The sequence below is a fragment of the Scyliorhinus canicula genome, chromosome 17, assembly GCF_902713615.1.
Source record: "Scyliorhinus canicula chromosome 17, sScyCan1.1, whole genome shotgun sequence".
Lineage (NCBI taxonomy): Eukaryota > Metazoa > Chordata > Chondrichthyes > Carcharhiniformes > Scyliorhinidae > Scyliorhinus > Scyliorhinus canicula.
Genome location: NC_052162.1, coordinates 106,228,582 through 106,281,419, shown reverse-complemented (window position 1 = coordinate 106,281,419; position 52,838 = coordinate 106,228,582). Strand labels below are relative to the sequence as shown.

The following is a 52,838-nucleotide window of genomic DNA, read 5'->3' as shown; positions in this document are numbered from 1 at the left end:
CTCCCAATCTGAGAAGGGATTTCACTTAGTCATCCCACCTGCTGAGACACCAACAGATTCACAAGTAAATGATAGTGACTGGATTTTTCTGCTGTCACAACCAGGACTAAATCATTTTCATTGGGTCTATTTCTGCTGATGTTAATGAACACATGTGGTAATACAATAAAGTCACATAAATCAGCTTGGTGGTATAAAAAGTTGTGTTGAGATTTTTGAAAAAAAAAACAGGTTACCTGATTTTAAGGGCTCTCCCACTCCCCGTCTCCTCCATCGTCAACTCCAACAACAAGTGCAAGGAACTCCTAGAGCTTCTTTATCTTCTTTATGGAGCATTGATTGTCATCCCTTGGCGTTACAATGAAATGGACTGTTGTTATTCCTCTTAATCTATCTTAAGTATGATGGAAGCAAAACCATTTCTCTACTAACACTAATTTCCATCAGCTCCCCACTAACACTTGTGTTTCTCCGAACATCCGGTACATTATTCATGTCTTCCTTTGTGAAGACAGAAGTAAAGTACGAATTTAGTTCCTCACCCCTTTCTTTGTTCCCTGTCATGAATTCCCCCGTTTCTGTCTGTAAGGGGGAATTTGTTTTGGTTTTTATCAATCATTTGTTTTTAATCAATCTCTTTAGATTGCCAACTCATCCTCTCTCGTTGCACAACACCCAGTCCAAGATGGCCTGTTATATTCATTGTAAGTTCCTCAATGTATGGTTCAAAACACCATGTTGTATACACTACAGAAATTCCTCCTCTATTGTACTGTGACTAATTTGAGTCACCCAATCTATATGCAGATCAAAGTCACCCACATGCATCTCTTATTTCCTGTCTAATGCTATTCGAACATTACCACTGCAGTTTGGTGGTCTGTATATGACCCTTACAAATGTTTTTTGCCCCGTGGTGTTTCTTAACTCAACCCATACAGATTCCACATCACCTGTGCTGATAACTTTCCTCAATATTGTATTAATTAGGGCAGCACGGTAGCACAGTGGTTAGCACAGTTGCTTCACAGCTCCATGGTCTGAGGTTCGATTCCCGGCTTGGGTCACTGTCCATGCTGAATCTGCACGTTCTCCCTGGATGTGCGTGGGTTTCCTCCGGGTTCTCCGGTTTCCTCCCACAGTCCAAAGATGTGCAAGTTTGGAGGATTGGCTATGATAAATTGCCCTTAGTCTCCAAAAAGGTTAGGTGGGGTTACTGGGTTATGGGGATAGGGGCCGCAGGCTTGAGTGGGGTGCTCTTTCCAAGGGCCGGTGCAGACTCGATGGTCCGAATGGCCTTCTTCTACACTGTAAATTCTATGATTCTAATATTTTCTATAATCAATACTGCAACTCCACCACCTTTCCTTTCTGTCTGTCCTTCCTAAAAACTGAATAGCTCTCAATGTTTAGTTCCCATCCTTGGTCACCTTGGAGCCATGTCACCGTAATCTCAACTATATTTCATCCCTTTACATCTATCTGCACAACTCATTTATCCAATTTATGTTGAATGCTCTGAGCATTGATGTACAAAACCTTAAGGCTAGACCTTTTAACGTTCCTTAACCCATCACTACTGTTTTTTACAATGCCATTATGTGATTAGTCCCTTGGTTTCTCTGCTTATCAATTTTCTTAATCTCCTTGCTGTGTTTTTCTCTTGTTCTTGATTCCCCCTGATCTGAATCCTTAGATAGGTTCCCACCCCCTTGCCACATTAGTTTAAACCCTCCCCAACTGCTCTACCAAGTATCCTGCCCAAGGACATCAATCCCAGTCCTGCTCAGGTGTAACCTGTCCAGTTTGTACAGATTCCCCCCCCCCCTGAACCGGTCCCAATGCCCCTGGATTCTGAAACTCTCCCACTGACACCATCTCTTCAGTCACGTATTCATCTGATATATTCTGCAATTTCTACTCTGATTAGCATGTAGCACTGGTTGTAATCCTGAGATCACTACCTTTGAGGTCCGACTTCTCAACTTTCTTCCTAACTCCCTATTTTCTGCTTTCAGGTCTTCATCCCTTTATTGCCGATGTTGTTTGTTCCAATGTGTACCATGACCACTGGCTGTTCACCCTCTAGAATGTCCTGTAACTGCTCCGAGACATCCTTGACCCGAGCAACATACCATCCTGGAGTCTTATTTGTGGCCACAGAAATGCCCTTTATAATTGAATCCCCAATAACTATTGCATTCCTGCACTTTTAGTCCTCCACTCTGCAGCAGAACCAACCGTTCTGGTTGGTTGTTGCTGCTTTTTCCTGAGAGGTCATTCCCTTCAACAGTATCCAAACTGGTATATCTGTTTTGCAGGACAATGGCCACAGGAGATTCCTGCACTGCTTCGCTCTCTTGCTCTGCCTGGTGGTCCCCCATTCCCTTCCTGCCTGTGGAGTCTGACCCTGCGGTATGACTACCTCTCTATACGTGCAATCCTCAATACTTCCAACCTCATGGATGCTCCACAGTGTCCCCAGCCACCACTCCAGCTCTGAAATTCAGACTTCCTGGAGCTGCAGCTGGAGACACTTCCTGCACACATGGGAATTGGAAACATTCCTGTTCTCCAATATGGAGCAAGAAGAGCAGACCATGGCTTGGAGCCCTACTGCCAGGTTTTACCCTTTAAATTAATTTATCCTTCTAATTTCAAATAATATTAACCAGGCCACTTCTTCTCTGCTCCTGGCTGGCACAGTGCTTAGTGCAAGGGGGGGGGGGGGGGGGGCGCCGAGGGGGGGGGGGGGGGGCCGAGGGGGGGGTGGGCCGAGGGGGGGGGGCTGAGGGGGGGGGCGAGGGGGGGGGGGCGAGGGGGGGGGCGGGGCGGCCGAGGGGGGGGCGGGGCGGCCGAGGGGGGTGGCGGGGCGGCCGAGGGGGGGGGGGCGGGGCGGCCGAGGGGGCGGGGGGGGGGCGGACCCGAGGGGGGGGGCGGACCCGTGGGGGGCGGGGGGCGGGGGGGACCGGGGGGGGGGGGGGGGCGGGGGGCGGACCGAGCAGGGGGGGCGGACCGAGCCGGGTGGCCGCCCTGGGGGAGGGCGGCCACCGCACATGCGCTGGTTGGCACCGGCCCAACTGCGCATGCGCGGGACCCGAGTCTCTGGCGCCCCCTAGCACATGGCACCCCGGGCGACTGCCCGAGTTGCCGGTGCCTTGAGCCGGCCCTGCCTCTTGATTCCTGGTTTTGCTTTCAAATTCATTTCTCCTTTATCCTCTCAGCTTCATTCCCTATCTGTCGTCTTTTTCAGTTATTTAAGTTTGATCAAATCTCTAAATTCTTCCAGTTTGGATAAAAGGTCAGCAAACTGAAATATTCCCTCGGACAGAAGCTGTTTGACCAGATGATTGTTTCCAACATTTTCTGTTTTGAGGTGAGATTTGCAGCATCTGCAGATCTTGTTTTTAGCTCACAATGGATCAGTTTTCTCTGACGTATCATCCCCGATCAAAGGTGAAGAAGGAGCTTTTAAAGAATGAGACAATAACTGTCCCCCTGTTCAACATGAAACTAAACTCACTATTAATTCCTCCTCAGTAACAATTTGGAATACCAAGTTTGCAGGCGGGATTGAAGCGGAGACTTTCTTGTTTTGTTACCTGTGTGGTAGGTAATGTTTTCTTATGCTCTTGATGCAGCATAAGCTGCTTCCTTGATGTGCACTCTGACAAAGGAAGGTTCAGATTTGGAGATAACTTTATAACACATTTATTAAACTGTTAATGATTCTCCTACTTGGATTCAACTCTCCTGTTAATCCTGCTGTAGCTACTCAAACTAACTAAACAGTCTGCTACAATCCACGTGGTGGGTGTGATGTGTTTCAATCAACCCTATCTGTACTCACTAAGTGTCTCCACTGGAAAGAGAAAGATCATGTGTACTGTGTCCTCCTATATGGGTAGTCCCCTTGTGGTAGTGTCACCTCTGTGGGTGTCTTGACTGCCCATTAGCCGTGCCCTATCCTACTGACCTATTGGTTGAATGTCTGTGTGTCATGTCTCTGGTTCTCCCTCTAGTGTTTACCTAGTCTAAGCGTATTTACATTAACCCCTTGTGTATTTAGTGTCCTAAAGTGTCTACATGAACCCCCTGTGTATTTACAGTGATGCATATCACCACATCCCCCTTTTTTCATATTACATATTTTCTGGAGAGTATTAAAGAAAATTGAACAACATAGGTAGATAAATGATGATATGTACAAATCATGATGACAGTGATTATTAAACAAAAAGTCCAAATCATATGTATAAGTCCAAAGTTCATTAATTAATATGGTCAAGTGGCTTTCTTGTTTGGTTGGTGAGTTGGTGATGTTGATGGTGGCATTGCTTTGTAAATGCCATCAGTGTTCCTGTGCGTAAGGAACCAAGAAGTGGTCAAATCACTGTTGTCTGATGTGGACTCTTTCTTTCTTTCGATGCTTGTGGTAGCGATGTATGCAATCTTTGTCGTCCTGCCATGGTATGTCATTGTACTGAGCTGAGCAGTAACAGTGTCCCGCATTTTCAGAGTTGTACCATGTCGTACCAGTCATAGTTTCATTGTTGTTGTTTTTGTCATGCTTGTTGTCGACCTTGTTGGCTCTGGTAGGCTTTGTGTCATTGTCTTTGTTGTTGTTTGTGTAGATTTTGTTGTTGAGTTTGTTGTGCTCAATGACCACACCGAGTGGATTATACGAGTCCTTCACACAGCGTCGTGTAAGCGTCCTTTGTGGCACCTGCTGTTTCATTGAGCGTGCCGTCTCTGATTCTGCTGCGCTCCCCGTCTGGAGTCATGTTCGGCTTACTTGAATCAGCTTTGGCTTGTCGATGCTCCCTGTCTGGAGTCTGGTCTGTTTCACCTGAGTCAGTTTTGGCTTGTCGATGCTCCCCGTCTGGAGTCTGGTCTATTTCACCTGAGTCAGTTTTAGCTTCTTGACTCTCCCCGTCCAGAGTCATTGCAGGTTCACCTGAATCTTCTGAGGTTTCTTGATGCCCCCGTCCGGAGTTAAAACGTTCAGGAATGCATTTCCTTGTTGAGAGGGTCAGCGGATGAGGTTTGAATTAACGTGGTGTCACTGGAGTCACCAGTAGTTTCACCATGATTATCAAGTGCCTCTGTACACACTAGCTGAGGTCTGTCATGTTGCACATTTAGTATGGGAAGTGGGATGCCGTCGTCACTTGTCGCACATACAGTGGGTAGAGCCTCAGTATCTTCTTGCTTTGCACTTGAGCGTGGTAGACTGTCATAGTCTGCTTGCTGTTCACTTGAGCGTGGTAGACTGTCATATTCTGCTTGCTGTTCACTGGAGCATGGTAGACTGTCATAGTCTTCTTGCTGTACACTTGAGCGTGGTAGACTGTCATAGTCTGCTGCTGGTTGCTCAGAAGAGGTTGCTAGACCCTCATGGTCTTGTTCATGCAAGCACTGCACTCTGGAGTCTTGCATTCCTTCCATCGTGGAGTCTGTCCACAAGCTTGCTGCGGAGGCTTGTGTCACTCACTCTGTGGAGTCTTGCAGCGTTCCCTGTGTGATTTGTGCATTGGTCTCGTTGTGGAGACTGTCATCACTTCTTGTTCATGCAAGGACTGCGCTCTGGAGTCTTGCGTTGCTTCTATCGTGGAAGCTGTCCACAAGCTCGCTGTGGAGGCCTGTGTCACTGGAGTCACTTTCTGTGTGGAGACTTGCAGTTGTCTCGCTGTGGAGTCTTTCATCGCTTTCTGTGTGGAGGCTGGGACACTTCGAGGTGCGTGGACCACTCTCTGTTTGGCAGAAGGCCGCTCTCTGTGGGCTTGTACCACTCTCTGTCTCTTGGCATCAGGCCGCAGCATTATTCTGCACTCACGAGTCGGGGTGTCATAACTGCTGGGCTAAAGATTCCCCAATCCAAAGAACTCATTGTCTTCATGGTACAACACCTCTAGTTGCGGTTTAGATTTGGTACTGGGGTCGCCACATCCAATGACGAAATCTTTGTCTGAGTCGTAGTCTTCAAGGACCATATCATCTTCTAGGGCGGTGCTAACTGCTTGTTGCAGGGTTCTGCGGAGGTTACTTTCAACTACTGGCCAAATTTCAGGCATTGTTCGGTCGTTCCAGGTGAAAGAATCTTGTTTTGAGGCTTTAAATTTTTTTTTCCTGTTTTGGGACATTTCCCCTTTAAGTGGGCCTCTGATGTCATGAAGCTTGTGACGTAAAGCGTGGGAAGCGAGTGTGCATGCGCAGATCGCTGTTCCTTTACGTGGGCCTTTTTCGCAATTGTGCAAGCGCGGCTTCTCGCGCATGCGCAAACGGACCTACCCGTTCTGTGCGCTCTTCGCACAACTGGGCACGTGCAGCTCCTTTTCCAAGATGGCTGCAAATCAAAACTGCCGTTTTCTGCAATGGAAAGCCTACCTTCGCCTCGTGGTCAGTACTGGCACCGCTTTTACTGTTTTCTCTTGTATGTTCCTCGCAGAATTCTTGGAACTCCCTGGCAGTCGCTCTTGTTTTTCCCCTTTGAGTATTTGAAAGTCTGGAAGATTTCAGCTGCTCTTGGACCTACGATGTTAAGTAGAAGCTTTATTTTCTCTGCATCCGCCACGTCATCTAGGCCAGACGCTACCAGTTGATCTCGGATCTCTGCCTGAATGCACGCCAGTTTGCACTGAGATTGCCGTGGTACCTGAGCCGCTGTGGAACCGGAATCTCGAACATCATCTTGCCTGGGTGCTGTTGCTGGTTGTCATGGTTTGCTGAGTAGAAACTATATGGATTTAAACAGTCACTCACTGGTACCATGTTTTGTTATGCTCTTGACGCACCATAAGCTGCTTCCTTGATGTGCACTCTGACAAAGGAAGGTTCAGACTTGAAGATAGCTTTAACATATTTATTAAACTGTTAATGATTCTCCTACTTGGATTCGACTCTCCTGTTAATCCTGCTATCACTACTCAGACTAACCAACCAGTCTGCTACAATCCACGTGTGGGTGTGATGTGTTTCAATCAACCCTATCTGTACTCACTAAGTTTCTCCACTGGAAAAAGAAAGATCATGTGTGCTATGTCCTTTTATATGGGTAGCCACCTTGTGGTAGTGTCACCTCTGTTAGTGTCTTGACTGCCCATTGGTCGTGTCCTATCTTACTGACCTATTGGTTGAATGTCTGTTTGTCATGATGTCTCTGATGCTCCCTCTACTGTTTATCTAGTCTAAGTGTATTTACATTAACCCCTTGTGTATTTAGTGTCCTAAAGTGTCTACAATAACCCCCTGTGTATTTACAGTGATGCATATCACCACAGGTAACATGTGCTACTCTATCCTTGGCTAATGAAGAGGTCTTCTGAATCTTGATGGAAGACTCAAACTCATCCAGTAGTAACAAAAGGTTTATTGAGTAACTATAACAATAATTGCATGAGTTCTTTACTTTAACTTTGATACTAGTGACAAGGTTAACAAGATCTAACTACAGTAACTGTACGCAACTCCACTAGCCATCTGAACTACTCTGCTAGTGCTCTGGTCACAGTGCACCCCTGAGAGCCCCAGACACCCAATGTGGTGCCTTTTATACCCCTGTTGTTCCGGCCCTCTAGTGATCATGTGGTGAGACGGATTACATGCACATATAGAGATCACTACATTTCTGATGTAAAGTAAAGGTAATAATCAGTGCACTAGAAAAATGAGTGTGAATGCCCCGCACAAGGGGGAACTGACCATCCATCTCTAGCTCTAACTTCCAAACAGAAAATGCTGCCAAGAATCAGCAAGTCAGGCTGAATCTGTGTCTGCTCTCACCGTCACAATACCCTGCTGATTGACGGCAGCTCCGGACCAATAGAAAGAGAGGGGCGGGGCTGGAGGACGGAGTAGAAGGGGCTGGTCCTCCAAGCAATCGGAGGGGTGGGGCTGAGTGGAGCATGCGCAGTGTTAATAATGGCTTTGGGGAGAAGCTGACGTGATGTGGAATCGGTAAGTGGATGGAATGACGGGAGAGAGCGATGGAATCTGGCGGATGTGCGCAGAGGCTTTGTAAACATGTTGTGTAACGGGCAAACCACAAAAAGGGTTTTCCCGATTCCCCGTTTGCACCGAGCGGACCTGCAGTTTTTTCCCAGTCATAGACCTGAGATAACGGCCGCCCTGTTTCCAGCGGTCAATGTCCAGTCGGTCGCCTGCGCGGTCGCCATGTTTCTTGGGGGCAATGTTCTTCAATCTGTTCAATGATAGAATGGGAACAACTTGTGCATGAAACTGCTTCACACTTTGAGTCACAGTGTCTTATTGGTGAGGCAGAACAACGATATATGTCCAAGTCAGTGACAATAATTTGTATTGTACCTTTAACATAATAAAACTTTCCAAGTCATTTCACAGAAATGTGATAAAGTAACATTTGACATTGGGCCACAGATGGAGATATTAAATAAAAGCTAATTACTGTGGATGCTGGAATCTGAAATATAATATACTGCACATTCTCAGCAGGCATGACAGCATCTGTGGAGAGAAAAGGAAGCTAACATTTCGAGGCTGGATGACTCTTTGTCAAAGCACCATCCAGACTCAAAACATTAGCTCCCTTCTCTCGACAGATGCTGCCAGATCGGCTGAAATTGTCCATTATTTTCTGTTTTTGTTGAAGGAGATATTAGGACTGGTGACTAATTTAAGGACAATCTTAAAGGAGGTAAGTGAGATGGAGAGCTTTAAGGAGGAAATAGAACATAGAACAGTACAGCACAGAACAGGCCCTTCGGCCCTCGATGTTATGCCGAGCCTTGTCCGAAACCAAGATCAAGCTATCTTACTCCCTGTCATTGTGGTGTGCTCCATGTGCCTATCCAATAACCGCTTGAAAGTTCCTAAAGTGTCCGACTCCACTATCACAGCAGGCAGTCCATTCCACAACCTAACCACTCTCTGAGTAAAGAACCTACCTCGGACATCCCTCCGATATCTCCCACCCTGAACCGTATAGTTATGCCACCTTGTAACAGCTACATCCACCCGAGGAAATCGTCTCTGAACGTCCACTCTATCTATTCCCCTCATCATCTTATAAACCTCTATCAAGTCGCCTCTCATCCTCCTCCGCTCCAAAGAGAAAAGCCCTAGCTCCCTCAACCTTTCCTTATAAGACCTATCCTTCAAACCAGGCAGCATCCTGGTAAATCTCCTTTGCACCCTTTCCAAAGCTTCCACATCCTTCCTATAGTGAGGTGACCAGAACTGCACACAATACTCTAAATGTGGTCTCACCAGGGTCATGTATAGTTGCAGCATAACCCCAATGCTCTTAAACTCAAGCCCCCTATTAATAAACGCTAACACATTATAAGTCTTCTTCACGGCTCTATCCACTTGAGTGGCAACCTTCAGAGATCTGTGGACATGAACCCCAAGATCTCTGTTCCTCCATATTCCTCAGAACCCTGCCGTTGACCCTGTAATCCGCATTTGAATTTTTCCTGCCAAAATGAATCACCTCGCACTTATCAGGGTTAAACTCCATCTGCCATTTTTCAGCCCAGCTCTGCATCCTATCAATGTCTCTTTGCAGCCTACAATAGCCCACCACCTCATCCACTACTCCACCAATCTTGGTGTCATCAGCAAATTTACTGACCCACCCTTCAGCCCCCTCCTCCAAGTCATTGATAAAAATCACAAATAGCAGAGGACCCAGCACTGATCCCTGTGGTACACCGCCGGTAACTGGTCTCCAGTCTGAAAATTGTCCATCCACCACCACCCTCTGTCTACTATGTGATAACCAGTTACTTATCCAATTGGCCAAATTTCCCTCTATCCCATCCGTCCTTACTTTCTTCATGAGCCGACCATGGGAAACCTTATCAAACGCCTTACTAAAATCCATGTGTACAACATAAACTTCTCTACCTTCATCTACACACTTAGTTACATCCTCAAATTTGTGAGACAAGACTTATCCTTCACGAATCCATGTTGACTATCCCGGATTAAGCTGCATCTTTCCAAATGGTTATAAATCCTATCCTTCAGGACTTTTCCGTTAACTTATCGACCACCGAAGTAAGACTAACCAGCCTCTAATTACCAGGGTCATTCCTATTCCCTTGCTTGAACAGAGGAACAACACTCGCCACTCTCCTGTCCTCTCGCACTATCCCTGTGTACAGTGAGGATCCAAAGATCAAAGCCAAAGGCTCTGCAATCTCATCCATTGCCTCCCAAAGAATCCTTGGATATATCCCATCTGGCCCAGGGGACTTGTTGACCCTAAGGTTTTTCAAAATTGCTAATACATCCTTCCTCAGAACATCTACCTCCTCCAGCCTACCCGCCTGTATCACACTCTCATCCTCAAAAACATGGCCCCTCTCCTTGATGAACACTGAAGAAAAGTATTCATTCAACGCCTCTCCTATCTCTTCCGAATCCATGCACAAGTTCCCACTACTGTCCTTGACCGGCCCTAACCTCATCCTGGTCATTCTTTTATTTCTCACATAAGAGTAAAAAACCTTGCGGTTTTGCTTGATCCGACCCGCCAAGGACTTCTCATGCCCCCTCCTAGCTCTGCTAAGCCCCTTTTTTAGCTCATTCCTTGCTACCTTGTAATCCTCAAGCGACCCAACTGAACGTTGTTTTCTCATCTTTACATACGCATCCTTTTTCCTCTTGACAAGATATTCATCCTCTTTTGTGAACCACGGTTCCCTCACACGGCCATTTCCTCCCTGCCTGACAGGGACATACCTATCAAGGACACGCAGTTTTTGTTCCTTGAACAAGCTCCACTTTTCATTTGTGCTGACAGTTTCTGTTCCCATTTTATGCTCCCTAATTCTTGCCCAATCGCATCACGATTACCCCTCCCCCAATTATAAACCTTGCCCTGCCATATGGTCCTATCCCTCTCCATTGCAGTAGTGAAAGACACCGAATTGTGGTCACTATCTCCCCCAAAGTGCTCTCCCCCAAACAAATCTGACACTTGGCCCGGTTCATTACCCAGTATCAAATCCAATGTGGCCCCACCTCTTGTCAGCCTATCCACACATTGTGTAAGGAAACCCTCCTGCATACACTGTACAAAAACTGCCATCCGAACTATTCAACCTATAGAGGTTCCAATCAATATTTGGAAAGTTACAGTCACCCATGACAACTACCCTGAGACCTCCACACCTATCCATAATCTGTTTTGCAATTTCTTCCTCCACACCTCTATTACTATTTGGGGGCTGATAGACAAATCCCAACAACGTGACCACTCCTTTCTTATTTCTAACTTCAGCCCATATTACCTCAGTAGGCAGATCCCTCTCAAACTGCCTTTCTGCACCGTTAAACTATCCTTGATTAACAATGCTACTCCTCCACCTCTTTTACCATCTTCCCTACTCTTACTGAAACATCTATACACCGGAACTTCCAACAACCATTCCTGTTCTTGTTCTAACCATGAATACCAGAGCTTGTGGCCCAGGCAAATGAAAGAATGGTCACCAATGATAGAATGATTAAAATCATTAATGTTCAATAATTTGATGAATGTAGAGATCTCAGAGGGTGTGTGGTTAGAGAATATTACAGAGATAGGGATGGTCACAACCAGGGAGGAAAACAGGGATGAAAACTTCACTGAGCACAGAGGTGATGGGTGAACAAGACTTGGTGTGAGTAAACACATGGGCAGCAGAGTTTTAGATGACCTCACAATTATGAGGAGGTTGAATGTAGGAGGCTGGCTGGGAGTGCGTTAGGAGAGTTAAGTCTCAAGGTAACAAAGGAATAGATGAGAGTTTTAGCAGCAGATGAGCTGAGTCTGAGCCCACAATTGTTCACAATTTACATAGATGATTTGGAGTTGGGGACCAAGGGCAATGTGTCCAAGTTTGCAGATGACACTAAGATGAGTGGTAAAGCGAAAAGTGCAGAGGATACTGGAAGTCTGCAGAGGGATTTGGATAGGTTAAGTGAATGGGCTCGGGTCTGGCAGATGGAATACAATGTTGACAAATGTGAGGTTATCCATTTTGGTAGGAATAACAGCAAACGGGATTATTATTTAAACAATAAAATATTAAAGCATGCAGCTGTGCAGAGAGACTTGGGTGTGCTAGTGCATGAGTCACAGAAGGTTGGTTTACAGGTGCAACAGGTGATTAAGAAGGCAAATGGAATTTTGTCCTTCATTGCTAGAGGGATGGAGTTTAAGACTAGGGAGGTTATGTTGCAATTGTATAGGGTGTTGGTGAGGCCACACCTGGAGTATTGTGTTCAGTTTTGGTCTCCTTACTTGAGAAAGGACGTACTGGCACTGGAGGGTGTGCAGAGGAGATTCACTAGGTTAATCCCAGAGCTGAAGGGGTTGGATTATGAGGAGAGGTTGAGTAGACTGGGACTGTACTCGTTGGAATTTAGAAGGATGAGGGGGGATCTTATAGAAACATTTAAAATTATGAAGGGAATAGATAGGATAGATGCGGGCAGGTTGTTTCCACTGGCGGGTGAAAGCAGAACTAGGGGACATAGCCTCAAAATAAGGGGAAGTAGATTTAGGACTGAGTTTAGGAGGAACTTCTTCACCCAAAGGGTTGTGAATCTATGGAATTCCTTGCCCAGTGAAGCAGTTGAGGATCCTTCATTACATGTTTTTAAGGTAAAGATAGATAGTTTTTTGAAGAATAAAGGGATTAAGGGTTATGGTGTTCGGGCCGGAAAGTGGAGCTGAGTCCACAAAAGATCAGCCATGATCTCATTGAATGGCGGAGCAGGCTCGAGGGGCCAGATGGCCTACTCCTGCTCCTAGTTCTTATGTTCTTATGTTCTTATGTCTGGGATGGAGTCAGGCGATGTTATTGGGGTTAAAAATAGGCGGTCTTAGTGATGATGTGAATATGTGGTTGGAAGCTTGTCTTGAGTTGTGAACAGTCTGGTTCAGGCTCAGACAGAGATGCAGTTGTGTTTTGGGAGTGAAGTTTGTAGCAGGGACTGAAGACAATGGCTTCTGTCTTCCCAACATTTAAGTGGAAGAAATTTCTGTCCGTTAATGTTCTGGACGTCAGACAAGTCAGGCCGGTGTGTGACTTGGAGGAGAAGTTGGAGGTTGATGTTCACGTATACCTACTACCCTGGTCCTTCAATGTGTTGGAGGTTGAGGGTTTGGGAGATTTTGTAAAGTTCCAGTGTAGATACACAAAATATGTCTCCTTCACCCCCCCTACCACTGCAAACTTTATCTCTCTGCCACTTTCGGCTCTCATAGATGTCATAGGTCTGTGTCAGTTCAGGCTGACTCTCTTCCCTGAGGAACATTTGTAAACCAGTTTGGTGTTTAAGACAATCCAGCAGTTTTCCTGGTCACTTTTGTTCCCGGCCCCACAAATTAGATTTATTCAGTTCAATTTTACAAACTGTTTTTGTAGGTTCTCTCTCACTTCCTTTTATTCCTGTTTAAATCAATTTCACAGGGGATTAGAAGGGGAGGATTTACAGTCAGGAAACCAAAATCAAACATCACATCAGGAATTGATGGTGTTGGCCAATTTATCATAACCTGAATGTCATTGGATTTTGAACATGAAAGGAAAAAGCACCGTTCACAGTGGGGAGAAACTGTACACGTGTTCTGTGTGTGGATGAGGCTTCAGCCACTCATCTGTACTGTCGAAACATAAATGCACGCACAATGGGGAGAAACTATGGAAATGTGAAGACTGTGGGAAGGAATTTGATTACCCATCAGAGCTTGAAACTCATTGACGCAGTCATACTGGTGAGAGACCATTCATCTGCTCCACATGTGGGAAGGGCTTCACTCAGTTATCTAGCCTGATGACGCACACACAAATTCACACTGGGGAAAGACCGTTCACCTTCTCAGATTGAGGAAAGGGATTTAGTCGGTTGCCCAATTTGGTGATGCACCAGCGAATTCACACAGGGGCGAGACCGTTCACTTGCTCCACATGTGGCAAAGGATTCACTCAGTTATCCAACCTACTGAGACACCAGCAAGTTCACACTGGAGACCGACCTTTTAAATGCCCAGACTGTGGGAAATGCTATAAAAGTTCCAGGGAGCTGATGATCCATAAAATTGTTCACACTGGTGAGAGACCGTTTAGGTGTTCTCACTGTGGGACTGGATTCAGGCAATCATCTAATCTCATTGTACACCAGCGCATACACACAGGGGAGAGACCATTCACCTGCTCCATATGCGGGAAGGGATTTACTGAGTCATCTACCCTGCTGAAACACCAACAGGTTCACACTGGAGATAGACCATTTAAATGCCCAGACTGTGGCAAGTGCTGTAAAAGCTCCAGGGATCTGTTGTCCCATCAACGTGTTCACACTGACGAGAGACCGTTCAGATGCACTCACTGTGGAACTGGGTTCAAGACATCATCTAATTTCACTAAACATCAGCGGGTTCACACCGGGGAGAGGCCATTCACCTGCTCAGAATGTGGGAAGGGATTCAGAGACTCTTCCATTCTGCTGAGACACCAGCGAGTTCACACTGACGAGAGATATTTTAAATGCCCTGAATGTGGGAAGTGTTTTAAAAGTTCTGGGGAACTGATGTCCCATCAACATGTTCACACTGACGAGAGACCCTTCACGTGCTCTCACTGTGGGACTGGGTTCAGGAGTTCATCTCACCTCATCCGACACCAGCGAGTTCACACTGGGGAAAGACTGTTCACCTTCTCCATATGTGCAAAGAACAAAGAAAATTACAGCACAGGAACAGGCCCTTCGGCCCTCCCCGCCTGCGCCGATCCAGATCCTTTATCTAAACCTATCTCCTATTTTCCAAGGTCTATTTCCCTCTGTTCCCGCCCGTTCATATACCTGTCTAGATGCCTCTTAAATGATGCTATCGTGCCCGCCTCTACCACCTCCGCTGGTAAAGCGTTCCAGGCACCCACCACCCTCTGCGTAAAAAACTTTCCACGCACATCTCCCTTAAACTTTCCCCCTCTCACCTTGAAATCGTGAGCCCTTGTAACTGACACCCCCACTCTTGGGAAAAGCTTGTTGCTATCCACCCTGTCCATACCGCTCATAATTTTGTAGACCTCAATCAGGTCCGGATTCAATCAAGACGGAGGTTGAGGGGGGCCTCAACCTCCGTCTTTCCAACGAAAACAAAGCACGGTAGCACTGTGGATAGCACAATCGCTTCACAGCTCCAGGGTCCCAGGTTCGATTCCGGCTTGGGTCACTGTCTGTGTGGAGTCTGAACATCCTCCCCGTGTGTGCGTGGGTTTCCTCCGGGTGCTCCGGTTTCCTCCCACGGTCCAAAGATGTGCAGGTTAGGTGGATTGGCCATGCTAAATTGCCCTTAGTGTCCAAAATTGCCCTTAGTGTTGGGTGGGGTTACTGGGTTATGGGGATAGGGTGGAGGTTAACCTTGGGTAGGGTGCTCTTTCCAGGAGCCGGTGCAGACTCGATGGGCCGAATGGCCTCCTTCTGCACTGTAAATTCTATGTTCTATGTTCTAATCTACTCAAGCTTTATTCAAAGGGATTCAATGAGTCATCTGCCCTGCTCAAACATCAACGAGTTCACACTGATGAGAGACCTTTTCAGTGCCCAGCCTGTGGGCAGTGCTTTAAAAGTTTCAGTGACCTGGGGCGAAATTCTCCGACACCACGCCTTTCTCCTCCCTCCCCCATCTCCTCCCTCCCCCTTTCTCCTCCTTTCTCCTCCCCCTTTCTCCTCCCTCCCCCTTTCTCCTCCCTCCCCCTTTCTCCTCCCTCCCCCTTTCTCCTCTCTCTCTCTCTCACATTCTCTTCATCCTGCCCTTTGTTCCAGAGCTATTTGATCCCCCTGTGCACTGGCACAGATTTACAGTGCGGTTTAGGTTCTGTGTTTACCCCAGGTGTGGGGGCGGGGAAAAGAGGGATGGATGAGGTTAGATGGAGGATGATTTGGGAGGGGGGTGGTTCAATGCAGTGCCCCTGAGGAATGCCGAACACTCCCTCTTTTCCCCGCCCCCACACCTGGGGTAAACGCAGAACCTAAACCGCACTGTAAATCTGTGCCAGTGTACAGGGGGATCAAATAGCTCTGGAACAAAGGGCAGGATGAAGAGAATGTGAGAGAGAGAGGAGAAAGGGGGAGGGAGGAGAAAGGGGGAGGGAGGAGAAAGGGGGAGGAGAAAGGAGGAGAAAGGGGGAGGGAGGAGATGGGGGAGGGAGGAGAAAGGGGGAGGGAGAAAGGAGGAGAAAGAGGCCCAGGGGGTGGGGAGGCAGAATTAATCCAAATTCCTGCTTATTTCCTCAGACTCTTCAAAAGGTTGTTTCTCCCCAGGATTAGAAAAGGTGCCTTGATAATTCACAGCGCAGAACCCTTTCTGCGCTGTGAATTATAAAGGCAGAACCCAGAAACTTTGCCAAAAGTTTTTCCCTCTCTCTCCGCCCGTTTTTCCTGTTGTTGTGAAACTGACCTGAAATCGCAGAGGCTGAAGCTGAAATAGACAAATCCAGACACATCTCCTACCCCGGGATCCCAGCATTTCCCTCTGCATTCTAACCAGGCAATATTCCTGTGTTTAGGCAGATTGCAATATACTCACCAAAGCCCTGCTCTCAGCCAGAGGACGGACATAACTCCCTCTCTCTGTCTCTCTCTCTCTGTCTGTCCCCACAATCTACCTCTCTCTCTCTCTCAAACAAAGACAAGGCAGCTGGGAGGAAGGGAAGCCTTGAGGAAGATCTGCTGATGCCCCCATCCAATGGATGCCCGGGGCCAATGCACCGTCGCTCCCCCTCTGCACGCCGCTGCCCCCTACCCCAACCCCCTACCCCCCCACCCCCACAACCCAAAAGATGTGCAAGATAGGTGGATTGGCCACGCTAAATTGCCCCTTAATTGGAAAAAATAATTGGGTACTCTAAATTAAAAAAAAATTTTTTTTGAACAGTTGAGGCCAGAAGGCTGACTCTTGCGGCACCCTGCTGGTTACAGTTCGCCAGCTAGAAAAGGATCCATTTATCCTGACTCTCTGCTTTCTGTCAGTCAGCTATCCTCAATCCAGTCCAGTACTCTACCCCCAATCCACTGTGATCTTACCTTCTGGATCAGTCTTTTATGTGACACTTTATCAAACGCCTTCTGGAAGTCTAGATCTACCACATCCACAGGTTCCCCATTATCCATCTTGCTGGTTACGTCCTCAAAGAATTCAAGCAAATTTGTAAAGCATGACTTACCCTTCATACAGCTATGCTGACAATGGTAGATTGAGCTTTGTCTTTCCAAATGTTCAGTCATCTCCACCTTAATGACTTATTCCAGCACTTCCCCACCACAGAGGTCAAGCTAACCGGTCTTTTTGCCTCTCCCTTTTTGAATAGGGGTGTCACATTAGCGTGTTTCCAATCCACTGGGACCCTTCCAGAATCCAGGAAATTCTGAAATATAATCAATGCATCCACTATCTCCGCTGCCACCTCCCTTAATACGCTAAAGTGCAGTCCATCCCAGAGACGTATCTTTTTTAAAAAATCTTTATTGTGAAAGTAGGCTTGTGGGTGGAAACCGGAGCACCCGGAGAAAACCCACACAGACATGGGGAGAACGTGCAGCGTCCACACAGACATGACCCAAGCCAGGAATTGAACCTGGGACCCTGGAGCTGCGAAGCAACAGACTAACCACTGTGCTACCATGCAGCCTTTAATCCCATTACTTTATTCAATCCGGTCTCCCCAGTGACGGTTATTGCACCAGATTCCTCTACATTGCACCAAATTCTTCTGCATTAACTGTAGTTTTTGAAATGTTTTTATTATCTTCTACGGTGAAGACAGATAATCGGAATATACAATATAATTATCTATTCAACATATTTAATAGATCGCCAATCAGAAGGTGCCCGCATTTCACGACGGGGGTCTGTTGCGCAGGCGCGAGGCAGAGTTGTGAATTGAGCCTGCATGGGGTTCTTCCAAAGATGCGCATGTGCAGTGTCAGTGCTGCAGAGGCAGGAAGCCGAATTTTAGTCATCAAGCGAACAGGGACAGCCGGCTTGTAGGAGGGTAATGGAGGCGGCGGAGTGGGTGGATAAGCTTCATAAACACCCAGTGCATGCCGCTAAACCAGAATAAGAAAAGTTTGGTGTCGCGTTCGATCCACACGGGGCCGCGGCAGCAGCTGCCTGAGCGGAGGCCCCGAGTCCACCACCGCCATCTTTACAGGGGGCAACATGTAGAAGGACGCATGCGCAATGAACCTGCTCTGGGCAGTAAGAGTAGACAATGCTGTGAATTTCTATCCTGGTCTGCGATGGATTTCGGAAACTACTTTTACAGGGGTTTACACATACAAAACTCAAACCAACATAAATGTTGGTATTTTGTTTTCCAAACTGGACCTATGCCACGACTATTCTTTATAGGATACAAGAAGATCAGAATTTGATGGTGAAAACATCAGATCAAAACCTGACATAGTCACTCGATTCATCAGAACCTGAATGTAAGTGTGCCTGTGGAAAACGATTCAAACATCTGTGTGACTGGAAATAGGGGAGAGTAATATCATAGAATAGAATCATAGGTTACAGCATAGAAGGAGGCCATTTACCATCTTGTCTATGCCAGCCCGAGGACACTGAGATCGAAGCAAGAATTTTAAACTGAGTTCCAGTTTAACTGGGAGCCTATGTGGGTCATTGAGAACAGGGTGATGGGTGAGTGAATAGGACTCCGTGCATAGCACAGGGAACAGTGGCGTGCAGAGGTCTGGTGATGCCCGGGGCAAATCTTGATTGTATGCCCCAAAGCCCCACGTAAATATTTCATTAAATATCACCAAAAAACCTATAGAAAACGTAGTTGCACCCGTTCTAGAGCTATTCACTGACCTCTTTATCTTTAGAACATAGAACGATACAGCGCAGTACAGGCCCTTCGGCCCTCGATGTTGCACCGACATGGAAAAAAACTAAAGGCCATCTAACCTACACTATGCCCTCATCCAATAAACTTTTAAATGCCCTCAATGTTGGCGAGTTCACTACTGTTGCAGGTAGGGCATTCCACGGCCTCACCACTCTTTGCGTAAAAAACCCACCTCTGACTTCTGTCCTATATCTATTACCCCTCAATTTAAGGCTATGTCCCCTCGTGCTAGCCACCTCCATCCGCGGGAGAAGGCTCTCGCTGTCCACCCTATCTAACCCTCTGATCATTTTGTATGCCTCTATTAAGTCACCTCTTAACCTTCCTCTCTCTAACGAAAACAACCTCAAGTCCATCAGCCTTTCCTCATAAGATTTTCCCTCCATACCAGGCAACATCCTGGTAAATCTCCTCTGCACCCGTTCCAAAGCTTCCACGTCCTTCCTATAATGAGGCGACCAGAACTGTGCGCAATACTCCAAATGCGGCCGTACTAGAGTTTTGTACAACTGCAACATGACCTCATGGCTCCGGAACTCAATCCCTCTACCAATAAAGGCCAACACACCATAGGCCTTCTTCACAACCCTATCAACCTGGGTGGCAACTTTCAGGGATCTATGTACATGGACACCGAGAGCCCTCTGCTCATCCACACTACCAAGAATTTTACCATTAGCCAAATATTCCGCATTCCTGTTATTCTTTCCAAAGTGAATCACCTCACAATTCTCCACATTAAACTCCATTTGCCACCTCTCAGCCCAGCTCTGCAGCTTATCTATGTCCCTCTGTAACCTGCAACATCCTTCCGCACTGTCTACAACTCCACCGGCTTTAGTGTCGTCTGCAAATTTACTCACCCATCCTTCTGCGCCCTCCTCTAGGTCATTTATAAAAATGACAAACAGCAACGGCCCCAGAACAGATCCTTGTGGTACGCCACTCGTAACTGAACTCCATTCTGAACATTTCCCATCAATTACCAATCTCTGTCTTCTTTCAACTAGCCAATTTCTGATCCACATCTCTAAATCACCCTCAATCCCCAGCCTCTGTATTTTCTGCAATAGCCGACCGTGGGGAACTTTATCAAACGCTTTACTGAAATCCAATACACCACATCAACTGCTCTACCCTCGTCTACCTGTTCAGTCACCTTCTCAAAGAACTCGATAAGGTTTGTGAGGCATGACCTACCCTTCACAAAACCATGCTGACCATCCCTAATCATATTATTCCTATCTAGATGATTATAAATTGTATCTTTTATAATCCTCTCCAAGACTTTACCCACCACAGACGTTAGGCTCACTGGCCTATAGTTACCGGGGTTATCTCTACTCCCCTTCTTGAACAAAGGGACCACATTTGCTATCCTCCAGTCCTTTGGCACTATTCCTGTAGCCAATAATGACCTAAAAATCAAAGCCAAAGGCTCAGCAATCTCTTCCCTGGCTTCCCAGAGAATCCTAGGATAAATCCCATCAGGCCCCGGGGACTTATCTATTTTCACCTTGTCCAGAATTGCCAACACTTCTTCCCTACGCACCTCAATGCCATCTATTCTAATAGCCTGGGTCTCAGCATTCTCCTCCACAATATTATCTTTTTCCTGAGTGAATACTGACGAAAAGTATTCATTTAGTATCTCGCTTATCTCCTCAGCCTCCACACACAACTTCCCACCACTGTCCTTGACTGGCCCTACTCTTACCCTAGTCATTCTTTTATTCCTGACATACCTATAGAAAGCTTTTGGGTTTTCCTTGATCCTACCTGCCAAAGACTTTTCATGTCCCCTCCTTGCTCGTCTTAGCTCTCTCTTTAGATCCTTCCTCGTTTCCTTGTAACTATCAAGCGCCCCAACTGAAACTTCACGCCTCATCCTCACATGGGCCTCCTTCTTCCTCTTAACAAGAGATTCCACTTCTTTGGTAAACTACGGTTCCCTCGCTCGACCCCTTCCTCCCTGCCTGACTGGTACGTACTTATCAAGAACATGCAATAGCTGTTCCTTGAACAAGCTCCACATATCCAGTGTGCCCAACCCTTGCAGCCTACTTCTCCAACCTACAAATCCTAAGTCATGTCTAATGGCATCATAATTGCCCTTCCCCCAGCTATAACTCTTGCCCTGCGGGGTATAAAACCCTGGTCATGTGGGGCCTGTTTGTGCACTATGCCAGTGCATAAAGGGTCCCCAAATCCAGATATAAAGCTCTGTTCAAGATCCGAGCTCCAGCAGCTTGCAGTCAAGTAGAACATAGAACATAGACCAGTACAGCACAGAACAGGCCCTTCAGCCCTCGATGTTGTGCCGAGCAATGATCACCCTACTCAAACCCACGTATCCACCCTATACCAGTAACCCAACAGCCCCCTCCCCTTAACCTTACTTTTTTAGGACACTACGGGCAATCTAGCATGGCCAATCCACCTAACCCGCACATCTTTGGACTGTGGGAGGAAACCGGAGCACCCGGAGGAAACCCACGCACACACGGGGAGGACGTGCAGACTCCGCACAGACAGTGACCCAGCCGGGAACCGAACATGGGACCCTGGAGCTGTGAAGCATTTATGCTAACCGCCATGCTACCGTGCTGCCCCTGTCTCTGAGAATCTCCCATTTATAGGACCCTGGGCTTTAAGTATAAAGGGTAAGAGGGCAAAAGTTAAGAGGCCATGATGAATCTTCATAAAATACTGGTTCTGTCCCAAATGGGTGCCCCTGGCCCAAATGTCAAATTCTGGGCACGACAGTTTAGTAAATTGACAACTATAGAGAGGGTGCAGAGAAGAGTTTAAAAATGGATCAAAAGATAAAGATAAAGAATAAATAAAACTCACCCATGGTGGCATTGATTGCCGTTGATTCGGGAGACTTCGCGCCCTTTTTGCTCACCAGGCGCGCTCTGGCCGACCGCGGTGCGCAGGCGCGCTCCGGCCGACCGCGGTGCGCAGGCGCGCTCCGGCCGCCCGCGGTGCGCAGGCGCGCTCCGGCCGACTGCGGTGCGCAGGCGCGCTCCGGCCGCCCGCGGTGCGCAGGCGCGCTCTGGCCGACCGCGGTGCGTGCTCCGTTCTCTTCACGCTGCTGCCCCCATCCAATCGATGCCCGGGGCCAGCGCACCGTCGGCCCCCCCCTCTGCACGCCACTGACAGGGAATTAGACATTGAGGCTGATCAGTGCAGCACTGTTGGGGCAGCACGGTAGCACAGTGGATAGCATTGTGGCTTCACAGCACCAGTGTCCCAGGTTTGATTCCCCGCTGGGTCACTGTCTGTGTGGAGTTTGCACGTTCTCCCCGTGTCTGAGTAGGTTTCCTCCGGGTGCTCTGGTTTCCTCCCACAGTCCAAAGACGTGCAGGTTAGGTGGTTTGGCCATGCTAAATTGCCCTTAGTATCCAAAACGTTTAGGAGGGGTTATTGGGTTATGGGGATAGGGTGGAAGTGAGGGCTTAAGTGGGTCGGTGCAGACTCGATGGGCCGAATGGCCTTCTGCACTGTATGTTCTATGTTCACAGCACCAGGAACCTTGGTTTGATTCTGGCCTTGGGTGATTGTGTGGAGTTTGCATGTTCACAGATCATAGAATTTCCAGTGGAGAAGGAGGCCAGTCGGCCCATCGAGTCTGCACTGGCTCTTGGGAAGAGCATCCCACCCAAGCCCACACCTCCACCCAATTCCCGAAATCCAGTAACCCCACCCAACACTAAGGGCACTTTTGGACATGAAGGGCAATTTAGCATGGCCACTCCACGTAATCTGCACATCTTTGGACTGTGGGAGGAATCCGGAGCACCCAGAGGAAACCCACGCACACACTGGGAGAATGTGCAGACTCCGCACAGCCAGTGACCCAGCCGTGAATCGAACCTAGGACCCTGGAGCTGTGAAGCAATCGTGCTAACCACTATGCTACCATGCTGCCCATGTTCTTCCTGTGTCTGCTTGGGTTTTCTCTAGGTGCTTCGGTTTCCTCTGACAATCCAAAGATGTTCAGATGAGACCTGGTTATCGGGATATGGCGGGGGCCAAGGTAAAAGTAAGGTCCTTTTTTTTGGAGGATCGGTGCAAATTCGATAGGCCAAATGGTCTCCTTCTGCACTATAGGGATTCTTTGGATGTCACAGGTCTGCAGCACAGAGGGTCTCTGCCCTCACCACCCTGTCACGCACTAAGTTCCAGGCTTGCATCACCACCTGGGTAAAAATGTTTTTCCTCACATTGTTTTGAAATCTTTGGCCTCTTAACTCTGCGCCCCAGATTTGATTTGATTTGATTTATTATTGTCACATGTATTAGTATACAGTGAAAAGTATTGTTTCTTGCATGCTGTACGAACAATGCATACCGTACATAAGGAAGGAAGGAGAGACTGCAGAATATAATGTTACAGTTATAGCAAGGTGTAGAGAAATGATCAACTTAATACGAGGTAAGTCCATTCAAAAGTCTGATGGCAGTAGGGAAGAAGCGGTTCTTGAGTCGGTTGGTACGTGACCTCAAACTTTGGTATCTTTTTCCTGACGGAAGGAGGTGGAAGAGAGTATGTCCGGGGTGCATGGGGTCCTTAATTATGCTGGCTGCCTTTCTGAGGAAGTGGGAATTATAGAGTCAATGGATGGGAGGCTGGTTTGCGTGATGGACTAGGCTACATTCACAACCTTTTGTAGTTTCCTGCGGTCTTGGGTCATTAATCCCTCCAAGAGGAAATGTTTCTTCCTGTCTACTCTATCTATGCCCTGATAATTTTATACATCTCAGTCATGTCCCCCCCTCAGTCTCCTCTGCTCCAAGGAAACAATCCAAGTCTTTCCAATCTCTCTTCACAACTAAAACGCTCCAGCCCAGGCAAGATTTTGGTAAATCTTCTCTGCACCTTTTCCAGTGCTATCACATCCCTCCTATAATGTGGATTCCAGAACTGCACACAATACTCTACATAACCAACATTTTATACAGTTCCTGCATAATCTCTCTGCTCTTAAACTCTTTGCCTTGGCTCATAAAGACAAGTATACCACCTGCCTTCTTAGCCACTGTGTCCATACACACTGCTACCTTAAGAGGCTGGTGTACATGCACATCAGAATCCCTCTCTGATCCTTGTTGTTTCCTAGCACCCTCCCATTCATCATGTATTATATAATCATAGAAAAGTTACAGCACAGAAGGAGGCCATTTGGCCCATCTTGTCCATGCCAGCCTGAAGACACCAAGGCACCCTTTCTTTTTTTTTTGTTTTTAGAAATTGAGAGCACACAACTCATGTTTTCCAATTAAGGGGCAATTTAGCGTGGCCAATTCACCTACCCTGCACATCTTTGGGCTGTGGGGGTGAAACCCATGCAAACAAGGGGAGAATGTGCACACTCCACAGACAGTGACCCAGGACTGGGATCGAACCTGGGACCTTGGCAAGGTGCCCTTTCTAATCCTACCTTCCCACACCCGATCCTAAAGTTTGGAGCACCTAAAGTACAGGTCCAGGTACGTTTTAAAAGAGTTTAGGTCTCTGCCTCCATCACCAATTCGGGCAGCGAATTCCAGACTCCCACTGCCCTCTGTGTAAAAATGTTTTTTCCTGATGTCCCCTTTACATCACTTATCTTGAATCTTTGTACCTGGTTCTGTATTCCCTTGTCTTGTTTGTCCTGTACAAGTGCATCACCTGACACTTATCCGGACTGAATTTAATTTGCCACTGATCAGCCTATTGGATCAGGTCTATATAGAACATAGAACAGTACAGGCCCTTCAGCCCATGATATTGTGCCGACCATTTATCCTAATCTAAGATCAATCTAACGTACACCCCTTCAATTTACTGCAGTCCATGAGCCTGTCCAAGTGTCACTTAAATGTCCCTAATGACTCTGACTCCACCATCTCTGCTGGCACTGCATTCCACGCACCCGCCACTCTCTCTGTAAAGAACCTACCTCTGACAGCTCCCCTGTACCTTCCTCGAATCACCTTAAAATTATGTCCCCTCGTGACAGCCATTTCCGCCCTGGGGAAAAATCTCTGGTTATCCATGCCTCTCATCATCTTGTACAGCTCTATCAAATCACCTCTCTTCATTCTTCGCTTCAGTGAGAAAAGCCCGAGCTCTCCCAACCTTTCTTCATAAGACATGCCATCCAGTCCAGGCAGCATCCTGGTAAATATCCACCTGTAATCTAAGGTGATCTTCCTGAATGTTTACCACCCCACCAATTTTCGTATCATTTACAAACTTGGTGATCAACCCTCCTACATGCATGCCTAAATTTAAAAAAAAATAAATTTAGAGTACCCAATTCCTTTTTTTTCCAATTAAGGGGCACTTTAGTGTGGCCAATCTATCTACCTACCCTGCACATCTTTGGGTTTTGGGGGTGAGACCCCTGCAGTCAGGGGGAGAATGTGCAAACTGCATATGGACAGTGAGGCAGCAGTGCTCTCACTGCGCCATCGTGTCGCTCCACATGTCTAAATCATTGATCTGACCACAAAAAGCAAGGGCCCCAAAAATGATCTCTGTGGGATCCCCTGGGACACAGTCAGAAAAACAGCCCTCGACCACTGCACTCTGCTTCCTGTCACGAGCCAATTTTGGATCCAATTTGCCACATTTCCTTGGATTCCATGGGCACTATCAGTCTCCCATGTGGGACCTCATCAAAAGCCTTTCTGAAGTCCAAGTAGACTATTTCAAATGCATTTGCATCATCTGCACACCTGGTCACATCTTTGCAAAATTCAGTCAAGTTGGTCTGACATGACCTCCACTGAAACCATGCTAACTATTCCTGATTAATCCCTGCCTCTCCAAATGCAGATTATTTGTCTCTCAGAATGGCTTCCAATAATTCACCATGAACTGACTGGCCTGTAATTTCCTGGTTTATCTCTTCTGGAATAACGGTATGACATTGACTATCCTCCAGTCCTTCGGCACCTCTCCTGTAGTCGGAGAGGAATTGAAAATTATTGCCAGCACCCCTGTTATTCCCTCCCTTGCTTCACTGAACAGCCTGGGATACATTTCATCTGGTGCTGATTCAGGCTGATTGACAGATCAATACTCACTACTTCCTGGCCTGGAGACAGAAATCTGAAAATCTTTGTGCAGGCTGCCAGACAGATATATGTCTTTATTACTGGACTAAAAATGTGTTACATGTAGGCTATTCCTTTCCCTTCAGTTCCTGCAAGTCACCAATTTCCCCCCGAGAAAAGAATGGAAAGCAGCACCCCCCCCCCCCCCCCCCCCCCACTTGCCCTGTTCCCCCTGCAGCACTCTCCCCTTCTACCGGCCCCATGTTTACCTTTGGTGCTTTTATTTCCCACCCCTTCTTGCCCCCTACCCACACCTCCCATTCTCTTCCTTACTTCTTCGCCAGTCCTGGGTCCCCCTTTGCTCCCTACTGGACACTGGTTACAAAGGGTCCTGGAACAAGTTGGTGAACAGCCTCCAAGTTTTGTGGAAGCCTTCCTCCAATCCTTTGATGGCATATTTCATTTTCTCTAATTCTGCCAGATTGGACAGCCAGTCTGCAGCCTTATGTGCTGCTGATCGCCAGCCGAACAGAAGTCTTTGGCGGGCGATCGGGGAGGAAAATGCCATGGCGTCAGCCCCTCTCCCCATGAAAAGCTCTGGCTAGTCTGATATGCCTGAAGCCGCCACCAGCGGGTAAGGCTCTACCCTCACACCCACATGGACATAGCCTCGAATAAGATCGTCAGTAACCAATGAGTCTGGGGAAAGACCAGGACATGTAGGCGTGGTTGGCCGGGCCCCATTTACATTTGTCCTCCACCTCTGGGAAGAACCCGCCCCCTGGTTAGGTGCAGTCTATGCACCACCTTTAGTTGCATTCAGCTCAGCCCGGCGCATGTGGAGGTGGAGTTTGCACCGTGCAGTGCTTTGATGCAGAGTTCTCCCCCAATCTCCCTGCCTAGCTCTTTCATCCATTTCTTCCTGTATCGTCCAGGGGTGAGCATATTTCTTCCACTAATCTTCCGTACATGTCCACACAGTTTCCGTCTTCTAGCTCACCCGCTGTCCAGAAGTGCGAGTCCTGGTATCTGGGTGAATCGCATTGTTTCCTCGCGGGGAAGGTTTTTGACTTGGTTATATCTTAGTATGTTCCCTTTTGGGAGCTGGAACTTGTCCATTAGCTCCCCTAGGGTTGCTACTGTGTCTTCTATGGTACATATCTCTGACCTTCAGAGTCCCTTCGTCCTGTCTCCACCTTTTGAAGGAGACGACCATTGTCGCAGGGGTGAACTTGTTTTTGCAGATGAGGGCCATGGTGGACGTCTCGGTCAGACCAAATTGATGTCGTATTTGGTTCCACGGTCGAAGTATGGCTACTACCACTAGGCATTTTGAGTATCTGCTCAGAGGAGATGGGAGTACTGTCATGGCCAATGCTTGGAGTGATGTCCCCATGCAGGAACCCTCCTCCATTCTGACCAGGTTAAGTTTATAACCTGAGAAGGCTCTGAACTCCTTCAGGAGTTTCATTATTCCTTCCATGCTGATCAGGGGATTTGAGATGTAGAGGAGCAAGTTACCCGCATAGTGTGAGACTCCGTGCTCTCTGACTCCCTTTCTGATGCCTCTCCACCCCTTTGCCAATCTAAGGGCGATTGCCAGTGGCTCAATCGGCAGGATAAACAGGAGCAGAGACTGCGAGCCTGCCTCGTTCCTCTTTGCAGCCGGAAGTATCCAGAGCGGTTGGTGTTTGTCTGTACGTTCGCCATAGAAGCGTTGTACAAAGGTTTTGCACATCAGGTGAACCCCAGCACGGTAGCACAGTGGTTAGCACAGTTGTTTCACCGCTTCAGGGTCCCTGGTTCGATTCCCGGCCTCGGTCACTGTCTGTGCGGAGTCTGCACGTTCTCCCCATGTCTGCGTGCGGTTCTCCGGGTGCTCCGGTTTCCTCCCACAGTCCAAAAATGTGCAGATTAGGTGGAATGGTCATTCTAAATTGCCCTTAGTATCCAAAAAGGTTGGGTGGGGTTACTGGATGATGGGGATTGGGTGGAGGTGTGGCGTAGGTAGGGTGCTCTTTCCAAGGGCCGGTGTAGACTCGATGGGCTGAATGGCCTCCTTCTGCACTGTAAATTCTATGATTCAAACCCAAACGGTTCAAGTACCTCGAAGAGTACCACCATTTGACCCTGTCGAAGGTCTTTCACCTCTGGTGTTCTCTCCCCGGATGGGGTCATGATCATGTTCAGCAGGCGCCTGATGTTCGCTGTTAATTGTTTGTCTTTGTTATGGCCCAGGGTTTAGAGAACCCCAAAGTGTATCATGGAGTTCCCCTGACCCACAACTTTTAATAGATTGTCGCATGGGGAGCACACAGCCCACTCTACAGGTGTGGTACAGCAGAAATGGAAAAGTATTTTTTAAAGCAAAACAATGTTTATTCTATGAACTCAAGTTAACCTTTTTAAAACATAGTGAACATCTTAGCAACCATCAATTCAAATACAACCCCCAAAGAATACAACACTAAGTAATGATTAAGCTGTCCTTTTCACATCCATAAGACTTAAAAAAAACCTTCAAAACAGAAACACACCAGGTTAAAGTCACTACTGTTATGAGTTTAAATCACCAGGATCGATTTACAGTCCTTAGATTAGAGAGAGAGATTCATACACCTTCTGGCTGTGACTGCAGCAATCCAGCTCTGAAAACAAAACTAAAACACACCCTGCAGCCTGCTCAAAAACGGAATTAAAAAGCTGACAGACAGCCCAGCTTCACCCACTCTCTGACATCACTGCAGTGGTAAACACCCAATTCTTAAAGGTACTCTCACATGACACCTTTGACAAAGCCTGTCCATTCTTCCATGATGCCTGTGGCAAGCATCTCTAGTTGCCTCGCCAGGATCTTGGCATCAATATTAAGGAGTGAAATGGGTTTGCATGACCCGTATTCCATCGGGTCTTTGTCCTTAATCGAGGCTTATGCCATCATTGGCGGCAGGGTTCCGCTTGTTCGTGAGTCGGCGAACATCTCCCGCAGGTGCGGGGCCAACGTTGGTGCAAATTGTTTGTGGAAGTCTGCTGGGAATCTCTCTGATCCCGGCGCCTTCCCCAGTTGCACGGTGTTAATGATCTCCATGACTTCCTTCAGTTTTAATGGTGCTTCCAGGCCCCATCTCCTGTCCTCCCCCACGAACGGCAGATCCAGTCCATCGAGGAACTGCTTCATCTTCCAGTCCCCCTCTGGGGGCTCAGAAGTGTACGTCACTCGGTAGAAGGTCGCAAAGGCCTGGTTAATCTCATCTGGAGCTGTAACTAGCCATTCCTATACCTCACCCGAGCTATTTTCATCATGGCTGGCTGCTGTTTCAGCTGATGAGCCAGCAGGGCTGCATGATATCACAGTGGTTAGCACTGTTGCTTCACAGCTCCAGGTTCGATTCCCGCTTGGGTCACTGTCTGTGCGGAGTCTGCATGTTCTCCCTGTGCCTGCGTGGGTTTCCTCCGGATGCTCCGGTTTCCTCCCACATGTCCCGAAAGACATGCTGTTCGGTGAATTGGACATTCTGAATTCTCTCTCGGTGTAACCGAACAGGCCCTTTGGAATGGGGCAACTCGGGGATTTTCACAGTAACCTCAATGCAGTGTTAATGTAAGCCTACTTGTGACAATAATAAAGATTATTTCAACTGGTCTGGTATCGATGTTCATAAAAGATGTCTGGTGGAGCTGGTGCACTACTTTCCTAGTGGACAACAAATCAAAGTCCACTTGTAGCTGTTTCCTCTCCGCCAGTAGTTCCACAATCAGGGCCATGGAGTACTGCAGAATCACTTCCTGTATGGAGTTGATTAACTATTGCCTTGCTGCCCTCTCCTTCCTATCTTTGAGCGCCCTGTATGCAATAATGTGTCTCCCCCCCCCACCCACCCCTCACCCCATATCAATGCCTTCAGTGCCTACCAGAATGTGGAGGGTGCGACCTCTTGATTCTGGTTGCAGGTTATGTACCCATTGATGGCTTGTGATATTCACCTCACGGAAAATCATCTTGGCGAGGTGGGCCATGTCCAGCCTCCATGGGGTGGGGGGGTTGTCTCCTACCTCACATTCACATAGTCTGGAGCGTGGTCGGAGATTCCTATTGCAGAGTACTCCCCTCCTCCTATCTAGTGACCCAGAGCCGGGATCGAACCTGGGACCTCGGCGCCGTGCTGCCAAGGATCTGTTCTTTATCTTGGAACCTATGGAGCTTAGCGATGATGGACCTCGGTTGTTGCCGAGACCCACAGTGCGGAGGTTCTGGCGGCATGACCATTTCTCCTGGTCCTCCACCACAGAATTTACAGTGAAGAAGGAGGCTATTCGGCTCATCGAGTCTGCACCGGCCCTTGGAAAGAGCACCCTACTTAAGCCCATGCCTCCACCCTATCCCCGTAACCTAGTAATCCCACATAACCCATTAAGGGGGGCAATTTAGCATGGCCAATCCTAACCTGCACATCTTTGGACTTTCCCGAGTGATTCCTGGGACACGACCAACCTTGCCACCTCCGCTTCCAATGAGGTAATTTGGTCACCCTGGTTGGTAGTCGCCTTTTTGAACTCGCGCACCATCACTTTCTGCGCCTTCAGCCACCACTCCCTCTTCTCCAACTCCTCCTTGATGGGGTGAGAGCAACTGCGACCACCACCTTCACCGTCGCCATCATCTCCTTCTTGATCACTTCTCTGTGTTTAAGCAGCTTCTGTGTTAGCAGCTTGATCCATTGACTTATTGGCGTGGTCCAGCGTGGGGGTCAGCAACCCAGCTATGTCCGGCTACACCTCGCTCCGCGTGTCCACTGCCTGTCTTGGCTCTTGCTTAGTTTGCTGTCCTTTTGGCCCCCTGGCTAGTTTGTGGGCATCTTCTTTGTGTTGGTGATGTTTGTGGAGAAGGAGGTGGAGCGGTTTTGCTGGCTTAGTGGCCTATTTTCTGGCTAAATATGACAAATTCCAAGTTTCCAGGAGGAAAGCCACCTTTCCTGCGACTGCTGAACACATCCCTGCCACCGGAAGCCGTGTGGTTACTTTCCTTTTTTAAAATAAATTTAGAGTACCCAATTCATTTTTCCAATTAAGGGGCAATTTTAGCGTGGCCAATCCACCTCCCCTGCACATCTTTAGTTGTGGGGGCAAAACCCATGCAAACACGGAGAATATTCAAACTCCACAATGACAGTGACCCAGAGCCAGGGTCGAACCTGGGACCTCGGTGCTAACCGAGTGCTAACCACTGTGCCACCATGCTGGTTACTTTTCTAATGTTCCCAATTAAAAGGGTGGTTTTCCCAGGAGCTGGCTGACATTTAAGGGTAAGTTAATATAAGGCAGATAAAAGGGCAGCATGGTGGCGCAAGTGTTCAGCACGGTTGCCTCATGGCGCCGAGGTCCCAGGTTCAATCCCAGCTCTGGGTCACTGTCTGTGTGGAGTTTGCACATTCTCCCTGTGTTTGCGTGGGTTTCGCCCCCACAACCCAAAGATGTGCAGGCTAGGTGGATTGGCCATGCTAAATTGACCCTTAATTGGAAAAAATTAACTGGATACGCTAAATTTATTTTTTAAAAATATAAGACCGATTTGGCCTCGATAGCAAAAGGAATAGAATAAAAAAGCAGGGAAGTGTTGCTATAACTGTTCATGGCATTGGTGAGACCGCACCTGGAGTACTGTGTAGTGTTTTAGTCCCCTTATTTGAGGAGGAATTTAGTGGCATTGAAGGCAGGTCAGAGGAGGATCACTGGATTGATGCCAGGGTGAGAGGTTTGTCTTATGGAGAGTGATTGAGCGGTTTAGGCCTCTACTTGCATTTAGAAGAATGGGAGGAGATCTAATTGAGGTATATAAGATGAAGACAGCAGAGCAAAAATGGCAGGAGTTTGTATGCATAATTGAGGACACTGTACAGAGGTTCATCCCCAAGAAAAGAAAGATTGTCCGGGGAGGGATTAGACAGCCATGGCTGACAAAGGAGGTCAGGAAATGTATCAAAGAAAAAGAGAGATCCTATAAAGTGGCCAAAAGCACTGGGAAATCAGAAGATTGGGAAGGTTACAAAAACAAACAGAGGTTAACAAAGAGACAAATAAGGAAGGAGAGGATCAAATATGAAGGCAGGCTAGCCAGTAATATAAGAAATGATAGTAAAAGTTTCTTTCAATACATAAGAAACAAACGACAGGCCAAAGTAGACATTGGGCCAATTCAAACTGATTCCGGAAGGCTAGTGATGGGAGACGAGGAAATGGCTGGAGAACTTAATAAGTACTTTGCGTCTGTCTTCACAGTGGAAGACATGAGTGATATCCCAAAAATTATAGAGGGTCAGGGGGCTGAGTTGAGTATGGTTGCCATTACAAAAGAGATGGTGCTAAAAAAGCTAAAAGGTCTTAAAATTGACAAATCTCCTGGTCCCGATGGTCTACATCTTAGAGTTCTGAGGGAGGTGGCTGAAGAAATAGCGGAAGCGTTGGTTGAGATCTTTCATAAATCACTGGAGTCAGGGAAAGTCCCGGATGATTGGAAGATCGTTGTTGTAACCCCCTTGTTCAAGAAAGGATCAAGACAAAAGATGGAAAATTATAGGCCAATTAGCCTAACCTCGGTCGTTGGTAAAATTCTAGAATCGATCGTTAAGGATGAGATTTCTAAATTCTTGGAAGAGCAGGGTCGGATTAGAACAAGTCAACATGGATTTAGTAAGGGGAGGTCGTGCCTGACGAACCTGTTAGAATTCTTTGAGGAGGTGACAAGTAGGTTGGACCAGGGAAACCCAGTGGATGTGGTCTATCTGGATTTCCAAAAGGCCTTTGATAAGGTGCCACATAGGAGGCTGCTGAGTAAGGTGAGGGCCCATGGTGTTCGAGGTGAGCTACTGGCATGGGTTGAGGATTGGCTGTCTGACAGAAGGCAGAGAGTTGGGATAAAAGGTTCTTTTTCGGAATGGCAGCCGGTGACCAGCGGTGTCCCACAGGGTTCAGTATTGGGGCCGCAGCTGTTCACCATATATATTAATGATCTGGATGAAGGGACTGGGGGCATTCTAGAGAAGTTTGCCGATGATACGAAGTTAGGTGGTCAGGCAGGTAGTGCTGAGGAAGTGGGGAGGCTGCAGAAGGATCTAGACAGTTTGGGAGAGTGGTGCAGGAAATGGCTGATGCAATTCAACGCGAGAAAATGTGAGGTCTTGCACTTTGGAAAAAAGAATCCAAGCATAGACTACTTTCTAAACGGTGAGAAAATTCATAAAGCCAAATTACAAAGGGATCTGGGAGTGCTAGTCGAGGATTCCCTAAAGGTAAACATGCAGGTTGAATCTGATTAAGAAAGCGAATGCTTTCTTGTCATTTATCTCAAGAGGGTTGGAATATAAAAGCAGCAATGTGCTACTGAGCCTTTATAAGGCTCTGGTTAGGCCCCATTTGGAGTACTGTGTCCAGTTTTGGGCCCCACATCTCAGGAAGGACATACTGGCACTGGAGCGGGTCCAGCGGAGATTCACACGGATGATCTCTGGAATGGCGGGTCTAACATATGATGAACGGCTGAGGATCCTGGGATTGTATTCATTGGAGTTTAGAAGGTTAAGGGGAGATCTAATAGAAACTTACAAGATAATACATGGCTTAGAAAGGGTGGACGCAAAGAAACTGTTTCCGTTAGGCGAGGAGACGAGGACCCGAGGGCACAGCCTTAGAATTAGAGGGGGTAAATTCAGAACAGAAATGCGGAGACATTTCTTCAACCAGAGAGTGGTGGGCCTGTGGAATTCATTGCCGCGGAGTGCAGTGGAGGCCGGGACGCTAAATGGCTTCAAGGCAGAGATAGATAAATTCTTGATGTCGCGAGGAATTAAGGGCTACGGGGAGAATGCTGGTAGGTGGAGTTGAAATGCCCATCAGCCATGATTGAATGGCGGAGTGGACTCGATGGGCCGAATGGCCTTACTTCCACTCCTATGTCTTATGGTCTTATGATAAAAGGATTGACAAAGTAGATGCAGAGCAGATGCTTCCTCTTGTGGGACAATCCAGAATGAGAGGTCACAGTTTTAGAGCAAGGGACAGCAGATTTATAACAGAGATGAGGAGAAATTACTTCTCTCAAAGGGTCGTGAATTTGTCGAATTCACTACCCCCGAGTGCAGTGGATGTCGAGACCTTGAGGAGATGGCCAGATTTTTAATTAATAATGGGTTAATGGGTTCTGGAGAATGTTCAGGAAAGTGGAATTGAGGCCGAGAGCAGATCAGCCATGATCGTATTGACTGGCAAATCGGGCTGAATTGCCTACTCCTGCTCCTAGTTCTTATGATCTGTCTGGTGTTGTTTTGTGGCACAGAGTAGATCTATTATTTATGGTTCTGTAATAAAGTATTTTTATTTTTAGCTTTTTAATATAGTACTGCAGCTACGTTATATATTTCCATTCACAGTCATTATGGTACAGGAGTCGTCCATTTGGTAACTCGAGTCCATTCTGACTCTCTGTAGAACAATGCAGTAGGTTCCATTCCCCTTCAGTATTCTCATTCCCTGCAAGTTTATTTCCTTCAACTGTCCATCCAATTTAATTTTCAAATCGTTGATCATCTCTGCTTCCGGCACGCACACCACACACCAGCTAAATAAAGATTTTCTTCTCATTCCCCCATGCAGCGTGTGATACTCTGCTATGTATCACATCCATTTTCTAGTCCAATAAATACTTTGTGCATTAACTCAGTGAACATGGATCTCTGAAGCAACATCTTCAGGAGAATTGGAAGGATGTATATTAAGTACAGCAGAGTGTGAATGGTGGGATAGTTTGCAGGATGGAGATTTACAGCTGTTGGGAAATGAGAGAGGAAAGAATGTTCTGTAAAAACTAGAATTGTCTTGTTCTGAATTTCTATCCTATACTGACTGTGATGACTTTTGTAAACTCCTTTTACAGGATATCAGATTGGATGTTGAGTCAAGATCTGACAGTCACTTGATTCATAAAACCTGAATACCACTGGCCTTTGAATCTATAAGGAGAAATGTTTGTCGGTTCTATCTTTCGAAGAGTTTAAACATCAATGTGACTGGAAAAGCACCTAGACACTCGGACACCTGAGTGTGAGTGTCCCAGGGACTGTGGAAAGAGCTTTAACCAGTTACAATTTATCACATCACAGCTGGGAGGAACCTTGCATGTGTTGTTTGTGTGTGGACAAAACTTCAACTCATCGCCCAATCTGGAGAGACACTAGCAGACCCGCACCATGGAGAAACCGTGGAAATGTGGAACCTGTGGGAAGGGATTCAGATCACCCTCTGTGTTGGAAATTCATCGACGCAGTCATACTGGAGAGAGGCCTTTTGCCTGCTCTGAGTGTGGGAAGGGATTTACTGAATCATCCCACCTGCAGACACACAAGCAAATTCATACCAGGAAGGGTCTGTTCACCTGCTTGGAATGTGGGAAGGGCTGTACGGAGCCATCCCACCTACAGACACAAAAGCAAATTTCCACTGGCATGAGACCATTCACCTGCTCTAAGTGTGGGAAGGGATTCACTCGATCAGATAACCTAATGGCACACCAGATCGTTCACACTGGGGCGAGGCCGTTCATCTGCTCCGTGTGTGGCAAGGGATTTGGTGCTTCAAATACTCTGCTGAGACACCAGGAAGTTCACACCGGGGAGAGGCCGTTCACCTGCTCTGACTGTGGGAAAGATTTCACTCGGTCATCCAGCCTGCTGAGACACCAGCGACTTCACACCGGGGAGAGGCCATTCACCTGCCCCACGTGTGGGAAGGGATTCGCTCAGTTATCCAACCTGCTGAGACACCAGCAAGTTGAGTGATGACAGGGGTTGGATGCTGCTGTTAATCTCACCAAGGATTGAACCACAGACCTGACATTTGAATTGGTTCGGAGGGTTTCTTTCTGCTGGACTAGCTGGCCTCACAACTTTGCTTGCAGTGGGCTGATGCTCTTGAAGTCTGCGGTAGCAGATTTCCACTGAAATGATCCACAAAAGCTGATGAAGGACATTTATTTTATCCTGGACAGTAAATAGTGCTTTCCCTACCACTACAAGGTTGATCTAAATAAATACATTTGTCTCTGTTCCATTGAGTCTACAGCACAGGGCCAGGCCAGTTGGCTCAATTGGTCCCTGTCAGTATTTATGCTCCACATGAGCCACCATCTACCCCTCTTCATCTCCCCCATCAGCATATCCTTTCTCCCTCATGTATATATCTCACTTCTCCATCAATGTATTCATGCTGTTCATCACAACCACTGGCAGTGGAAGCAAGTTCTCACCACTCGTTGGGTAAAGCGGTTTCTAATGAAATCCCTATTGGATTATTAAACCCCTGACAATGCCCGCAGCATTTGTAACAAAAAGGATGATTATCAGCGCGAATAGAGATAATTGTATGGCCTGATAGACGTCAGAGACTTCTAGAAAGGTGACCAAGACTGGGATCTAAATGTTGAAGGGCATTTGACATAGAATGGCAGGAAGCTAGGAAAAGATGATGGGGTCACTCCCGTTAATTAAGGATGGATTAGTTCAGTACAGAGTGACCATCTTAACCTGAAAGATCAGAATGTAGGATCAATTTGGTTCGAGATAAGGAATAGTGAAAATATGAGGTCTCCTGTGGGAGTAGCTAATGGGCCTTTCTAAATCCCTATTCTTTTTCAAAAATACATTTCAAGTACTTCATCATTTTCCAGGTCCCAGTCACATACTTTTTTCATTTTTGTGTGTTCGGTTATCTTAATAATACCTCCATAAAACTCTTAGACAATACCATCATCTTATCCCTCAACTTTATATAAACTAATCTTCTTAAATCTTCATCCAAAGCATTCCAAAGATTCACCCCACAAACTGAAATACAGACTTTAAAGTTGTACAAACAACATTTTTGAACGTTGTTTTTTCTACTTCATTCACAATTGTCATCCTTTGAAGTCGACTTTTTTTTTGCAAATTTTCAGGCAATGATTTATTTTTTGCTTCATACAAAATCATTGCAGTTTTCAGTTCAACTGACTCCCTAAACTTCAACGCCTGCAATTTTTATAAATCATTTGTTGCTAAGTTCATTCCACTTAGTATTCTTCTAACTTTTTTCTGCATAATATAGATTAGATTAATATTCGTTTTTTTAATGTTTTCTACAAACCTCTGAACAATAATTTCAATATGGAAGAATAAGTCAACAAGACAAAATGCACAATCACTGCCGAGCCAATATTAGTTTAGTTTTACTCAGGATTTCAATACTTTTTATAGAATCATAGAATCACTACATTGCAGAGAGGCCATTCGACTCATCGAGGCTGCACGGCCCTTGGAAAGAGCACCCTACTTAAGCCCACGTCTCCACCCTATCCCAGCGTATCTTTTGGACACTAAGCGGCAATTTAGTATGGCCAATCCACCTAACCACATCTTTGGACTATGGGAGGAAACCGGAGCACTCGGAGGAAACCCACGCAGACACAGGGAGAAAGTGCAAACTCCACACAGACAATCACGCGAGACCAGAATTGAATACGAGTCCCTTCAGCTGAGGCAGCAGTGCTAAGCACTGTGCCATCCAATTTGATTAATTTGTTTTAATATTTTATATGTGTGTAGGTAAATTAATGTCACATGAATGGTTTTAGTTTAGTGTAAGAATCAATTAACATACTACTATATGAATCTGATTAAAGTTGTAGTCTATTTTAGTTTTAGCATCATGTGACGATTCTTAGCTTCACTTGACAGACATTGCATCTTGGGATTTCAGACAGAATAGAGTTAACCATGGATGAGTTGAGCACGGATAAGCCTGGGGTGGCATGTAGGGAGACATCACACACACGGCCTTTTTTGCTCAGTTTCTGGGGTTATTTTTATGAAAAATCCCATTGAATCAATAAAATAAGATGCCCACATAAAATAAATGCCAAGAAAGAACAGGGGAAAGAAACCCCCGATAGAAATTTGTTGGCTTCGTGAGGCTCGTCGGTGGAGAAAATGGAGGCTGCTGCTGTGACTCCGACCACTCCAATAACAGCCGACATGCTTGCTGGCATTCTAGCGGCAGAGTTTGAGAAACAGTTCAAGAACCAGTGGAGGGTTATGTCTGGGGACCTTTGAAAGTTGAGAGAAGATGCCCTGGGTCCCATTCAGTCGAAGTTGGAGACCTCGAAAACGGTAAAGGAGCGTGGCGCAGTAATTAAGAGAACAGCAAGCAAATTGCTGTACTGCAGGCTGGTGAAAATAAGGTACCCAGGGCCAAGGTAAATGATCTCGGAAACCGCTGGACGATGCAGAACCTCAGCATAGTGGGATTGCTGAAGGGTATGGAAGGCCTGACTCCCACAGAGTACTTTTTACAGCTGTTTGGGAAAATGATGGAGGAGGATGGATTCATGTCCCCTCCTGAGCTAGATAGAGCCCAACGGATACTCTGGCAGATGCCTCGACCGAAAGAACCACCATGGGCTGTCATTGTACACAGCTTCCAAAAAAAGGATTGGATCCTGAAATGGGCCTAGGAGCATCGGGACTACAAATGGGAACGGCATATCAGCAGACTCTAGCAGGGCATTGAAGCAGATCTAGCAAGCTGTCCTGTATAAGTGTAGAATTTGGTTTGGAGTGGTGTACAGGCACAGCTTTGAGTAACTTACGAGTCGAAGGACTATTATTTTGATGCACTGGAGAATGCAGATGCCTTTGTTAAAAAACATAGACTCAGTTCAAATTAATTGTGTTTTTGTGAGGTATTTGATTGTTGAAGATAGGGGTGGAGGGATTCCTTGTATTTGCATGCTTGTATTTATTTGTTACTGGGTGGGATGATTGTTTCATAATGTTATGAGAAGTGTTCTATGTACTATGGTTGTTACGGGAAATATTTAGCTCCTGTTTGGAATATGATTTTCAAAGCAGTTTTCTACTTGTGTCCTCGGGATGGGCAGTAGTTTCTTTTTCACTGTGGGTGTGACAATCCTGATTCTTTTGCTGCCAGTCTGGTCTCAATAAAATTTGAGACGGATTTGCAAGTATCAATTGTTTATTTTAACCAGCTAGCTGGGTGACTCACTCTATTGGGAGAGCAGGACACCACCATGTCTCCTGAATCTTCAACAGCCAGAGTGCAGACAAAGGGACAAAACATCTCATTTCATATACATTCAAGTTGCATCAAGTTTCACAAACATACGACCAAATAAGGCAACGGTGCAAATGCAAAGCTCCCATAGGCTTTCCCCACATTCCTTAACCTGGCCTGAGGCCCCTTTTCCCAGTATCCCTTGCAACAAAGAAATGGTCCTAGTGGCTGCCCATCCCCCTCTTCCTTCCTTGAATCCCAGTTGATGTTTAAAAGTCCACTAACCTAACTCCTTATTCTACTGCAGTAAAATTTTACTCCTAACTTGGCCTAACTACCTATTATGCCTTTCTGTTCATTTCCTCAGGTGGAGGCTGCCCTGCTGGCAGAAGAGCCAGCTAGCTAATGGTAGCTGCAACTCATTTTACTAGTTTCGTTTGGGATAATGAGCTTAGTGTTTTTGTTTTGTTTGGGGATAGGGTTAGTTAGGAGGGGGTATTGTTCATTTTTATGTTACCGATATGAACATTTGGGAGTGGTATTGTTCATGGGAGAGTGGGTGTGGGGTAAGGTAGTTTGCTGATGGTGATGACAGATTTCCCTTTGTTTTGTCTTGATGGTGGATTTGGTGGCCATCTTGGGTGGGTCTTGTGCCTGTACACAGCAGTTGCTGGATGATTCCTTTTGGTGGAAATGGCTGACTTGGGGATAAAGAGGGATGGTGGGAAGCCCCTAATTCGGATGGCCACCTGGAATGTAATGGGGTAAGGTAGTCCAGTGAAAAGGTTGAGGGTTTTTCTTACCTGAAAAGTTTGGAGTGCTGTTGTGATGTTTTAGCAGGAGGCTTGTTTGTAGGTAAGGGACCACAATAGTTAGCGGAAGTGGTGAGTGAGCAGGTATTTCATTCGGGTTTCAATAGTAGAGCCGAGGGTGCAGCGATTTTGATTAATGAACAGGTTATTTTTTTGGCTACAAAGACCGTGGCGGACACAAGTGGCAGTTATGCTGTGTAAGCAGATCCTTGGTGGGCATACTGGTGGTCTGGCCAACGCCAATGCACCAAATTGGGATGATATGGGGGTTTGTTAGGAGGTTGTTGGCCTCCATTCCTGACTTGGACTCGCATCAACTAATTTTGTTGGGGGGGGGGGGGCGGGGGGAATTTAAACTGTGGACTAAATCCAAAGTTGGATCGCTCTAGGCTCAAGTCGTTGGCTCCATCAGGGGTAGCAAAGATCTTGTTGACTTTTATGGAAAAGGTGGTTGGGCAGATCCGTGGTGTTTTTTACACCCAAGGGATAAAGAATTTTATTTCCCTATGATTGCCTTTCTTCTGCTGGGTTGGTCCCTTCTCCCCTCGGTGAGGTGGGCAGGATATTCAGCTGTTGTGATTTTGGACCATGTTCCACATTTTGTGGACTTGGTTCTGGAGTCAGGCCCCTCTCGGCACCCACCATGGAGGTTAGCTGAAACGTTGTTATCAGATAACGGATTTTGCTGACATATGTCTTCTGCCATTGAGGAATATATCAGGTTTAATAAGAACAAGTGTCTCACCCTACACGCTATGGGAGTCCACCATGGAGATTAGCTGAAACGCTGTTAGCAGATAACGGATTTTGCAGACATATGTCTTCTGCCATTGAGGAATATGTCAGGTTTAATAAGAAAAAGTGTCTCACCCTCCACACTATGGGAGTCTTAAGGTAGTTATTAGAGGACAGGTAATCTCCCATAGCACATATGGAAAGGTCTGCGAGGGTGGAGTGGCAGAGGCTGATGGACTCTATCCTCGATGTGGACCATCAGTACTCGCTTGACCCTACGCTGAAGTTACTTGTGAGTAGGAAGACGCTGCACTGCTATTAACAGGTAAGGCGGTGAGCCAGCTGCAGCGCTCGGTATGGGGAGAAGGCAGATGGCTTCCTGGTGATTATACAGGTTAGGGATTCCAGTGGCAGTTTGGCTTCCGCCCCGGGTAAAGTCAACAGGGCTTTCGAAGCATTCTTGAAGAATCTTTATAGATCGGAGCCCCTGGAGGAGAGTTCGGTCATGGCAGAATTTTTAGGTGGGTTGACTTCACATCTGTGGAGAAAGAGAGATTGGAAAACTTGGAGTTAAGTCCTGAGGAGATTTTGAAAGGTATTGGGTTAATGCAAATAGGTGAAGCCCCCAACCCTGAGATTCTTCATCAAGTTCTACAAGACGTTTCGGGTGGGTTGGCTCCATTAATATTGGACATGTTCAATGCTTCCTTGTTCTGGGTTCATTGCTCACTACACTTGCAGTTATATTTCTCTTATCTTGAAGAAGGACAAGGACCTTGAGGAACGTGGGTCATATCAACTCTCGAATGCAGACGCCAAATTGCTTGCCATGATGTTGGTGCTGCGATTGGAGCCCTCCACCCAGAGGTAATTGCGGAAGATCAGACAGGCTTCGGAAATAATTGGCCAGCATATGCCGGCTGTATGCAGACGACCTGCTTCTTTATATTACGGATCCAGTCTCCACCATGGGTGAGATAATGAAGCTCCTTCGCAGTTTTTGCTCCTTTTCTGGGTTTAAGTTGAATCTAGGTAAGAGCGAGTACTTTCTGGTCAAACCCCCGGGGAGGGGAGCCAATCTGGGGTTGTTACCTTTTCGTCTTGCCAGATCTAGCTTTCAATATCTTGGTATCCGTGTGTCCCATGATTGGGATTTGCTTCATAAATTGAACGATGCTAGTCTGGTAAATGGGTTAAATCTGACTTGCAAGTATGGGATAGCCTCCCCTGTGGGCAGGGTCCAGATTATTAAAATGAATGTCCTGCGGTTTTCAGTTATTTTTCAATGTCTCCCCACGTCTTTCTTTGTTAGTGTTCACAAGTTGATGTCCTCTTTTATTTGGGTGGGCAAGACCCCAAGAATCCGTAGGGCATTTCTCCAGAGGGGATAGGCAGTCGGGGGTTTAGCTTTACCCAATTTGCTATTTTATTATTGGGTGGCCAATATTGAGAAGGTGTTGGGGGGTGGGTTAGCGATCCGAGTTCCATATGGGGGCCAATGGAGGCCGGTTCTTGTCAGGGTTTTAGTTTGGGTGCCTTGGTAACTGGTTCACTTCCACGCTCTCCTGTAAGATTTTCTTTGAACCTGGTGGTGGTGTCCACCCTGAGGATCTGGAAGCAATTTAGACAACATTTTAAACTTAGCTCCAGGTCGTTGTTGGCTCCTATTTGTGCTCCTATCATCTCTTGAGTTTAGACTCAATGTTTAGGTCATGGGAGGGGAAGGATCCAGAACGATATGGGGACTTTGTGAAGGGACAGTTTGCCAATTTTGTGGAGCTGTCAGTATAGTTTCAGCTCCCTGGGATGAACCTGTTCCAATACTTTCAGATTTGTGGTTTTTGACAAAAGAATTTTTCCTTTGTTCCCCTTGTCACTACCATCCTTGTTGAGGAAGATTTTATCTCTGGCCGGATCCGGTGGAGGAAGTATTTCGGGTATCTATGGTCTGATCCTATCAGCGAAGTTGGCCCAGTGTTTGAGGTAAAGGTAAAGTGGGAGGGGGAATGGGGACCTATTTTGGATGAGGAGGTGTGGAGTGAGGAGGTGTGGAGTGAGGCCCTTCATAGGGTAAACTCTACAGCTTCCTGTGCACGACTCGGCCTGATCCAGTTTAAGGTGGTGCACAGGACTCATGACAAAAGTGAGGATGAGTGGGTTTTTTCGGGGTGGACGCAAGTTTGAGTGGTGTTCCCGGGAGCAGGCTAACCATACTCATGTGGTAATGCCCCAAGTTGTTTAATGTTTGGGTTTCATTTTTTAACCCGATGTCTGTGATTCTAAATGTCGAACTGGAGCCTTGTCCGTTGGTAGCCATTTTTGGGATATGGGACTCGCTGGGGCTGCAGACGGGTGAAGGCGAATGTTCTCGCCTTTGTCTTGTTAACAGCCCGGAGGCAACTTGTGCTGGGTTGGAAGCCTCCTACTCCGCCCAGTGCCTCGACCTTGTTTGGGTGACCTTGTGGAGTTTTTACACTTGGATAAGGTCAAATACGTGGTCAAAGGGCCATTTGAGGGGATTTAGCTGAGATGGCAGCCATTCATTTCCTTTTGTAAAGAGTTAGTCACCGTCAGTTGTTCAGGGGCTTAGGTTTGTGGATGTGATCTATACTGTTGACAGTGTTTCCTTTATATTGTAACTTGTAGCATCTGTTTTATATTGTTAAAAAGGAAAAAGTCTTCAATAAAATATTTTTTAAAATATATTCGGGTTTTCAACTTTCCCAACATAAATTAGGATAGTCATTGTAAAGAGGGAGCAGATTTCTTGCAATGTATTCAAGAGAGCTTTTTATATCAACATGTTGAAGGTCCAATAAGGGATGGTGGAGTGCTGGACCTAGTTCTGGGGAACGAAACTGGTCAGGTGTTCGAGGTAGCAGTGGGGGAGCATTTTAGTGGTAGCAACCACAACACTGTACATTTAAAATTTGTCATGAAAAATCATAGAACTTATAGTGTGGAAGGAGGCCATTCAGCCCATCGAGTCTGCACCACGCCTACACCCTATACCCTTTATCCCCGTAATCCCACCTAACCTTTTTGAACACTTAAGGGCAATTTAGAATGGCCAATCCAGCTAACCTGCACATCTTTGGACCGTGGGAGGAAACCGGAGCACCCGGAGGAAACCCACGCACACATGGGGAGAACGTGCAGACTCCACACTGTCAGTCACCCAAGCCGGGAATCGAACCTGGGACCTGGAGCTGTGAAGCAACTGTGATAACCACTGTGCTACCGTGAAAAGGAAAAAAATTGTCTGCAAAAAACGGGTTTGGATTGGGGAAGGCTGATTTTATTAAAATAAGGCAGGATATGGTCAAAGTAGACTGGTAGCAGCGACTTCTGGGAAAATCTACAGCAGAAAAGTGGGGTGTGTTCAAAATGGAATTGGCGATTTAGAACGGAAATGAGGAACTACTCGCTGAAGGTGGTGAATTTATGGACTTCGCTGCCCCATAAGGTGGTGGAATCTGAGTCATTAAATGGTTTCAAGGAAGGAGAAAGATATATTTCTGATTTTTAAAAAACAGGTTGAAGGTAAGTGGGCAACAGGTCGGGAGGTGGATTTGAGACCAGGAAGAGATCAGCCATGATCTGATTAAATGGTGGAGCAGGTTCGAAGGGCTTAATTACCTACTTCTGCTCCTAATTCCTATGCTCCCAATATTAGCACCAAAAATATGACTGATCTTTTCAACATCAGCTGTAACAGACAAAAATTAAGATGGTTTGGTCCTGGATGTGATTAACAGCAAAATCCAATCATTGCAGTTACTTGTGAACTCGCTGGTGTCTCAGAAGGCTGGATGACTGAGCGAATTCCTTCCCACACACAGCAGGTGAATGGTCTCTCCCCAGTGTGAACTCGCTGGTTTACCATGAGTTGAAATGATTCCCTGAATCCATTCCCACAGTGAGAGCACCTGAAAGGTCTCTCGTCAGTGTGAGCACATTGATGGGCAATCAGGTTCCCAGAACTTTCAAAGCACTTTCCACAGTCTGGACATTTAAAAGGTTTCTCATTAGTGTGGACTCGCTGGTGTGTCATCAGGATAGATGACTCAGTGAATCCCTTCCCACACTTGGAGCAGCTGAATGGTCTCTCCCCAGTGTGAACTCTCTGGTGTATCAGCAGAGTGGATTACTGAATGAATGCCTTCCCACACTGGGAGCAGGTGAATGGTCTCTCCCCAGTGTGAGTTATCTGGTGTACAGTGAGTTCAGATAATCGCTTGAACCCAGTCCCACAATGAAAGAAGGTGAATGGTTTCTCATCAGTGTGAGTGCACTGGTGTACAGTAAGTGTAGATGATGAACACCTTCCCACAGTGAGAACACCCGAATGCTCTCTCGTCCGTGTGAACGTGTTGATGCGAGAACAGTTCCCAGGAATTTTTAAAGCACTTTCTGCAGTCTGGGCATTTATATGATCTCTTATCGGTGTGAACTTGCTGGTGTGTCAAAAGGTGTGAGGAGGTAGTGAATCCCTTCCTACACACTGAGCAAATGTATGGCCTCTCCCCAGTGTGAAATCGCTGGTGTGTCAACAAGCTGGAGGACTGACTGAATCCTTTCCCACACTCCGAGCAGTTGAACACTGTCTTCCAATAGTGAGTGAGCTGGTGTGTGGTGAGTTGAGATGATCACCTGAACACAGTCTCACAGTGAGAGCAACTGAAAGGTCTCATCTGAGTGAACAAGTTAGTTCCTTTTGAAGGGCTCTCCCTCTCTTGTCTCCTCCATCCTCACCTCCAACAAATGTGAGGAGCTCATGGAGCTTCTTTGTAACTGATGCTGAGACAATCTAATATGCTGTCTCTGCTGCTTCCCTCATTTCCACTAGCCCAAAGGGAAAAACTGTCTAAACTTCCTTCTTGTCCTAGCACTGAACCCACATCTTTCCCCTGTTTCTACCCCAAGTCCTGTCATGGACACTCAGTGCTCATCCAGTCCATGAGACCCACCTCCTGCTCCACTGACACTTTTCCCACTAAAATGCTGATCACCCAACTTCCCCATGAGATTGCTAATTGTTTTGCCTCTCTCTTCTGGTACTGTCCCTCTCCTTCAAATCCACTATCATCAACCATCAGAAAAAACACTTAATCCTACCATCTTTCGAAACTACTGCCCATATCTCCAAATTCCCTTTCCTCTCCAAAGTCGTTGTACTTGGCCCAAGGATCTATCCTTAGCCCCTCCTATTTCTCATCTACATGCTGCCACTGTGACTTAATGATTAATCTTACTGGTCTGTTTCTGTCTAAGCCACCAAATGAGAGAAAGCTATCTTCCTATACAGAACAATGAGTGGCTCTCACTATGGGGAGATAATGCCCTGGTATTTAAATGCTATCATTTACATTCTAATGGTGATTGTCCAGGTAGCCACTCTTACCAAACCATTACTTTTTCAGGGTAGGTTCTTGTCTCTAAGACTTTCCTGATGCGTTCCTAGAAATTTAAACTTACTCAATGTAACACATATGCAGTTATATTTTTAGTGGGGTTTTATTATACACATTTTAAAGTATAAAACAGATTTACAGAGTTAAGTCTTTTAACAGACTGTCATCTCTAAAAGGGAAATATACATGAACATGAATATCCAGGTTATCTTCTACAAACATTTAACAGAGTCATAAAGCCATACTCACATATCCAGAATGACACGTTTTGACGAACAGGCTTCCTCTCTCTCTCCCGGAGAGCGCTGTAGGACCAGGTGTGTGGTTCGTTCGAATATTTTAAAACATTTTCCTTCCTTTTCTCTAAAATAGCCTGTTGTTCCTTATCTCTGTAGTAAGCAATTGGTCTTAGAAACGGCTATTCACATTTGTAGATTTTTATTTTTTTGTTCAGGACAGTGACAACCTGTCACTTTTACTAATGGCATTTCTTAGTGCAGAAGAATTTATTATGTTACATTCGTTATTTGGGGTAGTTTTTTAAGTCTCATTCATGATTCTATTTTTATATTTCTATTCCAATGGGTGTTAGGGATTCTGAATGATAGTTACACAATACAGGTATCATTTGTATTATTTTGACTTCATCTGTTCTGTGGTAAGTGTGATATCACACCACTAGGTGACATCATCCAAAAGCACTGTGTTATTTTCACATATACACTGACAACACCCAGCTCTACCTCTTCACCATTCCTCCACTGTTAGTAAATTGTGAAATTCCTTATCCCACATCTGGTACTGGATGAGCAGATATTTCCCCCATTAAAAATTGGGAAGATAAAAGCCATTGGTGTTGCGTTGGGTGCAAATCCGAGGCGGTTCGATCGCGGGGGAGTCCGAAATAGCAGGCACTACAAGTTTCCAATCTAACCATTGGCGAGATCTGGATCCCGTGCGGTGTGATGACAAACTAATAATCACCAGTTAAGCGCAAACTCCATTTCATTAGCGGGAAGGACCCCTCTCTTACAGCCTCCCATCATTTTACCGGCTCCTCAACGAGGGGTCACACAGGTGCCGATTAGTACTGGTCTGCACAAACGTGTACCAGGTGTCACGGCACCTGAGGCGGGGGGGGGTCAGGAATAGGGCAGGATGCCTCTTGCAACATGGTCACCTTGGCACTGCCAGGCTGGCACCTTGGCACTGTCATCCAGGCACTGCCTAGATGGCACTGCAAAGCCAGTAGCATTCACAGGGTGCCTGTGTGGCACTGCTGAGTGTCAGGGCCTGAGGGGGGGAAGGGGGCAGTGCCTATGGAAGGAGGGTTAAGGGGGTATGAAGGGGGAGGAGGAGCAGGGCGAGTATGAAGGGGCCTGTAAATGGTTGGGGGGGGTGGTTGAAGGGTGGGGGTCCTGGAAAGGGGCGTGGGAAGGCCTGAAACGGGTGGGCTCCCATAACAGGATGTCATCACTTGCGGGGAGCAGTGTCCATGTCTGTCGGGTGGAGGGGAGGGTGACATTCCCCATGGCTGGGGGACCCATAAGTCCACTTACTGATTGGGGCACCATTCCAAAATGGTAACCCAATTTCTGAGAAGCCGGTCTGGCGGGTTCAGCTCCCCAGTGATGAAAATAATTTGAAGTGTGGGCTTGACGGGGGAGAAACTCCCCAGGGCCCAAACATGTGACTAATTGTGGCTAAATAGCGTTGAGGAATTCGCTGACAGGAAACCCCCAGCAAATCGCACCAGAAATGACACTTAGAAACTTTTCCATTAGATCGTGCCCATTGTCTTCAGTCATGACAAGTTCTGTTCTCTAACTACCAAGTCCACCCCTCTCCCTGGGAACTGTCAGAGGCTGAATCACACTCTTCACAATCTCGGGGTCATATTTGACCCCAGGGTTTCGACCACATATCCATACCATCACTAATACCAGATATTTCAATCTGCATAATGTCGCAACTGTCCACCCCACCCCAACTGCTACTCAAACCCTCATCCACATCCATGGTACCTTAGACGTGACGATTCCAATCCATTCCTGCCAGTCTCTCCATTCACTCCACCCCCACACGGAAATGTGAGATCATCCAAAACTCTGCTGCCCTTGTGCTTTCTCACACCAAGTCCCGTTTACCCATCACCCCTGTGATCTCTGACCTACATTGGTTTCTGGTCAAGCAATACCTCGATTTTAAAATTTATGTCCTTCTTTTCAAATTTCCCTCATGGCCTTGTTCCCTCCCTATCGGTGTGATCTCCAGTCACACAAGCCTCTGAAATATCTGCACTCCTCTCCAGCTGGCCTCTTGACCATTCTTGATTTAAATTACTCCATTATTGGTGGCCGTGCCTCAGTGTGTGAAGTTCTAAAATTCCCTCCCTAAACGTGATAACTAGCGATTTGATTCATCCTTCCCACCCGCAGATCACCTCACACAGTTCTAAATTATTGACTGTCGTAAATACATCTGGTACAAACAAAGGTTCATGCACGGACAAAGATTCTTCAGCTCTCTGTTCACCTCCATCCACCTTGTAGGTATTTTCGAACTGATTCGGGACCTTCTTCAAATTAATTTGTCTTTTCTGAACACCTTTATAAATCCTATTGATGATAAAGTCATTATCTTCGACACCCTCTTCTCCAATCTCCAGGATTTTTCTCAGCCCCGGTCAGCCTGTCTTCTCTGTCAGTCGTTACCTGTAATAAGTCAATGCCATTGTAAACTCCTGACTTCACTGAGGAACTTCTCCATTCACATTTAGCTGAGACTGTTGTTTATCAAGACTATGATCTCGACCACTGGCATCCCCTCCGAACACCACTTGTAAGATTTAGGTCCAGGAATCACAGATTATCCGAAAAGGGCTTGAGCTCATAAGTGATTTTAAAGTAGTTTATTGGGAAGCAACAGTTTAAATATGACGCGGAAGCTAAATATACAGAGAAACACATAACCCATGACAGGTGAGTACAGTTCGCCGATCCTGGAGGGCAAACAGACGGATGATGCAGAGTGAGAGCTGGTTTCCATAGCTGGTGGTGGCAGTCACCACTGAACAGTTAACTGATGCGAGCTAGAGTGTGAGTGTTGGGCTGAAGCTGGTTTATTTGGCATTTGATCAGGATATTAATCTCCAGCCCAGTTACAGGGATTATTTACATCAGCAGAAACATGGTTCAGAAGGCCGGCACGGTGGCTCAGTTGTTAGCAATGCTGCCTCACAGCGCCGAGGACTCGGGTTCGATCCCAGCCCTGGGTCACTGTCCATGTGGAGTTTGCACATTATCCTCGTATCTGCGTGGGTCTCACCCCTACAACCCAAAGATGTGCAGGCAGTTGATTGGCCGTGCTAAATTGCCCTTTAATTGGAAAAAAAGAATTGGGTACACTAAATTTATTAAACTTGGTTCAGTCCTGGATGTGATTAACAGCAGCAAAAACAGCAAACTCCACACTCTTCAGTCATCTGTAAACTCGCTGATGTCTCAGCAGGTAGGCTACTGAATGAATCCCTTCCCACACTCAGAGTAGGTGAACAGCCGCGCTCTGGTGTGAATTCGCTGGTGCTTCAGCACCTTAGAGGATCCAGTGAATCGTTTCCCACATTCAGGACAGGTGAATGGTCTCTCTCCAGTGTGAACTCGCTGGTGTGTCGCCAGATTGGATGACTGAGTGAATCCCTTCCCACACTTTGAACAGATAAATGGTTTCTCCCTGGTGTGAACTCGCTGGTGTGTCTGCAGGTGAGATAACCGAGTGAATCCCTTCCTACACTCGAAGCAAGTGAAAGGTCTCTCACTGGTGTGAATTTGCTGGTGTGTCAGCAGGTGAGATGACTGTGTGAATCTCTTCCCACACTCGGAGCAGGTGAACGGCCTCTCTCCAGTGTGAATTCGCTGGTGTACAGCAAGGTTGAATGTAGACCTGAATCTCTTTCCACAGGAAGTACAGCTGAATGGCCTCTCCTCAGTGTGAATTCGCTGGTGGGTCAGCAGGACAGAGCATCCAGTGAACCCTTTCCCAAATACAGGGCAGGTGAATGGTCTCTCCCCAGTGTGGATTCGCTGGTGTCTCAACAGGTAGGCTGATTGAATGAATCCCTTCCCACACTCGGAGCAGGTGAACGGCCTCTCTCCGGTGTGAGTGCGCCGATGAATTGCCAGCAGGGATGGGTAATTGAATCCTTTCCCACAGTCCACACATTGCCACGGTTTCTCCATGGTGCAGATGTCCTTGATCCTCTCCAGATTGGAAAATGAGTAAAAGGCTCGTCCACACACACAGCACTTGTACCCCACTGTGAATGGTTTGATTATATTTCAGGCGATGTAACTGATTAAAGCTCTTTCCGTGGTCAGTTCACTAGAACACTCTCACTTTGTCTGTGTCTCGGTGCTTTTCCAGTCACACTGATGTTTGAAATATTTTCACGAAAACAGAACAGACAAACATTTCTTCCAGATTCAAAGGCTGATGAAATTTAGGTCCTGATGAATCGAGTGACTGTTAGATCTTGATGTGATGTTTGGTTGGAGTTTCTTATCTTCAAATCCTCCCCTTCTAATTCACTGTAAGAGGAGTTTACAAAAGCCATCACTGTTAGTACAGGATAGAAATTCAGAACAGACAATTCTAGCTTCTGTGCATGATTTTTTTCCCCCTCTCTTGTTCCCGCAAAGCTGCAAATCCCCATCCTACACACTCCCACTGTGCTGAAATCCAAATAAAAGTATTGGACAATTCTTTGATCGGAGCATAGGAATTAGGAATTGAAGTAGGCAATTCAGCCCATTGAGCCTGCTCCACCATTCAATCACATCATGGTTGATCTCTTCCTGGTCTCAAATCCACCTCCCTGCCTGTTCCCCATATCTCTTTAACCCGTTTTTAAAAATCCGAAACATATCTATCTCCTTCTTGAAATTATTTAATGATTCAGACTCCACCGCAGTAGGCAGTTCCACAAATTCAGCACCCTCTGCCAGTTGTTCCTCCTCATCTTAGTCTTCAATCCACTGCCTCTCAACTATATGAAATTAAATGAAATGAAAATCACTTATTGTCACGAGTAGGCTTCAATGAAGTTACTGTGAAAAGCCCCTAGTCGCCACATTCCGGCACTGCCCGGGGAGGCTGGTACGGGAATCGAACCATGCTGCTGGCCTGCTTTAAAAGCCAGTGATTTAGCCGAGTGAGCTAAACCAGCCCCTGTGACTTCTCATTCTAGATTGTCCCACAAGGTGGAACATTTGGTCTACGTTTACTTATCAATTCCTCTTAGTATGTTATACACCTCGATCACCCTCTCATTCTTCTAAACTCCAGCGAATACAAGGCCAAACTGTTCAAACTCTCCTCATACGTCAAGCCTTTCATCGCCTGAATCAATCTGGTGAACCTCCTCTGAACTGCCAGCACATCCTTCCTTAAATAAGGAGACCAAAACTGGAAACAGTACTCCAGATATGGTCTCACTCAACACCCTATACAATTGCAACACTTCTTGACTTTTATAGTACTTTTTGTAAATTTTAAACAATTTTGTACAATTGGAGATAACGATGTTTTATTTTAAAATTAAAAAACATGTTTCAATTAAGGGGCAATTTAGCGTGGCTGATCCACCTAAGCTGCACATCTTTGGGTTGTGGGGGTGAGACCCATACAGACACAGGAGAATGCACAAACTCCATGCAGACAGTGAACCCTGGTCCTCAGTGTCGTGAGGCAGCAATGCTAACCACTGAACCATCGTGCCACTCAATTATATGTTTTATTTATCACTTCAGTCAATACTGATCACAAAACGTTAATCTGAAACCCCCTGACTGACCAAAAAGAATACCAGACATTCACCTCGTGTCCAAAACTGACCGTGTGGAGATTTAATGAACAATGGTGAAGGTGGTTTCTCCAAACCTCTCAGGGTCTTCATCCTTCTTTCTCTCCCTCTCTCAGTTAAACCTGGGATCATTCTCATGGGCCATTCTGGTTCTCTTCCTGATGACTAATTAACTCCAATTAAATATTGTGAAGACTGAATACACAATTTTCAGTCCCTGATCCAACCTCTATTCACTAGTGACCAGCTCCATCCCTCTCCATGGCACCCTCCTGAGAAGAAGTCAGTCTGGTCACAATTGAGCCCATTGCATCCAACTAAGATGGCCACCGCACATGCGCTCCTTTGCTCGTTGCCCCATGGGACTGCCACTTGGTGCCTCTATAAAGATGGCGTCCTGTCTCTGTTCACGGTTTATTTTCGGCACCGCACTCAATCTTCATGACACCTGCATTTTAAATCCGTTCGCTCGAGCTCTCACCATCTGTCTCTACGGAGTGCGCATGCTCCATATCACAATTATTGACGGCAGCTCCGGGCCAATATTAGCTGGAGAACCGAACGCGAGCGGGAGGTCTTCCAACCAATCGGAGTGAATGGGGGGCGGAGCTGGTCTCGGATCACCCTCATTGGCTGAAACTCTGCATCATTCTGAAAGCTGATTGGTGTGAATCCCCCGGAGAAAAGTGGACCTTTGTGTTTGTGACGTTAAACAAATGAAACCCTGCGGATGAGGAACAAACATTTCGACATTTGTTGCTGAAATGTGATGATATGATGGAGCAGTGTACAAATATTCAAGGGTTGACTTCAAGGAAATAACTGGGCAGACAGGAAATGTTCCCATTAGAACAAGGAGAATACCTGGTTTGAATGTCTGTATGGAGTTTGTACTCTCTCCCCGTCTCTGCGCGGGTTTCCTCCGGGTGCTCCTGTTTCCTCCCACAGTCCAAAACTGTGCAGCTTAGGTGGA

At 46.6% G+C, this 52,838-nt stretch overlaps 2 protein-coding genes across 3 annotated transcripts; one reads left to right on the top strand and one right to left on the bottom strand.

Moving 5' to 3' along the window:
• The first annotated feature begins 17,947 nt into the window (after window positions 1-17,947).
• Window positions 17,948-36,045, top strand: LOC119952007 (zinc finger protein 239-like). The gene is made up of 2 exons (XM_038775466.1): window positions 17,948-18,474; window positions 34,876-36,045. Exon 2 carries the CDS (start codon window positions 35,189-35,191, stop codon window positions 35,774-35,776), a length of 588 nt encoding a protein of 195 aa, XP_038631394.1. The 5' UTR covers window positions 17,948-18,474; window positions 34,876-35,188; the 3' UTR covers window positions 35,777-36,045.
• Window positions 36,046-49,366: 13,321 nt separating this feature from the next.
• Window positions 49,367-52,366, bottom strand: LOC119952005 (gastrula zinc finger protein XlCGF7.1-like). 2 transcript variants are annotated; one of them, XM_038775464.1, is made up of 2 exons: window positions 51,880-52,366; window positions 49,367-50,591 (listed from the first exon to the last, which is right to left on the bottom strand). In XM_038775464.1, the coding sequence occupies exon 2, from the start codon at window positions 50,241-50,243 to the stop codon at window positions 49,521-49,523; it is 723 nt and encodes a 240-aa protein (XP_038631392.1). In that variant the 5' UTR covers window positions 50,244-50,591; window positions 51,880-52,366; the 3' UTR covers window positions 49,367-49,520. The 2 variants fall into 2 exon arrangements, with proteins under 2 accessions (XP_038631392.1, XP_038631393.1); XM_038775465.1 differs by having other exon boundaries at window positions 51,898-52,366.
• Window positions 52,367-52,838: the final 472 nt, after the last annotated feature.

What these genes read in the sequence shown, in the direction of transcription:
- LOC119952005 (XM_038775464.1), bottom strand. Translation starts at nt 50,243, where the DNA reads ATGGAGAAACCGTGGCAATGTGTGGACTGTGGGAAAGGATTCAATTAC.
- LOC119952007 (XM_038775466.1), top strand. Translation starts at nt 35,189, where the DNA reads ATGGAGAAACCGTGGAAATGTGGAACCTGTGGGAAGGGATTCAGATCA.